Here is a 71,532-nt window from a genome sequence, read left to right as displayed (position 1 = left end):
GTCTCCGGTACCCGGAGGACTCTACCGCACTCAGCCCAAAGAGGCAGTAAAAGCTGGATGACGATCGATAATGAGAAATAATTTTAATCATTTCCAGGGCACGCAGGCGCCTGGGTGCGAGGGCAGAGGAGTAAATACGCATGTGAAATCAGTCGGGAGACACGGAGACCTGGAAAGTGATCATGAGCAGATGGCTTTCTCCTTTCATCTGGATACGATGATGGGGACCAGGAGGAGAAGGCTTGGCTGATACCCTATATGGGGGTGGGCACTTGAGCATTATATTGGGGCATTAGTTGGTGCTAAGAGGCAGCCTGGACATAGGATTATGTATTTTCCCCATTAAAGGCTCCAATTCTGCAAGATACTTGAGCAAGTGCCAAACTGTGGACACCTGAAGACAATTTCATAGGTTTCATAGATTTCATAGACATTTGGGCTGGATGGGACCCAGGAGGATCATTGAGTCCAGATCCCTCATAGGATCCCAGCAAGATAAGCATCCAAATGTCTCTTGAAGGCATTCAAAGTGGGTGCTTGAACCCCCTCCAAGGTAGTCTGTTCCAAACCTTGGGGACTTAGACAGTGAAGAAGTTCTTCTTTATGTTCAGCCTGAACTGGTCCTGGTGGAATTTGTGACCGTTCAATCTTGTCATCCCTTGGGGCACTCTGGTGAACAGATGTTCCCCCAGATCCTGGTGAGCACCCCTGATAAAGTTATAGGTGGCCACCAGATCACCCCTGAACCTACGCCTTTCCATGCTGAAGATTCCCATGGGTCTCAGCCTCTCATCATAAGGTCTGTTTTCCTGACCTCTGATCATGTGGGTGACTCTGCACTTAAGAAGTTCACTCTGGTTTAGAGGGAGAGATAAGGGCAGAGCCCTGTAGGCATCTCTTTATGGATCCAGAAGATAGAGTTTGAGTCTTGCTGCCCCAAAGGGCTGTCCCCTGTTGACTCAACTGCAAGGGGTACCTGCTCATTCAAGCAGGGGAGTGGAAAGCAGTGGCCTTGCTCATATTAGTCCAAAGGGTTGCTAGGCTTGGGAGAACCTTTAACTTGGCTGAAAGCTGAGCCTAAGTCTCTTGCAGAATATGGGCCTGAAAACCAGGTAAGGGTTCTTGCTCAAATTAAATTGTCTGCTGCCCTTTGAAGAAGAATGAGGTTACCATGGAATCAGGTATTGCTTTGAATTAGCATGTGTAGATCAAGGGTGGAGGAAAAAACATCTCTGGTGGGAGAAATAGTCTAAGCACAAATAATAGCTGTGAAAATAACGCTTAAACTGTAACAGCAGATATAAAATGTTAAACTTGCTCCTAGTGAAGTCAGTGGCAAAACTGACACTTAGACGGGAATGCAATGTGATTCCCACATACTGTGTACAGTATTATCATAACTGTTAGTATTATAAAGCAATTTCCAATAAAATAGTGGCATTCTTTTTAATTTCACATTGTACATTGTAGTTGAACTGAAATGTACTGGTATTAAGCTAAATAGGCTACAGAAAATGTGAACCAATTCCAAATCCTTTATTTTCTTTGTATTGTAAAAGTGATTCCAAGCATCAATACAGGTAGACGTGGGGATTTGGAAGCTTTGGCATGCACAACTTCACGCTGTCTGAGATGCAGGCCTCTAAAATGGGTGACTGTGTCTACGTAATACGCACAGCCAAGTCAGGGTAGTGCAAGGATCTTAAAATGATGTGTGATTAATTTATTAAAACCTGTATTAAATTTTTAGTAACTTCCATTTTGAGGTTCAGTATTTCCCTGGTGAATCATTTATAAACACCAATATAAGCCCAAGTTTATATAGGGCAAGGGCATACATGCATCTAAAAATGACTGATGTTTCATGGAATGAAGTGCAGATCAGGCCTGCAGCACACTTGCTGTTGCAATTCTTTGTTTAAAAGTCAGTTCCTGAGAAACAAAGACAATCTTTTTTTTTCTTCTGGAGCAACAACAACACACAAACCCTCTCCAGATCTTGCTTGGCTTTTTATGCTAACAAAATATATTGCAAAATGAAAGCCTGTGCTAACATTAGTTCCTTTAATATTTAGGCTTTGATATTAGAAAAGCTGATTTTTCATACTTAAAATTAGGTTGGTTATATCCACACAAACCTCTAGTAGACATGTTTTTACACCACGTCAAACTTTGCCTCACCTGATTTAGTTAAATGTGTTAAATTTAGTGCATCAAGCTAAATTGCTTTAAGCACAGGTCTCACTAGATGTAGCATGACTTAAGGCTTTGCACTGGTGTAATTTTAGTTAAGCTGCTGCAAGTTTTCTAATATAGATGAGTGTTGGCTTTCAGTGTCTAAATCTAGTTGAAATGCAGGCTCTTACAGCTTAGATACTTCAGTTATTTAGATGTCAATTTCCAATGTGAAATATGCTTACATCATTTTGGGAAAAAAGATCTGAGCCCTTAAGCCACTGAGGAACTCTGGAAAATTTTACCTAAGGTTTTATTGGACCAAATCTTCTCATTTAAGCTGATACAAAGCAGGAATGATGCCACTGAAGTCCCTGGGCCAAAATCTGCTCTCATTTATTGACATATAAACATAAAACATTTGCACTGAGATGATTAAAGGTGGTGTGAAAGAAAAATCTGGCATTGCTTTTAAATGTGTATACAGTAGGAAGCCCCAATCCCTGTAATCACTCTCTTACTAGCCAAAACAGCTCATGATCATTCTGTGTGCCATTCATTATATGTCCCCTAATTTATCTCCTCTTATATATTTCTCCCCAACAAATAGTCCCAGCCAATGTTCTTAAGTGATTAATGATCATGGGTGCCCAACTCAAGATACTTGAATAGGGCTAATTTACAGAGGGTAAGAGTCTAACACTTTCTGAAATCAAACCTCTCTAAAATGTCTCAAGCTGGCCACCCAAACATGGAGCTGCACAAAAGCAATAGCTGCTTTTAAGGATCCTGGATTCTTTTTTAATTCAAGTGGAATCTTCCTATTCCGTCCCAACCCTCGCTTCTAAGAACTGTTATTCTCTTGTCTCTTTCTATTTCTGTTCCATCTGTTTTGAAGCAAAATGTCTAAAGCTGAACCCAACCTTCATGTTTCATGGAGAGAAGAATGAAGATCCAAAGACTCAGCTGTGTCCTCCAGAGGACAATGCATAGGCACATCTCCCCTTTCAACTTCCTCGGTGTGTTCCAAAGCCCTTTGTGTGGCCCACATCCATAGCAATGACTTTACTCTTGGTTCCTGTTCACCTGGTGGCTGCAAGAGAGACCAGTCTAAAATGGTTGCTCCACTGGTGAATGAGCATCCTGGGCACTGTAAGAACAATTATAATGCAGGGACTTAGCATCCTTCTGCTGGCACATAATCAAATTCTCCATTTCCTCATAAGTTTTTCTTCATAATAGCTGTTGGTGTCCTTTTATTTTCCACATGAGGGACTATGTTTTGTTCATGTAGTATCTTGATGATTGCTATGGTGGAACAGGGAAAGATGTGGGTTGCAATGCAGGGAAACATGTGTGCTTCTGTATTATGGCAGGTTGCTCCACTTCATTTTGTCTTTTTGTGGCCATAGCTGTACAGGCTAGGCTATACTCACTTCAAGGATTGATCTATGATAGAAGGTGAGTCAGTCAATAGCAATGTAGACTGCAAGTGAAGGTGATTCAGGGCATTCTCACCATATTGAAGTGGGGAGGCAGGGGAATCCTTGCTTCCCCAAGGTCAGGCTCAAGATGAGCCTAATGAAATGGAAGGGGGGCAGGGTGCCCAGCTGCTCAGTGGCCATGGTGACGGTCTCTCGGTATTTGCACTGCAAACTCCTGTCTTCTTACTTTGATCTGTGCCGATCAGAAATAGTCGACAAAGCTCAGGCTGACAAGTACACCTAAGAGCAGTTGAGGGTGAAAGGAGAACTGGACACCCAGATCATGCCTCTTTCAGTAAATGACATAAAACAGTACATGAACTCTCACAATCATATCTTGCAACCTACTAACACTTAAATGTGGGAAGCCACGGCTGACACAGACCTGAAATAAAGAATACTGAAAAAGAGCTATTAATGCAGGAAACACAACATGCAGTGAGATGTATGCTGTTTAGAAAATTAACTCCTTCTGTAGGTTCATTTACCTTAACATTTTTCATGAGAAGGGAGAAAGGGATGCCACATCTGTAGAGAGTGTATGAGACAGAGATTCCATGCAGTGGCCTCCCTCAAAAGAAGGTACATCTGTGAGGTATGCTTATGATCACGTTCAGCTGTTTTCCAATTCGGTGCTGGGATAACAGACCAGGTGTCAGCAACCCCTGGCACACATGCCAATGTGCCAAAGCGTGACATGCAAAGATATTTTGCTTGGCGTGCATGCCTCAAGGCAGACAGTGGAGAAGGGGTTGGGGCTGCACTGCCACAGCAAGGAATTAGTCCCCTCATGATTCCCCAGCCATCTGCCCCGAGGCATGCATGCACCTGCTGCTAGCAATGAGTCAAGCCAGAGCTCCTGTGCAGCCACTTGCAGCCTTCCCACTGCCTGTCATAGTTGACCCAGGCTCTGGGCAGGCCCCTGCCACCTGCTGCAGAGCCCGGGCTGCTCACAGCAGGTGGTGGGGAGGCAGCAAGCATCTGCACTGGAGTCCACAGAGCCCTGGCACAGCTTATTGCTGGTGGTGCGTGCACATGCCTCTCTGGGCGGACAGCAGGGAAAGGGCATGGACTGCACTGCCACAACAAGGATTGGGTCCCTCGCAGCTTCTTTGCCATCCACCCCTGGCATACCAACGTCTTCCGAGTAGAGATTGCATGTGTTTTTGGCACTCAGCCCAAACATGTTGCCGACCCCTGACTTAGACAACTGTATTCAGAGCTAATGAAAAGTGTCATGGTGTTTTCAGCCTTATCTGGAACATGCCCATCCTCTGAGAGTAACTGGAGAATATCCAGATGGATGAAATTTGACCTTGTAAAAACAAATCCAGAAAATCTGGGGCATGATCACAAACAGCTGCATCCTCTGATTTACCTGCATATACTTCTCCATCCGTCAAACACAAATTCTTTCTACATTACCGAAAATATTCACAACCTCTTCCATTCAGTTTTTGTACAGTGCTTGAGCATCTTCCAGTAGTGCATTAAGGGCTATGACTAACATCTGTCATGGTTTTTGTTTTTTTCAGCCTCTCCCCAGGGAAAGCAGTATGGGTGTACACATTGGTAGGAGATTTAGTTTGGTTTGGTTTTCTCTCTTACTGAGCATGTTGCCATGTATTTAGGCTAGAGAAGACAAGATCAAAGAACTGCACCTTGTCCTTGAAGCAGAAGGGACTCAGGGTTGTAAAAGTCCTTAGTGCCTGGGAAAGTTTGTGCCTGACTGGCCTCTGAGGAACTTCTGGTTTCCCCATAAATAAGATTCAACTGCACAGTAGAGAGCTCTGTTGTGCCAGAGGGTGCAAAATTGTTGATCAATCTTTCTCCTGGAGTTCTAGGGTGCCTTTTGAGATGTGCTGGCCCCAAGCCATGCAGCACCTTGAAAATAGGAGCTGAGACCTTGGGCAGGTTTGTTGTGTTCCCAGGAGCTGGTGTTCCTGAGGAGACTTCCTGCAGCTTTCTACACTACCTGGAGTTCCAAAGTGTTGCTGGCTTCTTGCCGAGGTACATCATGCTGCTGCAGTCCAGATGAGAAGCAATACATGCATGAATAACCAAAGCCAGGCCATTCTCTACTAAAATGTCACTTTGTCTCCCAGACAACCAGAGATGACACAATGCATTTTTTTGCAGAGCCTACTGTGTGAGAGTTCAGCATCACTGAGGAATCAGAAAGTATTCCTAAACTACGGCCCAAATTGACCAATTTTGGTTGTGGGTCTTCAGCAAAATAAGGCAAATGGATAGATACTTCACTGTAAGCACATACTGGAGACCCACTGACCTCACTGAAACTTAAACTTGCAGTTGAAGTGTGGCAGGCACTCTCAGAGTTTTCTAAAAACATAAAGGGGTTACTTATGAGTTGCCATTAGGATTTAGATACCTAGCTCTTCTAGGGTCTCCTGAAAATCCTAAGCTAAACACAATGTTGAGCACAGACTTAAGCACATGTTACAGGATTTGATTAATCAGGTCCCTAGAAAATTGAGAAGGCTTTACAGATGCCAAATAAGACACTTGCCTGGCCTGTTGAATTTTCTGTGGGGTGGGTCCATGCTGCAGAAATTGTGATTTAAGGCATGATGATCATTGTTTGGTTGGTTGATTGGTTTTGGTTTTGGTGTTTCTGTTTGTTTAACTAAAGTCTAAATCCTTTAGTCTCTACCAAGATATAACTTGTACTGACTCCAGTAGGCTTTACCCCCCCTATGAATATGGATTGCAGTAGAACTTGGCCCTAAAATGGATGGCTGCAAATTCCAAAATCAATTTTGCAACACAGGCCAGTATTGATTTGCCTAATGCCCAATGCTACACATTGTGACAACTCACCCAGTGGGTTGGGAAAGTCATCTTGGAGGTAATAAACAAGAATATGGGAATGCTTATATGATCAGATCAGAACAGTGGTCCATCTACTCCAGGATCTTGTCTATGACAGTGACAGTACCACAGACTTCAGAACAGAGTTCAAGAGCACTATAGGGAACAGTGATGGAAGACGTAAGTCCAAGTGGGGAACTTTACCCACCCCTTTCAGAGAGGTTACTGTATACTGTGTAACAAGAGATTTCTTTCTTTTAACCTCATTGTTTATGTTTCAGGTTTTAATTCTATGGAACACTTAGCACAGAATAGCAAAAGTACTTTAATACTTTCTCCATCAAGTTTGAAAAGGATTACTGCAAATAATTACTAAGCTGTAGACTAGACCTCCAGCAGAATAACTAATCACAGCAAGGTTAAGTCCTAGGGCAGGTTGTGTGGCTGTTCCACACACATGCTTCACCCCACCCTCACAAGAATGGCAGGTTCCTTGTTTAGATGGGATGCCTTTGTTTTGTCATTTCTGGCCTACGAGACTGTTTATAGCACAGGAAGCCATGAATTGAGAGCACAAACTGCAAAGAGACCAAGAATTTATATCCAATCCTGGTATTTTCTTGGTAATGTCAGTGTTTGTGACCAACAACATTCATTTTGTATAAAAATATATATAAAAACACTTTTAATAATTAGAAACAAACCATAAAACTGATGCGGTTGGTTAAATTTAACAATGCATGTAAAGACCAGTGCCATGCTGGAAGGAGCATGCTAGCTATTCTTGTTAAAATTCTCCAGTCAAACAGAACCACAGATTTAGGTGAGTTCTATAATGCTAGTAGGGATCACCTTTTTGCTACACCTGTCTGTGATCTATTCTGTCTTTCTCACTTTTGAAGTCTTAAAAACACATTTGAAAAATAGTTTTTCCCCACTTTGAAAATGCTTTAAACCGCTTCAAATGCAAGATTCTTTCCAGGGGAAGACAAGCCCATATTTTAGCCTGTATAAAAAAGGCTGCCTTGCACGCACACATACCCCTTTGATCTTCAGATTATAAATGTCAGATGCTGTCCTATATGATCAATGTGCACAGTGTATTTTTTTCAGGAGCAATGAATATACATTTCCAGCATACAGTACTTAGCAGAAGTTTGTTTGCCCAGTTCTTTTACTTCTCCCTTCAGTTATACTGAAGAGGAAGTTATTTTGTCTAAATGAGGAAACAAATAAACTTACCTCACTGTCCTTCTCTGTTAGCAGAGGGGCTCCTGGATATAGGCAAAGGGAGTGGGGGGAATTTTATGGGAATCTCTGGTTAAAGTATTAGCACATCACTGATAACAACTCTTGTTCATTATTCCTCATCCATTCTTTTCTTTTCTTTTTTCTTTTGTTTCTTTTTTTGAGAAAACCAAACCTCAAAAGGTGTTTCACAGAAACATGACACGTTTCATCCAGTTTGCAGTAAACCTGCAGTAGATGCAGCCTCTTTCAAATGAGTTACAGAAGCAACAGCTAAATAAATGTTTGCTGGAAAATGCCCCACCACAGGCTTTATGATATAGCAGGTTATAAACAAATGTTGAGAAGCAGACTGTACTCCAACAACTCAGACAATTGAGGAAGGTGGGGGACAGAGGGCACTATGTGACATTCCAACAACATCCTAGGGAAAGAAGTGGAGCTCCTCAGGGCTAGTCACTTAAGCTGGGATTTTTAAAGGAGCCAAAGGGAGTTAGATGCCCACTATCCAATGAATCTCAATAGGGATTCCAATCCCAGCCTTTCCTTATACCCGTAGTGAATGTCTACACTCTTCACATAGGGTTTACCTAAATATTGGTGGGGCCAGGGCAGTACTCTGTTCAACCCAGCTACCTATTCAGGGAGAGGAGGGGCCTATCAAATACACAGTGCTCTTACCTATGTAAGCCTAGGCCCAGAGCGTAGCTAAGGCAGAGGAAAATAGGAGAGGGAGCTTTATGACCATGTGGGGGCACACAGATTAGCCAGGAACCTACCACTGATTCTTCCAGCTCTCAGAAGCAAACCCAAAGGCAGGTACCTCCCTTGTTTCATTCCTATTAGCAGAGGAGCACACAATTGTGAAGGCAGCATTGTGAAGCCCAGCAAGCAGGGCAGTACCATCTTCATGCCCTCCGGGCTTTGCTCCATGCTCCGCTGGCTTGAACTTGCTCAGAATTTGGTGGGTAAAACGTGTCTGGTGGTCTTGGACTGTGCTCCCATTTTACAAGAGACAGTAGGTGTTTTTGAATGGTAGCTGTGATATGCTACAGCATCCCTTGCTCTCATTTGGTAACTATCTTCAATGGCTCAGTGTCTAGTTGCAAGGTGGTATCAAGTTGGGTTCCCTAGGGATCTATCTTGGGTCCAGTATGTTCAACATTTTAATTAATTATTTGGATGATGGGATTGAGTGCATAATTAGCAAATTTACAGATGCCACCAAGTTGGGTGGAGTTGTAGACACCCTGGAGGACAGGGCTAGGATCTAGAATGGCCTGGATAGACTGGAAAATGTTCTGTAATCAGTCGGATAAAATTTGAAAAGAACAAGTGCAAAGTCCTGCATTTTGGATGAAAAACCGCATGCACAAATACAGACTGGGAAATGGCTGGCTGGCTAAAGTACTGCAGAGGACCTGGAGATTACAGTAGGCCATAAGCTGAATATGAGCCAGCAGTGTGCTCCTGTTGCAAAAAAGGCCAACAGTATGCAGGGTTGTATAGCAGGAGTGTCATTTGCAAATGAAGGGAAGTGATTCTTCTGTTCTATTCAGCACTATTAAGACCTCACCTGAAATAGTGTCCAGCTTTGTGCCCCACACTTTAAGAAGGATGTGAACAGATTGGAAAGAGTCCAGCATAGAGCAGCAAAAATGATTAGGGGTCTGGGAATCAAGGCTTATGGGGAAAGGCTGAAAGAATTAGAGTTATTTAGTCTGAGGAAGAGAAGACTGGTGGGGGAGGTGGGCATTTTATAACAATCTTTAAATACCTGAAGAGTGATTGTATAGAGAGGATGGAGATGGGCTTTTCTCTGTGGCCATAGGGACAGAACTGGGAGCAATTGTCTCTAGCTGCAGCAGAGGACATTTAGGTTGGAGATCAGGAGAAACTTTCTGACTATGAGGGTGGTCAAGCATTGGAGCAGGCTACCTAGAGAAATTGTGGCATCTCCATCCCTGGAAATTTTCCAGCAGCAGGTTGGGCAGAAATTGGCTGGGATAGTTTAGTCAGGGGCAGTTCTGCCTTGAGCAGGGGCTGGACTAGATGACCTCATGATTTCCCTTCCAGCCTAACTTTCCTTTGATTCTTGATTGCGATACTAAAGAGCTAAGTCAGTGACTCTCAACCAGGCCCCTGGGACACCCTCAGGTGCCCCCAAATCATTTGAAGGGTGCCATGAGGTGTGAGGAAATAAGTGACTGTGCAAGGAGATAAGCAGATAATCTAAGCAGATAAGCCAGGGTCAGGTTTGTCCCTTCCTGGACGATCCTCCACCCATATTGCCCAGCCCCCGTGTAAGGAGGTAAGCAATGAAATATATAAATTAGCTTTTGAAATTGAGTGCCATTCAATTCACAAAGGTTATGGAGGGGTACCTTGAGACCAGTGAGTGTTGCCCTGAGTCCAAAAAGTTTGAGAACCACTGAGCACTAAGCAATACCAGTTAAAATGATCAGCACTGCACTTTGTAGCACCCAAATCAATTATATACAAACATCCATATAGATAAGGTACCTGACTGGAGTCAAAAGACTTGGGCTCTGCTCCAGACCTTGCTCCTATCCCATTCTCAGACACTCTTGGACAACTAATTTCTCTTCCATGTGACTTTGCCCTCCGGAAAGGGATTGTCTCTAACTATGGCACCCCAGTAGTGGATGGATCTTATGTTTGTGCTATTGCAATTATTCTACCAAATAACAGAACCTGCCTGTTTATCCAAAAATAAATTGGGTGCTAGCAAATGGTACAAAGCACATCATTTGGACTTTGCCCATGGTCATACAGAAGACTTACCAATGGTCATACAGAAGGTCAGCAGCAGTGTCTGGAATAGAGCCCAGGTGTCCTGACTCCCCGCTCTATGTACTGAATCACTTTTAACTGGGGAGCCCTGTCCAACCTTCATTAACTCTTCTCACACCTGGGTATACTATGTTTTTGCACTCGGCTGTTTCTTTATGATCTGTGATTTTCAAATTGTGTTCTGTGGAGCCCTGTTGTTCTGCAATAGGACTTCAGAGGTTCTGCCGAATGGTGGAATAGTCTCGGAAGTAGTGAACCAACATTGCCAGGCCAGGTTGCCTAGTTTGGTGTCAGTCTTTAGGATAGAGGTAGGGGATCCATGGCAGATGAAGTGATACGGAAGAGTTCCATGACTTAAGGAATTCTGCAAACCACTGATCATGATAGTGAATATTTTGCTATTCATGGAACATTTCTCAGAACCTCTAGATCTGGAAGATGTAAGAGTGAACCCTTGATATCTTCAGAAGACTACCCCTCATCTGCGTACTGTTGGAGTTTAAGATCATAAGGACATAAGCTTCTTGCACCTTCTTCAGAAGCATGTGGAGCTGGCTGCTGCCAGAGACAAGACCCATGGTCCAGCTAGACAGACCACAGATCTGAGCTAGTGAGGCCACTTCTGTCTTTCAAAGCTCCCCTCCCATTTGAGATATTTGAGAGCTCTCGGTATCTGATGTATAAAATCTTGAAAAACACACACTAAAAGGTAATCTGCATACATTTCAAATAGTTATTGGTATTGTTCTCTTAGCCCAAATAGCCTTTGCTTTTCCTTATGCTTGTGGAACCCTGATTGCAGCAGTTCTAAGACTTTCTGTTTCTTTGGGGACTTTCTGTTGTTTTAGGCCTCAGGGGCTGGTGGTTACAGGCCTCTTATTTTTTTCTTTTTTCTTCTTTACTTACCTTGATGTCCAATTTTAATTTCTCAAATAGCCAATTTGGAACCCTTTCTAGATCAAAGCTCTCCCTGCCCTCTGCCAATCCCAGCATTTCTAAATACTCTGTCTTGTGCTTTCTACTCCATGTGCCAGGACCCCAGCAGGGCTAAATTAGCCTAGTTGAACTTGAGCCAATAACTTGGAGTCAGGATTATTACATTTGCTCTGAATGTTTCAGTCTTGATTTCTCTCTTGCTTTCTTGTTTATTTGTTGGCTTAATTGTTTTTACTCTAATGCAGAGGCAATTTCAGAGATGTTGGGGTTGAAAACACTTATTACTCTGTTCTCTGTACCTCTCAGAAATTGCTCTCCATCATCAAGCCTACAGGGAATATGAAAGTCAAAGCAAGATTCCAGGGTTCACAGTGTCCATTCCTGTCAATGCAGCTCTATTTATCTTCAATCTTATGTCCTTTCTTGGAGTGCTTTTGGCAGCCTTTTCTGACATCTGTGCTCAACCATCATCCAGGCGCATTCCACTAAACCTAAGATTACACAAATGGTTGAAACAATGTGAAATACATAATGTAGAGCTGTGGATGCACTGAGAGCTTGCATTATCCTGTTACATTGAGCTCCATGTTCACCACAGGAACCCTCAGGCAGCTCCAATATACCATGGCAGGACAAAATTCATGATTTAGGAGATCTCCTCCTATAAAATAATCAGGCATTCTGACTGGAGAGAAGCTACTTGTAAATCTCCTTCACCACAATTCTTTGAATCAAAGCAACCAACCCCACTTCCCCCTAGAACATGAAGATTCTGGTTTCTGTATAGGTGTTTCTTCCCAAAGCACTCAGTTGGCCTGACTCCGCTCCTAACTGGATTTCAAAAGCCAAAGATGAGTGTTTTCAAAAGCCTGCCTAAAGGGTACATATGTGTAGCTATGAACAGATATTGCATTTGTCCCAAAATAATCCATTTCCTCCCAGGACAAATTGCAATCCGTCAGACTTCCAGGTCTCCTGCCCTGGGACAGACCCCCAGAAAGTTTGTAGGATAATATCCACTAACAATCTTTAATAAACAATTTCACAGGAAACTAAACAGATGAAAAGTGCCACAGAGGTCCTTGCCTGAAACAACTGGAAATTAATCACAATGCCATTGCTGTTGTTTTTGTTACAGTCGGAGATAGTGCAAAAAGGGTTCAAAGTTATTTATTTTCAAATAAAAACAAGAAATCAAGATCCCATGAATCATGCAATCTAAAACCCTGGTCAGCAGCTCAGATGAGTGCTAGCGCAGAGGATTAAAGAGGCTGTCAGTAGCCCTTAGTAGAGTGTACCTACACTGCCAGTTGCAGAGCTGTGGTGGAGAGGTATAACTCCCCTCATTCACTTCCATGGATCTTTAGCTTCACCCTTCTTTCTGCTTACATGACCTACAGCACAGCTAAGCTAGCATGAAGAGGGAACGTAAACTGCACCAAGAAATCTAACCCATTGCACTGAGCCAGGAAGCAGCAGGGATCAATTTATGATTCACAAATAGGCCCTTGGTCTCTATTGGAAAATAGTAATCCAGCTCAGTAGTTTTCATTTTAAGTGCAAAGGAACAATCCACCCCTATGCAGAGCTGGTCAACATTTCTATGTCATCAGAATGAAGCTAAGGGAACCTTACAGGCTGCATAAACCTTGTGCCACTTATCTGCACAGGGACCATTTTTTTAATTTGCCTTGTTGAATACCTGGGCCTTTCTTTATGATTTTCTTCTTGTTCATCCTGCACACTGCTGGGCAGAAAGCATCCTTTGATGTCAGCCCCAAGTCTCTTTCCCTTAAGTACCTATTTTTTTTAAAAGGATGCTGTCCTTTCATTTTAGGTTCCTCAATTACATACTTGTACTAGTACACCTTTTAAAATAAGGAATCTAAGCAATTAAGCAATGAAAATAAGCTAATTTGTTCCAGCTTCCTTTGAGCACTAATAGAACCATAAATATGGCTCAATCCTGACAGTTGCACAGTCAAATCTTCTCTGACACTCAATGGGAAATTTGTGGCAAGCTCATTCTATATAACCAAAATATTCAGCAGAATACCTGCTCATCCATCTGTATCAAACATACTGCAAATGTAGAGTCTTTCCATAGAAATCTATTGCTTTGCACAAAAGCTGAGCCTTTTATTTTCAAGACTTGATGTCTTTGAAAGACCCTGTGGATCAATGGATAATACCCTGGTATAGGTTACAAGAGATCTGACCTATATTGTTGGTTTTGCATTGACTGTGGGCAAGTCGGCCTATATTCCTTCCCTCACTTGCAAAGCTGTTTGTGATCCCAGAGGAAAACTGCCATATAAGTGCTAGGGTTGATTTTACTCTGTTTTGCAAAGAAAACATTCCAAATATGACTAACTTCAGACTGAATCAGTATTAAATTCTGGCAAAATTGTAGCCTATGGAGCCTGGCTGGTAGTGCGGTTCATAAAGCATGGAAGAGATTTTGTGTGTGGATGGGGAGTATTTTACACTCATGCTAAGTGGAGCATGGGAAATTCCTTCACTCAAATCAAGGCCATAGAGAAGCTGAAACAAAAACTCATTCACCTCAAAGAAGCACAAACTCTGAAAATGAAACTGCTTTAATGTTAACTGTTAGACTGCTGGTTGTCTTTATACCTCTGGGCCGGCCCAATGAAGCAACCTGGTTTCCTTCCAACAGGCAAAGAACTCATAATGTTAGCCCTACAGTGATGCTCCTTGGTCTTGGTAGCTGAAATCTCTTTGGAGAGAGAGACTTCTACAGAGAAGTGTCTTGGAGCTGCCATCTCCAGCACTATCTGGTCAAGTTAGCCATGCTGCAGTGTAAGGCTCTGCATTCAAATCACTTTTGTGGCAGTCTCACAGAGTGAAAAGCATAAACATCACCAGCAATTAATCAATCTTGGGCTATTTAAATCAGTGGAACTATTTGCCTTCTCTTGTAACTTATCAGAAGTAGCATGGTCCAGAAGATAACCCCTAGACTAGGATTTAGAAGACCGTATCTTCTCATTCTGACTCTGCTACATTACCCTATGGATTTGTCGCTTGCCATGTGCATCTGTAACACCAGTATTGATGAAGTCCTAATCCTGGTTGGGGTTTCTGGGTGTTACAACAATGCTAATAATTAGTGTGAAAGTCAGATCTGTAGTGTCAGCTACAGAGCTGGATACCTGCAGTCCGGTTGGTATGTGAGGTTTTGTGGGATTACTGATGAATTTGATCCAGTTCACTTCTACTGCCACAGTGGTATTTTTATCAAAGCCTCCCTTGAGTTTGGCAGAAAGATTTGAAGACAGATGCTGGCATGGGTCAAAGTAAAATGTGGGAGAAAGGGAAGATCTAAATAATATATAAACTTTTCCCCGTATCATGCTCTGCCACCCTCACTTATCATTGAAACCTCAAAGACATTGGGCAAGGAAGCCCCACTGATTCTGGAATAAATCTGTAGTGTTTGCATTAATATTTAGGCCAGATTTCTACTACTTCTATTTACACAGAGATCCAGCAAGGTAATTAAGCAAGTTCCTAATGTTTTGTCCATTAGCTCTTGCTGAAGCATCTTGTTGAATCAGGAACCTGAGTTCTGTTCAGTAAGAAAATCAAGAGACAGATTTAAAATGTAAAATCAAAGACTACCAATGGCCCTTAGATACTAGGCATTAAGACTGTTTCCCCTTTCTTGAAAATGCATGGCTTACAGAATATTGCACAACTTTTTAAAAAAAAGTTCATTTGGTAGGGGTAAGCATTTTTAATATAATTAGCATGAATGAATGGTAAACCATGGAAATGTATTCAGTGTTAGCCCCTCTATTTTCTGTGAAGCACATCGAGACAGTTCAAATTTGAAGGAAGAATTCCCTTACCTGGGGAATACTTGAAGGGTCTGATATTGGAGGCCCAAGTGACTTTTTAAAGTTGTTTTTAATTAAATAAAGGCCAAAGCATTTGAGCTCCCTGGGTTGGAAATCTGTAGATCCTTTGCCTATTTGAAATAAGGTGTCTGTTGTCATCAGAATCCTAAAAGACAATATTAGCTGGTCCAATTTTCACCTAAGTCTTCTCCCTTTTGTTTTCCAAATCATTCCTGCTTCCATGCACCTCCTGCACTGTAGCCTTTCCTGGCCTCCCCTCAATTTGGAGAACGCCACCAGCCAGGCCTCAAAGACTGCCTCCTGCTAAGAAGGACCATGAAGGGCAAGGGGTGAAAATGATTTAGAGAAGGGAGAGGCACCATCTACTTATTTCCCTCTCCCTATTTTGAAACAAAAAGCGGAAAAAACACGCATACATTTGCTGTGGCTTTTCCCCTTCTTTCCCATTTTTCTTCCTTTGTTTTTGTCCCACTGAGTGTAAAATCCAAAGAGGAAACCCAGGACCCTCCTAAATTCTGCATGGAGAGTGGATAGGCAGAAGGGAGAAACTCCCCAGCTGAGCTGATGGAAGACATCTGCTTTCAAATCTTCCCTGTTCAGCCAGAATTCTCCCAAGACAAGAACCCATCTCCTGACAACCGTCTCACTATCTGCTGGCAGCCTCTCACTGGTGCTGTTATCTCCCCATCGCAGTCCCTGGCTACCACCTGCCTCCACAAGAGAAGCAGCCTTGGGTCCTTTAAAATGAAACCCCTGTGTTTTCTACAGCTACCCTGCGATTGCAGCAGTAGAATCAGACGGGAAGCAGGAGGAGGAGGGGAAGAACTGGGGTTTGAATACAATGCCCCGTCATGATTAAGGACAATGTATTATTCTGCTTTCCATCACCTAATGCATCCAATGCTTTGCAAAGCACCCCCACCAATGCCAAACAAAAATGGCATGTTGTGCCGTGTGTGCGTGTGTCCCTTTTCATCTCTCAATCAGGGAAACCCAATCCAATAACCCTTTTAGTGTAAATCAGGATTTCTTCCCCATTAGTAAGCTATTACCATGTGTATATATGGGTCTCCCAGAGCTTATGCTAATTTGTCAGCAACAATGGGGCAAGGTTTTCTTCTCCTCCTGGGGTGGAAAAGGTGTTGCTTTGTGTCCAAAGAGGAAAGGGGGATGCTGCTTATGTATGTCCGCTGGTTGATGCTGCAGAGATTTTTTAATTCACGGGGACACAGCAGCAGAAAGAGAGAGAAAAAACCAGATAAAACCAGATAAGCAAACAAGTAGCTCTGTCCCTACCCCTTAGAAACTGCAGCCCCCAGCATCCGATCTGATCCCTGCCAGCCTGGAAATTTATAACCATGCAAGAAACCGGGGGAGAAGTCGCTGCCCAGAGAAAGATCACGTTTTTGCTGACAAACTGTGACTAAACTGAAATTATTAGACTTTTTAACGTTAAAGTCGTCTCCAAAAAGGTCGTCGTAATTTTTACAGTAAATCTGCCCGGCGGTTTCTGTTTCCAAGGGCTGAATCATAAATTTAACCTTCCCATTGTAACGCGTTTTCCCCTCATTGAGTAGCGGGGGACATTATGGTCAATCTTGAAATGTGTTTCCAAAAAGGGTTCAACTTGCTGAGATGAAAAAGGTAATCTTACAGTAAATGGATTTGGGCTGTTAATGGAAGGGGGGGGAGGACCCTACGGATCATAAATTAATATCCCCGGTTCAGTTTACTGAAGTTTCATTAAATGCTTTGAAATCATAGCGAAGAGGAGGATTTTTTTTCCTCTACACTTAAAACTAAGACGCTAAGGTTTCTTCTCCATTAGCTCACGCTGTTTTCAGTTATTGCTAAACACTCGCTCAGTTGCCCCCTATTAAAAACTGGCGGGGAAACACGTTTCTTTACAAATGCCCGGGTGCCACTAGTCGAGTTATTTCTAACCCAAGCCGATCTCCTGCTACAAGGCAGGGCGATGTGACCATCCCAGCGAGAAGAGCTGTCCGCATTGGCTTCAGATCAGAAGTTCAGTACTAGCCTTTGAAGCCACCGGTGAAGGAAAAGTTCCCGAAAATTATATATATGCACTATATTATGTATGATTGATGTACACCTGTTATATATTCTGGGTTAGTATATCTGGCAAATATCTGTTAGCGTTGAATGAATGTATTTTTCATCGATCCCAATATTTTTAAGGAACTCAGCTAGCTGGATCCTCGCTGGCTGGGCTCACACCAAGACTCCGCACCTCCCATTTCTTGTGTGTGCTCTCTAATAAGGACTGAACCAGCCTGGCAGCAGTGTGCCAAGCCCCCTGCCCACAGTTGGGCTCCCACAAGCAGGCGTCTCTTTCTCCAAGGGGCCTGACCTTCACAACTGCACATTCCCTACGGCCATCCCTGGAGCCCAGCTACTGTGGGCACTTCACCCTGCCAGCGGGATATCCAGGTGCTGCAGGGGCAGGCTGCAGGGCGCTACCGAGAAAACAGTGGGTGCATCCTTAAGGATGCCGCTTCCCAGGATGAGGCACTTGGAGCTGAGGTCTCGCCTGCAGGAGGAGGGGGGGATGCAACACCCACATCGAGACGACCACCTCTCCGTGCCCCACGCGTCCGTGGGGCTGCCTGTGTGTTCACTCCATTGTTCTCAGCGCCCCGATTTAAAAATCCCTTTGTTTTCCGAGGGAAGGTTTTTATTTTATTTGTGCCATTTTAAGCAGTACAGCTGAGCCCTCCGGAGGAGGAGGCAGGCGTGTTTTCTCCAGAGAGAAAGAGTGGGAATTATTCCGAAGTAAATCCCAAGCACGTGGAGCCGGGCGATGGTTACAGAAACAAGCGACTCCCAAGCGGGGTAAGCGCGTGGTAACTTGCCCCACTGTCACCGAGCCAGAAGGACGCTTCCTGGTGTGACCTGCGCATGCAGCGCAGGGCTGGAGACACAGGGCTTGGGTCGCGGGAGTTACTGGTGGAGAAGTAGGAGCTGCCCCCACTTCCAGCTCCGGGGCTAGAAAAGGGTCCGTTCAACGATCGGTTACATTCAATGATCGCTTGGCAGTTTTCATGTGTCAGGTATCCAGGTTGTAGCCGTGTTGGTCTAGAGGCAAAAGGAATCAGAGCTCGTGATAGAGGCGATATCTTTTATTAGACTTAGATTTTTGCAAAATAATAAAAATGATAGTAATCATGATATATTAAAATAAAGTCCCCCCCCAAAAAAAATCTAGTTGGTCTAATAAAAGATATCACCTCTACCACGAGCTCTGAATCTTTTGGCATTTTTCATCACATTTCCCCACCCCTTGGATTTCTCTGCCCCGGACAGCCTGACTATGGACAATCAATGTAACCCTCCCCCCGGCCCTCGGTGACTGCCAGTCCCGGGGACATTTCCACCTTGTGCCGCCCAAGGTGGAAGTGTCCATGCATCGGACACGGATACACAGAAACGCTCGACTTCCCACGCGTCGCCGGCAGGACTGCTGCTACGGGAGGGATTCCAGTGGAAGAGCATGTTAGTAAAATATCCCTCATGTTCCCTTCATTTCTTTCCACATTTTTCACAAAATAAACAGAAACAAAAAAAAAAATCCCTTCTAAAGGCACTGTAGAAATGTTACCTGCACACGGAGCTGCTTTTGATTTATTTTGAAGGTCCATAACTTTTGAAGGGTATTACCAATCTTGAGAGATTCGCAGCACCTTGTCCTTTGCCACAGAAAATACTAATCACATCGTCTATGCAAAATCCCACTTTCAACACTGCTCCTTGTCCGATAATTGACTCTTCTGGCTCTGACCCAGTTACACCATTTCAAACGGGCGATCGGATTTTTTTTCTCTCCCGAGTCGTACCTACATAATAACACTAAAGATTTTCAAAAGGCATTTTCAGAAGGGTTATGATTGCACAAACGCTCCCGTTCTCTGTAAACGACAATAATGATCGCATTAAAGACTGAAGAAAATTATTACAGGCGTGCGTACCCTGCAGCTTTTCTTCCTAGAGCCAAAAACCAACCTCAGCCTATAAATATGTATCCACTTTTCTGTCTACAAATGCCTAAACGAGGGCACGCTGGACTCTTATTTACAGTTACAGTTCTCACTGTGTTCATTTATATGTATTTAAATGCATGTATGTGCACTGGTTTGGGGGGTTTTCTGGGGTCTATATTTGGCTGGTGGGAAAAGCAAAGCCGGTAGGATTGAACCACGATTAAAAAGTTGCGGGTCAAGATAGGGTCGACAGGGTCTCGAGATGGAAGGTTTCATAAGGAAAAGTAAAAAAGGAAATCACTTTCCCCGCTAAGTGAAGGGAGAGGTAGAGCGGAGCTGCCTTTGAGTTCAAATATTTCATGTTGACACTTTAAACCCTGCTCAATTGCCATCTTGATGAAAAACAAGGCTGTAACTCCTGAAACTTGACAGAATTAGGCACCTCGCTCTCTTTTCTCGTGCAAAAGTCAAGCTTACTATTATTTCAGTCGCTTATTATTATTATTATTCAAAATTCCCGTTGCGCATCAGCTTGGCTCTTAAACAAAGACACTATTAAGCCTGCAAACCTGGCTGAAAACATTTTCTAACACATCGCAGCCAGGACAGACTGAGAAAGAGCCGTCTGTCCCACACATTCGGCGCTTGTTCCAGCCCAGCCCTCCGGAGGCTAGGCTTGTATGTGCCACACATGATCAACCTATACCCAAAAAGAAAATCATTACTGATCGGTTACTGTTTACCAGTTTATGAATTTCCCCCTTTGGAACCGACAGCAACCTTTATCTTTTCGTTCCTATTCGAAGTGTTTCTTACTTAAAACTGAGGAGTTAAAACTTTTGTCCCCCTCCCTCCCCACCAAAATCCAAAGCCTGGTTATGTATTTATTATATTGCATAAGTGTTTAATATTTACTGGGCAGCTACAAAAGACAAAACAACAAAATGAAAACACTGCATCGTGAATTTAAGTGCGCATGGATTGTGTCAAGAAACTTAACTGGAAATGCAGAGTTTATTATTTTAATCTGAGCACGATTCGTTATGTGGTGGTGTTGAAGTGACCCCAAGGGTCATTTAGTCTAGATCCCTTCAAAGATACAGGACCTGCAATTCCTAATATTCTTAATTCCTGTGATTATTTTTGATCGATTATTGTTCTTGTCGCTGTTTCTGCTGCTGCAGATGTTACACTGCAGTCCCCGGTCCGGAACAAATACGCTAGAAGCATACATTTAAAGAAAAGGAAATAGAAAAACTTGAAAATTAAAATGATCTGTGAAGAATCAGGAAAGAAAGACTTGACAAAAATATGGAAAATCCAGGCTGCATTGAACCTCGGAGTGATGGATGTTTGCAGTAGCTGTTTCTGGATAAGGAATATGTTGGATATTATAACAGGGGGGACTTAGAGAATGTAAGCAAGCTATTTCCTCCAAAGCCTTCAGCTAATTTATAATGTATGTGCAGGGAACAAGGTGAATTGTAAGAAGTATTTGTTATTTGAATGAAAAAGTCAGCGATATAATAATTAAGACTGGAAACACTACCACTGATAATGATAAATACCACTAATATTATCAAAATAACAATCACCTTTAGGATTGTGTTTCATGATAAGCAAGAGCTTCTGAAGAGAAGGCACATTTCCTTGGGGGATGGGGTGCCTGTGTTGCAAATTCATGAGTAGATGGGTATGAATGCACATATGTATGTGTTTGGGTATATATACATGTATGTGTCTGTCAGTGTGTATAGATGTGTCTGCTTGTGTGTCAGCCTCTCTGGTGGGGGAGGGAAACAAAAGGTGGCTTCAGTTTGCCCATGTGTGTTACAGACTAGATTGATAAAGCTAAGGAAAACATGCTTGCAAAGTAACTTTATTTCTCCTAGTAGATCACTGGTTGTTTATGGGAGGGTTTAGCTTTAGGCTGCAGAAAATTCAACAGCCCTTTGAAATATGTCAGAAATGTTAATAAGCTGGAGAGCCGCATTGAAGTAAAACTGCTACAGACAATAGACCATGAATGGACTGAAGGCTTTTGCCGCATACGTGGAGATAGGATCAGCTTAGGACATGTTACAATGTGGACCCAGAGGACTGCTGTGGATCTGATCCTGCAGCCTTTAGCAATCCCCAAGCCCCCATTGGCCTTGTCTAAATCAAAGTTTAAGGTGTGATGCTCAAAAGTATTGTTTAAAAATAAAACAACCTTAACAAATACTAGGCTGGTCAAATATTTTTTTCTGGGGTGGTTTAAACAGAGATGATCCTTCTATCTTGAGCCAGGGGGCTGCACTAGATAACCTCCTGAGGGCCTTGCCAGCCTTGCTATGATTCTTCATTAAAGTTTAAGGAGAAACCTTTATCACAAAGAGGCTTCATGTGTGACCTGTTATGGAACAGACCAGCCAGTCCCTTCCCCACCCATTCCCCTCCTCCAGTAAAATGTCTTGCTTTCAGGCTTCAGTAATGGGTCCTTTATTTATACTGTTTTGCTGTATTAACCCCTCCTTACCCGCTCTTTCCATCTATCTTGCAGTGGAAGGCAAATGGTTGGCTGAGTGAGGGGGATATGAAGTGGGGGGAGGGGAGGAAAGGGGAGGACGGGGTAGTATCATATCAGGAGAAAGGCAGCTTCATAAGGAGAAAAATGAGGTCACTCCTCAGCTCCCCTATGCCATAGGTTTGCAGCTATCTCAAGTGCATCTTATTTTGAGAGTGTTGATTGCGGCTTGAAGCAGTTGGCTTTTAAGTACCTGGACGGGCGCTACTCAGAGGGCTCTTCCATGCTCTACATGCCATGATCCTGAGGTTCCTTTATGATGGGCATGTTATGGCAAATAATGTTATTATCAGGAAGCACTTGGCTGTACTTGTCCAGCAGAATGCTCTTTTGGCTGAGCTAATTTACATTCATGCATCTGACAAGTTCCTCCACAGCCACTTTTCCTCCTCAGTAAAAGTTTGAAAGAGGAATGGACTTGGGTACTGTGTACTGCACAAAGTGGAATGTCCTTAATGAGTGAGCCCTTAGGCTCATATTCCTGGACCAGCAGGGGACTTATACCTGCCCTGTACAAGAATTTCAACATGACAATTTTATGAACAATCAAGAAGTGTCACATTTCTGGAATGGAAAGTGAAGCTGGATTTCTTTCAGTGGCAGGCTAATTGACTTGTTCATAGGTCATGTGGCTTCAGAGCAGTGCAAGACTCTCCTGACATTTCCTTCATAAACCTTGGTGGTATTGTTGGCTGAGGATGAGACTGGAGGCTCACCATGAAGGCTCATATTTCTTTCTGAGGCCATAGATGGGTTTCATAGACTAAAATAAATCTAAGGAGCTCCTGTACTACTAACCCCTTATAGACACCCTCACTTTCATAGTGATGGGACTGGGCCAGACCTTTTATCGTTGATTTGCATTTGACATAGTTCTTGTAGGAGAGCCTGTGAAACTGGAAAAGGACATGATGGCTGGGATTCAAGTTACAGATGTGATGTGATTTCTCTATGATGGGCCCTGAAGGGTTTCAGTAGGTCTTTGTTAGCAACTGGCTGTGCATAGTTTTTGGAATCTGCATAATATATGAATGTTAAATAAACTCCACTCCTAAGCTGGGAATCGAGGTCATATGGGACAGAAGATTTTTTGGAGCCTTTCCTTTCTAGGTGATATGACTCTTCACAAGTCTTTCTTCTCTCCTCACACTTTGCCCACATACAAAAAGCTGGTGATTTTGTATTACAGACAATAAAATGGTGAATCATCAAATACCCTATTCAGTGAAGATGGATAATGTGCATATTTTTCTTGTGTGACTAGCAGGTCATTGGTCAGACATATATCACTGGAATTGATTTCTCATTTCAGGTAGCCTGAATCAGTGTTAACACTGAAAACAGACCTGGAATAAACCCCATTCTTGGACTGTGTATGACAGGGAGTAACTTTGTGGCCAGATCCCAAAGTGGCCAGCTCATCTGCCTAGGGCAGTCTGCCCCATTTTACCTGCTGTGACTTGGTTGTTAATAAGTCAAGTTAAATGGGAGGCTGCCCATTCCTTGCCCTGATGCCAGGGGGTGCTATCTGCAGCTCTGAACCTTCCCTACACTGTGGCCCATGCCTCACAGATGGCATCCAAGAAGTAATCATATCCTGGCCCTTAACTCCAGCCTCTCTCATTGGGCTCCATGCCCCTCACTCATACTGGGTTCTTTGCCCTACACTCAGTTGGGGCTCCTAGCTTCTGGGCTCCTTGCCTCTCACTAGGCTCCATGCTGTTTTCTAGACTTGGGGCTCCTCACCCCACTCTGGTCCTTCTGACCTTCTCACTGGGTTACACACTGAGATGTGGGGGCTAGGGATAAAATATGCCCTTCTCCACCCTTCACCAGGGAGAAAACTGGCCTGGCATCTCTTGGGGGCTGTTCCGCCATGACCAGCCCAACCAGGCCACCCATCCCTGGCAGGGTGAAGTTTCAGGTCATGCCCAGGACCAATGAGGCTGCCTCCATCCCCATAACCTCACTCTTTCCTCCAAGAAAGTTCCCAAGCCACAGCTCAGCCAGCTGATATTTCTCTCATGGCCACTGGCAGCAAACTGCTACCTCTCCCTATATAAGCCAGGTCCTAAAATAGCTGTCTGCCTCCAGTCCTTAAAGTGGCAAGCACCCGAAGGTGCACTGTCACACTGTGGTTTCTTTTTCATGGGGAAACAGAGAAATATGGAGTATATGCCATGCTGGTTGATAGAAGATCATGGATTTTAATGTGGAATGGACCTTGCCTGACCAAGAATGTATAAACAGCTTGGTAGCTATGGACAACTTTCTTTTGGGTGCAAGACTTTGTACAGTCTAAGTCATTTAAAGTTTGGTTGCCCTACGGCATGAATCTCATTGCTTTCCAGTGAATTCTGAAAAAAGCGTGCTTTCCTACAGTGCAGATACATTTTTAAATGAACTGAGCTGTATATGCACAGAGTGGTAGGGTGACATGAGGGAAGAGAATGTAGATGAAATTAGTTATCAAAGTGCTTGGGAACTCCCTGCTTTTATCCCCTAGCATTCCCTGTTTTTTTCAGGCAATATTTTTGGCAGTTTCCAGAATAGCAAATTTGTGGTGGCTTCCATTGGCTTCTTACAGCTGGTACGAATAACATCGGCATATATGTAGATTGGACGGACCAATGACCCCAAAATTAATATAGGGTCACCCATGACTGACCAGCCTTGTTGGCAAAGATGGCCCATCTGAACTTTACCAAACAGCCATTTGTGTGTCCTTTATGGACTCTATGAGGGCTGAAAACCTGCAGCCCTTAATTGCCAAATAAATGTTGGCCTTTAACTATGTGTCCTTACTACCTTTTGAGATTCTATGGGTGCCTGCCCTACCAGGCTAGTAGATCGCCTTTCTCTTTGCAATAAGCAGCTCTGATGCAAAACTGGGGTCTTATGAAAAGATGGTATAGATTGACCCCTGAGCAAGTGCATTCAGTGTAACACATTAATATATAGAATCCAGTTGTTTAACTTACCACTTTTCTGTTTACTTTTTTATTTCAGCTGACCTGCCCAGGCTTCCTGGCCCATGGCTATAAAGATATCACTGCATTTTACTCTTGGCAGGGAAATGACTGGTTGAGAAAATACATGATACTCCACTGGCTCTGTGTATGATATTTTCAGGATGCCCAGGAATGCAGCCAATGAATGCCAAGGTGTTGATCATTACAGAGCATTGGCCAATCACAGGTTTGCTCAACTGGCCTGTTAGCTGAGTTCATGTTGAACTGGGCAGAGTGCTTCCCTGGTGTTGTCTGAGCTGTTGCTATAGTGATTCTGGAGAATAGCTAAAGCTCTGTTCTTTGTCAACAGGTCCTGGAAGTTGGTTAATAAGAAGATGAAGCAGATGACTCATAGATTTGAAGGCCAGACTGCCTTGTTTACTCTCAGCGGTTTTCACCTCACCAGCACCAGGGCTGACTTATTTATTTAGCATTGACTTGGTGAGATGGTTAGAGAAAATGTTGTTGTCTAGACAACTTAAGAAAAAAACAGCCAAACAACAGCCTGAAAGCTTTCCTCAGTGAGCCACTCTTTCCAGCTGCAGTACTAATCTACAGCTTGTTATCAAGAATGCAGACCTTTGAAATTGGTGTGCAGCTTTAATAACGCATACACCTTTAACATCCATATTGTCAGTAAGCTCTGTTACAAGAAGGGCTGGTAACCAGACCACCAAGTAGTCCAGAATCAAGATGGTACCTTTTCACATGTGCACTGCAAGCTGATGCTTCTCCATCAACCGTGTAGCTGTCAGTTGCCAGGGCAGCAAGCACGCTAAATTCCCGTAGCACCAGTTGCCTGCAGGGCTTTGCCTGGTTGCTTATAAGCAGCAGATCTTTCAGACCGCACTAGACTACTCTCAAAAGGACATGCCTCTCTGTCTAGCTCCGGGTGCCTGATTCCCTGTTCTTAGTTTCCTGGTTCCTACCTTTGATTCCTAGTTTCTCAGTCCCTGGGTCCTGCATGTTTGTTCCCTAGTGTCTTAAGTCCTACTTGTTTGTTCCTGGTGTTCTCTTCCCTGGGTCCTGCTTGTTGGCTTCCTGGTTTCATCCTTGTGCCCAGGTACTGGGTCTTACTTGCTGACTCCTTGTTCCTGGATAGCTTGTGCTTAGACTCCAGTCCAGGGGCTTAGGCCCCTGTCCTCTGAGAGCCAGCTCATGCCTTGTGGCTTACCTTGGCAATCACTCATATCTTTGCCTTGTACATCTATAGCTGCCTGCCCCAGATGTCCTAGCTAGTGACTACAGTCTGGATCCCTGCCTCCTGTTCCTGGTCTTTTGACTTGTAGTCCACTGTGCAGTAACATCCTCACGCTCCTTACATACATTCAAGAGGCAGTGTGCACTAGCCAGTGTTCACAGCTCAATGCCCTCCCCTTGGAACCCTACTTATTGACCTTTGACCTTCACTCCCATTCCTGTTTCCATCCATTGTCTCAAGGATTCAGTTGCTATATGTTTAGTGGCCTCATTTTAATTGATGGAGGCTTACAGTTTCCCAGTGGGCCTAGACCCATCATCTTTTTGTAGAGGAAATAGGCCTGGCTTGTTGTTCTACCCAGGGTGACTGTCTTTATCTTGGTCACTTACAACTCCTGGCCTCCTGACCTGCCTGTTCCTGATCCCCTGACTCTACTTGGTCCTCTTCCTTCCTTGATGTTGTCTGGGTTGTGACTCTGTAAGGTGAAGCCGTGACTACTTATGTCTTCAACATACCACTGACAGTGTCGGTGGCGGAGAAGCACGCCAAAGCTGGCCAAGCCTGGGTGGGGAGGAAGAGTTCCTTCTCGATGCACTGAGGAGCTCTGCTTCTGCTGGGCGGAAGCTCGCACATAGGTTTTATAGGCCAAATGACGTCTCTCGCATTACGGGTATTGATTGGTCAATTCTTCGCACCCGCTGTTGTCGCGCGCAGGAAAATTAGAGGAGAAAAAAGGGGTCTCCGAGGGCGGGGTCAACTAGCAGGTTTGTGCTGACGGCACAGTTTTGCATAAGACAATATTAAAAATAGAATATTGTGGAAGAATGTGGCAGCAACTCTTTGTAGTTTGGTTACTTTATTATACAACAGCTGATCACAGTAGTGCTACCACAGTTGTTAGACCATGTGGTTTAGAAGAGGGTTGTCCTATTTCCAAGCAGCTGGAGGTCACATGCCCCACAGGCTGTATCAGGGAGGTAGCAGGGATGCCTCCAGTACTGCACCATGGGTCTGCACAGTCACTCCCACCCCACTGCTGCATTGCACAGCCCCAGACTCACCCTGCAGGCCACAAGCTGGACAGCCCTGGTTTAGCAGATGGCCCATTGTTCTACTTTTGGCTGTGCATTGCTATTGGCCAAGTCATGCCTAGCCTCTGATTACACTTTGTCTTGTCTTGTATGCGAGTTATTTAGTTAAAAACGTCCTAGTTCAAAACAGCCTTTCTTGAATTTTACTGAGATTTCAAGGAAGTACATTAATGCCAATATTAATGTAGCTGAGATTTTTTTCTCCAAGTTTTTCATTTTAAGTCCTCCTTTCAGGATTTATATTGAATTTGAAAAATATTTTTGTTTTTTTTTTTGGTCATAGTAGTACATGTCTGTACCCTTTGCAAGCACTTGTCTCAACTATGTCCATTTGAAAGGATGCACCTGAAAAGTGAGTGTAGCTCCTGTGAATCAGGCGCTGTCATTGTGCACTTTGATAGAGCAACCACCAACATCAAGAATCATGAAATCAAGTGGATAAAGTTATTTCTGCTAAAGGAATTTGATTCATATTGGGTGCATCTACACAAGACACTTTAATGCGTATTAGCCTAAATTTAAGGCGCATTAGGGCACACATCTACATGACATGAATAGGTCATGAATAGATAAAGTGTGTTAACACACATGTAGACATGCTCATAACTGCCAATCTCTTCTTTTGGTGCTTATTTAGTGGATTACTTACTGTGTCTTTTCACAGTTGTTAATATTCAGTGTCTTTGAGATGTGAGTCTGCCTTTATAATAGTAACAGTAATAGCAATAGCAATAGTAATACTATATGTCAATGTAACACATGAAGATCTTGAATAGTCAAGCGCTATGCTGGTAATTGGTCTATAATGAGAATCAGAACAGTTTCTTGGCTCATTTTAAAGCCCAAAACGTACTATGCTCTTGAAGACAATTTCTGAACAATCCAGAAATTTTTGTGTTATGATTTCACTTCTCTGCTGTTCCAAACAACCATCCTGTTACTAGTATGTGTAAGACCATAGTCCCTAACATCCTGGTTGCAGCTGGTGCTTAGGTGTGTTAGGTATACAGACTGAGAACAGTTTCCTAAGGAACTTACAAGCTAAGGATAGAAAACAGAGAGGCAGACAAAAAGGAAAAGGAACTTGGCCTGTGTCAGACAGCAGATCAGCTGTGGAACAAAGAACAGAACCCAGGGCAGTCCCCTAGATCACCAGTTCTATCTCCATGGCTTTGTTTTTCTAGCCTAGCTAAGGAGTGACTCTGGGTTTCTTTACATTCATCCTTTTTTGTCCAGACCATCAGTTGGTGGAGTGTTAGGTAACAACAGGCATTGTGCCTACTAAGTGGTGCAGGAGAAAAGAAATGTGTGCAAACACCACCCCAATGTAATGGGAGGGACCAAGAAGAAGGAGAGGCCTTATGATAAACTTCCATAGTCAGGAGTTGGCACCTTTGGGTTTCCACCTTTGAGACAGGACAAGTAAGAAGAAGTTAGGGCCACTCAATAATGCTTCTCAAAGTAGTACCTGATCAATAACCTGACCCTTCAGCCAGAAGCAGCAGAACTAATGGTAACCCATTCATCAGATTACTAGAGTGGGAGGGCTTGAGGGAGTATTGCCATGGGAAGATATTTTACATCAATGTCTTGAGATATTTAGGGTGGTGGCCTCAACTTCCTGTGTAACCTGGGGTTCCAACAGTTAGGGAAGTCCCTCCATGCGAGTGATCTGGGATTCCATCAACCTTGTGCTTTTTGAATTTAACATTTTCCTCTGTCTGAGTCAACTTCATCTACCCCATTCATGGATCTGCTTCTTGTGATTAGGGGTGAGGGATGATTCCAGATGTTCTAGCCACAATAATTATTTGCTCAAATGTGATAGGGGTGCTTTAATCAGTACAGCTCCAAGAGCCACGTTAATTGATGACAGTGGAGCACTTTGAACTAAAGCTCATCGAACAAGCTTTAGTTTAAAGCACTCTGCCACCATTTTTTAGCACAGGGCTGCTGATACACAATGATACTGGAGTTTGCTGGAGCATGGTAATTACTATCCGATGTGCTCCGAAGTGCTGTAATTACAGTGCATTGGAGCAGCCTCCCTGAATGTGGATAGAAGCCCTATATGACCATCTAGTCTAACTCTTGCATAACACAGGCCATTGAAGAATAGTTCAATGTCTGAAGTATCAGCTGTGTGACATTTCCTGTGTGACCTTAGGTAAACCATGAGGCCTATCTATGTAATGGGGGCAGTAGTATTTTCCTATTTCACAGGCACATTATAAGGTTGAATACATAAAAGACTGTAAGGTGCTTAGATCTGAGCAGGATGGAGTTTCTTTAAGTATCTTAGACATGAACCTTTTAGAGAGGGTTAAACTGTAAGATCTTCAGGGCAGAGACCATCATTGTAGTCTGCATTTGTGCAGCACCCAGACAATGAGATCCTGGTTCATATACCAACTCCTGTGCATTACAACATCCACGCACCATTTAATGATTGATGATGTTTGAAGACCATATATCATATATACCATATATTCTGATGGTTGAAGGCTATATATCAGATATTGCCCAAGTGTTTTCACGGTTATTTTTTTTAAATGCACTTCTTACAGATGTTCTGCCATTACATTTGTGGGCTTAAACACGATTTGTTTATACATTTTGAAATGTTTCCCACCATCAAAAAAAAGAGACTTCCATTTGCCAGGTGGAACAAAACTGCTCAACTTCCATCCATAATTTTTTTCCATTTAGTGGAGTGACCTTTGATAGAACATGGTAGAAGTCTTCAAACAAATCAGTTATACGACTGCTGCTAAAAATCCCCTAATTGAATCTGTCTTGAACCATGTATGCTTACTGTGGGCAAAGGTTTTCTCTGTGCAAATATGATAGTGTTCATTTGCTAAGAAATTTATTACCTTCCCTGTCACATGAGTTTCATGCTGACTACAGATTGAAAAGTGTAAACTATACAAATTCATTTTTTGTGTGTATGCTTGTTTCATTAAGGCGCCTCATAAATTCATTCAGACTTTAATTTGTTTGCCTTTGCTTCTGTGTTACACTTGTTTTTGTCTTTTCAAAGCACCTCATGTTGATTGTTCATTTAAGCTGTTCCACAGAGGTGGATATCCAATATTTATGCTCCTGGGGATTGAACAAGGGTCACTTCTTATCATCTAAAAAGGAAAAAAAAATACCCAGAGTGCTATTCCTAATGGTGACATGATGATCTCTTTTTTCCTTAGATGTACTGGGGGTTTGGGTGCTTGAGACACCTTAAAGGCCATAATTTTCAGAAAGTATAAAGTTATCTTCTTTGAGGTATGGACATAGGGAAAGTTTACTGCAATGTATAAGGAGGTTGGCTTTTACCAGGTACCTGCTGCTCCGTGGTAGCTGCCCATGGGCACATTCTTTCCTTGTGGTACCTTTATACTGGCACTTGAGTCTCAGTGAAAGGGGGCTAGCATACTCTAGCTTAACTACCAGTTACTGTAGGCTACAAGTGTACACAAGCTGTTCATACAGAGCAGCTGACATGCAGCAATTCCAATCTGTAGTAAATTGTTCATATGTCTATACCCTTAATGGCTCAGGTCAGGCATCCAGTAATGGAGGCATCCAAAACCACTGCTTTATTTTAAAGAAACAGGGCAAAGGACCTTCCTCCTTGGCTTTGTTGTTTCCTTCTAATGCCACTGAGAACAGTGAAGTTTAAGCTAAGCTGGGTCTACCTATGAAAATTTAAGTCACTGTATATAAATATTAAAAATGCCTATTGCATAGGACTGCAGTAGTGGCTGAGTCCTTCCTGAAAAGAAATGATGATGAGACCTCACTTATTGATTACTTCACCCCACACATGTAACCTGTCCTAAATCATGTTTAGAATTTCCCTCTGATCACTTTTCTCTCATGGTCAACTCCCTTCCTTGATTAACTACTGTCTATCAATCAACTCCTCTTTTCTCATGACTAACTCATCCCTCCGGTGGGCAGGGCCATTTACTAATAAGGGGTTTGTTTTGTTTCTGTTTTGTATATTTAGTTTCTCTCCTGGTGGTGGCTCAACTTAGAAAAGAATATAATAAATTCCTTGATGGGTTTCAGCTCTAGTATTGCTCAAGATCCATCCCCAGCAACCAGGACTTTTTAAAAACAAAAGATGGACCATGGATTAAGCAAGATGCAGGTGACCAGCACCTTCTTCTAAGTAAAGGACATACAAGTCTTCAGTGCCTGGACTTTAAATTTAATGTATCAAGTGATTAACAAAGAATGCCTTGAAAATGCTGGAGTAGAGGCATAAAACAGGGAGTAGGATAGCGTACTTCAGGAGGAAAAAAATCAACAGCTGCAACTAAGTGCCCAGCTCTTCTCAGGCTATGAATCCACTCCTTGGAGGAAGCTGTAAGCACGAACCATCTCTCTGCCTGTGGGGTGAGATACAGTTTCTTCCACAGCTAAATGATATTGGACTTTGGGTTGGGGCTAATTATATCGCTTCTCAGCCTTTTGGCTCAGATCAAGTGTAATAAAATAATAAATAATAAATATTATTATATTTTATTATATTGTAACAAATAAAGCCTTTCTATTTTTATTGACCGTGTTGTTCTGTCAATCCTAAAGAGTACTAGCTAAGATCCAGTGCTTTTGGTAATTCTACCGATCCAATACTCCCTGATTTCCCAGTGCCTTTTAAAGACAGTGGGGTACAGATTCCTGGTGTTCAATTCTTTCACTTGCACAAGTTTTGTGGGAACATAACATTGACTTCATCAAGATTTCTCCCTTGCTAACACAGGTGTGTGAGAGTGGCAGGAGAATCACATTTCTGAGTTCCAGTCCCAGTTTGTGATGTCACCTTGGATAGGCATTTTATTCTCACCTGAGGTTGGGTCTATGCAGGCATTTTGGCCATGTAGTATAGTAAGCTGTAATATACACTCATCCAATTTACTCCAGCTGACACTGGGGAAAGCAATTTGCAGCCAGTGTTTGTTTACCCACTTTACACTAAGCTCTTGTCTACACTAGAGAACTCTGCCAAGGTCCAGACTCCCTAGGGTAGCTGTGCTGCACTGATGACAATCATATATTTCATCAGTGAGACCCTTCTCCCATGTAGGTCTTCAATGATGCCATCATCCTGGGGCAAAAAAGGCAGGTTAGGCAAATGCTGCATGACTCCACCAGTGCAGCTGAATTGTGGGTAAATGATAATCATAGCAAATCCCTAGCATCCAAAGGCCTCTATTTCCATTGAGGAAAAGAATACCTAAGTGAAAGGTTTCAGTGAGGATTCATTGACCAGTGTTTGTGCAGCCGCCATGCATATGGGGCAGTATAAATGCAGTTTGCAAAGGAGCTTAAAGCTATTTTCTTTATACATTTGTTGGAGCAGGAACCAGAGCATCTCATTTTTGCACAGTGCTTAGCAGGGTGGGACTTTATGTTTTAGCTTTCATACAGTACATCAAGGGTATCAAACTCATCTGGCCTTGTTAGCTGGATAAGTGGTGCAGAGCCAATCTATTTGGCCACCCACAGGCCAATCCACAAGCCAATCCATGGGCTAGATGAAATGGCATGGGGCCAATCCTATTGGACCAGAACTCTGCCCCCACATGCCATATCCATGGCACCTGCTCTGGCCAGTGCAGAACTATGCCTCATGAGGTGCCTCTGTAGGGCCAGTCCAGGACTTATGCCATGTGTACCCCAGAGTGTAGGTCAACTCTGGACCAGGGCAGCACTGTGGTCTGGATGATGGACCTCTATAGGCTAGGCCATATTTTTTACACCCCCCGCAACACATTATTATTAATGTAGGGGCCCAACTCCCATTGAAATTCTAGGAGTGTTGGGACCCAATTCTCTTAGGCTCTTTGGAAAACCTCAGGCCACATAAGCCACTCAATGTTATTAGGATTCATTTGTATTATTAAAAGCATCATGCTAATTGGCTATGGACTAGGATGCTGAGTGGGACAGCTCGTCTGGACACTGGATTTATGACTTGCATAAAACACTCATTGGGACAGAGCTGCCTGTTACCTCTTTATAGCTTTCTGGGTAAAGGCTGAGAGCAAACTTTGGCCAGGCTCCACACTGCATGGGGGTAAAGACTCTCCTGAGCACTATCACTGTTCTGTAGACTTTAAGGAGTTAACTCTCGACCTTGCCCTGGCTCCATCTCTGGAAAGTGGAGTTTATAGGCTCCTTTTTACTCCCAGCGCTGAGATCTGGCCTTTTTTAAAATTCTCTCACTCCTGCTATTTCTGCTGGAAACTTCTCCTGCCTGCTTGGGCCAAAAAGCCTGCATTCCCATCCTCACCAACCTGAAGGGCTTTTTCTGATTTCTACTTTGTATTTTCCACACTTCACCCTTGACGTGAAAGAGAGAGACTGCTGGACGATTTTGTTTTTAACTTGGTTTCACCCATTTATTTTTCTACAACCCCTCCCCTCAGCAGCCATTTCCTTCTTGTAGTGCCTTTTCCTGGAAATAGTCAGGAAAAGTATATTTTCTAGTGTCCTTCACTTCTTTGAACATGTGTCATGGAGATGCCAGTGGGCCCTGCATTCGAAGGAAGTATTTTGCACCCCGCCAAGGTCCAGAAAAATGCTTAAGTGTGCTGGTGACACAGTCCCATGGAAATCCATGGTGCCACTCACCTGCTCAAGGTTAAGCACATGCTTTAAGTGCTTTGCTGGGTTAGTGCTTTACGTGAGTGGGCTTCTGCAGCCTCATGCATCACTCCTACCTTGAGCTTCCCAGAATATTTCCAGTATCTTTATCCTTGTTTTACAGATGTGGAAACTGAGGCAAGAAGCAAACAGCTTACCCAAGGCCACTCAGCAGGCCAGAACAAGGAACAGAGCCTGTCTCCTTGGAGAAATGGTAGGACATTGCCTACCATGCTATTCTGCTGACTGTATTGTAGGACAAGATGAATCTATGAGGGCAGAGAGAAAGCCTGGCTTCTAAATTAAATAATATGCCTGGTTGAAACCAATCATTTGGGAGCACTTATTAGCTCTCTGCCCAGAGGTATGCATGTCTTGCAAAGAATATATAGAATCCCCATGAGCTTTGGAGGCCCTTTCAATTACATCAAAATAAAGTAATCTAGTTAATGAATTCATCTGTGAACTTCGGGAAAAAGTGAATTATTTGATTATTCAATGATTGTGGGCAGACCAAACTGATTAGGAGCTACACATACACACACTTACCTATATTATTTTGACGGTTTTCTTTTAACTGGAACTTAAAGGACTGTCGTAATAAACAAATCCTGCAGTGTAAATAAACACAAGTCATCTTTACGCCTCTTTCCAGTTTTACAACCCTTCTTATACCACAGTCCTCTGAGCCCTCACTTGGAGAGAGCTGCAAATGACCAGAGCAACCAGCCCTGTTCTTCATCCAAATCTGTAAATGTACGGATGTACTCTTGTTCAGTTTTAACCAGAGACTGCCCCCTCCTGGACTCAGAAGGGAATTCACATCCCACAATCTTGTCCCTCCGTGTTCCTGGTTGTATCCCCACACGCCTGTCAGGGGTAGGGCCAGACATAGGCATGGGTGAACAGGGCAGCTAGCTGGGCCCAGACAGAAAGGGGGCCTGAAAATGGTAATTTTAAAATTATTATTATCACTATCTCTGGCAAGGGCAGGGTGGGGAATACTAAAAGTTCACCCGGGGCCACCTGGAGTGTGTGTATGGTGCTGGTCAGGGGTTGAGAGAGACTTGAGAGTCATGGAGACCTCTGCTTCTTTTTCAATGAACTGGCTAGAGATCACCCTCTGGTGGAATGGGAAGATCCCCTGCTGTCACCTTGTTTCACCTTTGGGAACTGTATTAAGCAGAATAGCCTCTGGAGGACTCATCTGAGACACACAACTGCAGGGATCAGCAGAGCTATTGGCTCTGATGACATGAGTAGGCTGAAGATTGTTAGCTCTGCATCTCCCCCCTCTGGCATTGACCACATGGGAGGGACGTATCATTTTAGCCACTGTTTGCCCCTATCCACTCCAGACCCGTGCATGTGGCACACCTTCATCGAAATGATAGCGAAGAAGGGCTGAAAGGGACTTTCAGAGATCATCTAGTCCAGTGGTTCCCAAACTCTGACAGATTGCACACCACCAGTTTAAAATGATACAACCTTAAGTACTGCCAGCAAATGTTTCAGTTCAACCATAAGTACCACCAACAAATTTTTATCATATAAAGTAATTGGAATAAATCTGTTAATGCGTACCACTGACAGGTTGTCTGCGTACCCTTTGTGGTACACATACCACAGATTGGGAACCGCTGCTCTAGTTCAACCCCTTGCCTGAGGTAGAATCATTCATTGTTACAGACATATACAAATGCTTCATGTATATATACCTATTCTTCATATACAAAAGTGTTCCCAGATTCACACACTCAGAACTAACCTTGCATAACTAACTGCCAGACTGGCGGGGGGAGAGGCCGGGTGCCCAACATGCCAGTTTTCACCACCACACTATCAAACACAGTAGAGATCCTAGTGTCAAATCCCCTACCATGCCAATGGGCCTCCCACTAAGGTACCACAGTATACAGATGGCTAGTCTGAGTTATGCTGACAGTGCATTTTCTTGGCTGGGCCACCAGCTTTCCCCCTATGCCTCAGGTTCCTGCAGCATGAACAGTCTCTGAGTGGGAAGCAAAGCATGAATGTAGCATTTGGAAACTGCCTCAAGGTCATGCACTGAAAGGCAAAACAGAAAAGCAAATAAATCAATGCATTATGTATGTATTTAGTTATAATAATAGACCCCCAAGTCTCCATTTTGACTTCTGCCCTGAGCTGCAGGGAGTTAAGCCTGATATGAAACAGATTTTTTTTTTAACATCAGTATTGGTACAAGAGCACCACCAGGAGAGCAAGCCCATTTCTCTGCCTAATGGTGCTTCAAACACTCTTGTGAAGTTGAATTAACACCACTAAAGGGAAAGATTAGAAGTCTCTTTAAAGCGGCTCTTGGGGAAGTTTTCAACCCAATCTATCTGTACCCAGGACACAGTATAAAGATCCAGATAATGTGAGAGCAATAAAGCTGTAAAGGCAAGCAGCCTTGGTTTTAAATTAACAGGAGCGTTATTTACATCTGGGTGATCCGATACAGTAGCACCATTGCATAATTCTTATTATTTTAAAGGTGCTTTCTCTCCCTATACATGTAGGTAACATTAAGGTTAGTTAATTAAAAAGACAGAGTAAGACTGTTTAGTGGGGGGGTTACTTTCCCCTTTTTTAATTGAGTGCTTCATTTTTATTAAGGTCTGTTGGTTTTCTGTCTGGATAAATACATATTATCAGTGTTTAATTCTCAAAAGAGCTGCTGGATACAACACTACTCACATTAAAATGATCATAAATAAGCCCCATGGTTGGTTTTATGATCTCATTTAAGCTGAGTTCTGGCTTGGTTCAGTTTTGTCGACAAACAAGTCAAGGTTTCTGCTCACCAAACAGCTTTGCAGTCGAAGGTTTGTTTCCTAGGGGCCTAGTTTACCTTATTTGGCCTTTTGCTTGCCTTCCCTCCCTGCTGAGGGCATGATACAAAGCCCACTGAACTCTTTCAATTGACTTTGGATCAGGCTCTCAATTCATTTCTCCTACATTTCATGAGATACTTCAGTCAGGATTGGTGCTCCATGCAGAGCCAGACCCGGAGAGGGTACAGTGCCACAGTCACACCCCCCTTTCAGACCATGCTGTGGGAGCAGCACCCAAGGATTTGTTATGTCCCCAGAGCAGGTAAGAACCCCTCCCCCCTTCCCCTCTGTGCTCAAGATCACCTTTATTTCTCCCCTATTCTTCCCTCTCCTCTGCCCTTTTCTGCCACTGTCCCTGCTATCCCCAACTGACCAGGGGCAGGGGGAGCTCCACAGCTACTCCAGCCCAGGAGAACAGGAGTGGTGGCAACAGGTGGGCTCCTCCCCCCTGGACCAGAGGCACCAGGGGCCCTGGTGCTCCCCACCAGCCCAGGAGCAGGTGCAGGAAGGGAGAACACAATAGCCGCTATGGCTGCTGTTGTCCCCAGCTGAGCTTGGCCCTCCCTGCAGTTCCCTTGGAGCTGGGCAGGAACAGCTTTGAGGCTTCCCCCACACTGCATTAGCTAGAAACAGCAGCAGTGGTGGGTGAGGAGTGGGTGAATGGGAGAGAAAAGATGTGCTGCTAAGCATGGATGAGGAGGAAGGGGTGTTGAGAGCAAGGGGGGTGGGGGCTGGATTCTAATTTGGTGACTTAAAAAAAAAATCTATGGCTGCTGCTCCCATGGTGTGATTTGCTTGTCTTGAGGGAGGACACTGGGAGAAAGGGTACAGCCACCTCTGCAGCATTGGTCTCTGCTCCTACACCCCGCTTTTCAAAATCACAGAATCATAGAAGTTGAGTCGGAAGGGAGCTCGTAGATCTTCAAGTCCAACCCCCTGCCTAGGCAGGAGAAAAACTGGGCTCAAATGAGTCCAGCCAGGTAGGCATCAAGCCTCTTCTTAAAGACCCCCAGGGTAGGAGCCAGCACCACTTCCCTTGGAAGTTGGTTCCAGATCCTAGCCGCCCTAACTGTGAAGTAGTTCTTACAGATGTCTAATCTAAACCCACTCTCCAACAACTTGTGGCCGTTATTCCTTGTTATGCCAGGGGGTGCTAGGGGAAACAAGGTCTCTCCCAAACCCTCCTGGTCCCCCCTAGTGAGTTTATAGACAGTCACCAGGTCCCCCCTCAGCCTTCTCTTGTGAAGGCTGAACAGGTTCAGGTCCCGCAGTCTCTCATTGTAGGGTCTGCCCTGTTGTCCCCGGATCATGAGGGTGGCCCTCCTCTGGACCCTCTCAGTGTTGTCCACATCCCTCCTGAAGTGGGTCGCACAGAACTGGATGCAGTACTCCAGCTGTGGCCTGACCAGTGTCATGTAGAGGGGGAGGATCACCTCCTTGGCCCTGCTGGAGATGCACCTGTGGATGCATGACAAGGTCCGGTTAGCCCTGCCAACCGTGACCTTGCATTGTCGGCCCATGTTCATCTTGGAGTCAATAATGACTCCAAGATCCCTTTCTGCCTCCGTGCTCTCAAGAAGGGAGTTTCCCATCTTATAAGTGTGCTGCTGGTTACTATTGCCCAAATGCAGCACCCTGCACTTGTCAGTGTTAAAGCGCATCCTGTTTTTGTTAGCCACCCCTGTAACCTATCCAGGTCTTGCTGCAGTCATTCTCTCCCTACTAGCGTGCTCACCTCACCCCAAATTCTGGGGTGTTCAAAATCCTGGATCTGCCCATGTCTCTATGGAAAGGAGGGATTAGTACACAGATAGGAGATGCCCAGCAGCTGGGATGCTCAATGTTTTCTCTACTATGTACCATTCCTGGTCCTACCCTCCTCACTCCCCATGCATATCTGGGCTCTAGCAGGAACTCCACTCCTACTTAGCAGAGAAGGGCAGTGTGTATGTGATTCCCTGACATACCTGCAACCTCCTAACTGAGAACTCATGCCCTGTCCGTTCCATCTACAGTGGGGCCAGCTGGTCTGTCCTTGACCATACTCTATAATTTACTCTGCCTTCTACATGCCACACAGTGCACTGAAAGGTGCTGGAAGGGCAGCCCTGGATCAATGTGCCCCTTGGGGAAGTTTCTTCCTAAGCAATTGTCCCATGCCTTGAAGGGACTGATTGGATGAACTACCTGAAAGAAACCAATTGCTTGGGACCTGCTCTGAAGCTCCTTGAATGATGGATCCCTCCTGAGGCATAAGACAGCAGCCACCATGGCAGCAGTAGGGCAAGCAACAACAGACAGGTGACCACTTGCCTTGGAGGAGGTGGTGCAAGTAGTGCTACAGCAAGTGATGACTGTATGAGCACATCCCTCACTCAGCCTCCTGTTGCGAATAGCCATGTCTCCCAGAGCACAGCCGACACCTACCACTGGTTTCACACCCCCAAGCTCCCTGGTAGCCTGGGAGGCTGACTGAAGCAGGTCAGATACAGCCCAAAGGCTATATGTTTGACACCCTAATCTAGAACACTTGCCCAGAGAATGGGAGACTCAAGCTCTGGGTCCCACCCCACCTCATCCAGAGGAAGTTCAAACTTGCATCTCTCTCTCCTCCCTAGTAAAGTGCTGTAATCACCATACCATGGGTTAGGCAATATCCACACCCTACTCAAAGCTAAACCATAGCCCCTTGCATTTAATAATCAGCAAGTAAAATAGATGGAGAGTAGTGCAGTGTAGAAGCTTCTGTCCCATTGGAAAAAAGGGTCCAGGCTAGAACCCAAGAACACCTCCCTTCGAGAGCAATAGGTCTTACATCCTTTGCCTTATTCTCTTCCTCCTGGCCCAACATGGCTCTCTCTCTTGGCTTTGGCTTCAAGGGGAGAACTAGAGGAGAAAGCTGCTTCTAGCAACTATGCACACGGAGTGAACTAGCATCCAAAACTGCATAACTGCTAAAAACTGCAGTTACTCCCCCACACAACTGCCATCTAATAGGGTTAGGTGAAAAAGGACAAACCCTATTTGTTTGCTAAGGCTCCAGTTCAGCAAAACACCTATGCAGTGTTTAATTTGACTCCCCTGGGACTTCAGCACCTGCTTAAGTGATTTGCTAAATGAAAGCCTGAAACAGCAGGCAGCCTTAGATGGACAGAATGAAAAGCATGTTAATGAAAGGCCAGATACTACAGCTGAATGCTGCCAGTCCTCAAAGCCCAGTGACTTCAATTAAAGCTTTTAGATTGATTTCAGTAAACTCGGCTTGAGGACCTACAAGAGACAAGACTCCCCAGTCATAAAATACACAAAAAGACACAAAAATATGTACAGTAGCTCCATCATAATTAAAGACATGTGTTATGAAATATTTAGATAATCTGCTTGCCTTTTTTTTTTCTTATTTTTCTGTTAACCTTCCTCAAAAAAAAAAATTACAAAAACATGTTAAGGACTTCTTGGAAGCACGTTTAGGCCCCAGTATTTTATATGAAAGCATCAAAGTTAACAAAAGTCAAGATGTAGCTGGGGGGAGGAAAGGATTTATTTGCCAACGGCTTCATATTGCAAACTACTTTGAGTAAGAGAGCAAAAGCACAAAGCCATTTTCTTTGGAGCACCGGGGTTCCTGCCTCATAGACACTGTTGTTGCAAACGCTTTTAATGTAAACCGAGGTAAATTCAGCATGAAAATCCGGTGAAAATACCAATAATCTGTTAATCACGCCATTGCCTACCTTGATCTGGGTTGATGCTTTGGATAAACCTGTCACATTAATGAAACTGGACCCATGGCGCCCTCTAGTGTCGGCTGGGTGCTGAGCTGCGGTTAGCAAAGGCTTTGAACTCCTGAACTAAATCTCAGGGCAGTTCCCTTCGGTAGAAATCGGAGCTCTAAAATGAACGAAAATTACAGACTTTGTGTTTTGTTTGCAATATGAGATTAGCACATCAGCAATAGCAAAAGTATGTATCTTTGCCTCTATTTGACCCAAAAATCGGGAACACATGGGCATGAGATACCTTGATGTGCATTGAGGGTAGTCTGTTTTTTAGGGTGTTCAGTTATCTGCTTGCTTTCTGGCCTCCGGGGTTCTGAACCGACCAAGGAATCCTTATCAGGTGCAAAGCAAGGACTCGTAGTGCAGACAGAGATCTTTTTTTAGACCAACAAGATTTTGGGGGAAAAAAATCTTAAATTGCAAGCTTTTGGGCACAAGCACCCTTAGCGCCCTTCATCAGGCATTGGAGAAAAGAATGTAAACGTTCTCCTGCGTAGAACTGAAAGTTCATATTTATGAGCATCATATCATAAATACGAACTTTCATTTCTACCCAGGAGAACTTTTACAATCTTTTCTCCAGTGCCTGATGAAGGGTGTTTATGCCCTAACGCTTGCAATTAAAGATTTTTTTGTTTTGCAAAAATCTTGATCTAATAAAAAAATGTCATCTCTTCTATGAATCCTGATTGCCTTTTCCTCTAGACCAATATGGCTACAACCTATCAGGTGTTAAGATCTTATCCATCCCACATGTATAACAAGGAGTGTCCTAATGATTAGCCACCCTGTGATGATGGATGACATGTAACATATTTACCTTTCCAAAGACTACCCTGAAAAAAAAGGAGAGGATGAATACAGGATTTGAAACAGGGTGAAGAATAACAGCATAACTCCAAGTAAAACATGGGGTACAAATGTAACAATTATTCATATATTATTTTATGTTATATAAAATAATAGACATGGGGGGAAATCTCCCACTACTGTGTTTTTTTTTTCTCCAGCATCGTCTTTTAAAATAAGTTCCTTTGAACCAACTGGACAGGAGTGTGTGTGTGTAGAGGAGGTAGGGGAGAGGGAAATGCATGCATGCATGCATAGAAATAGAAATATAGAAACTGTTCTCCTGGTTATACCAGAGATCTCTCTAGCCCAATCTTCTGTGAAAGTGGCTAATAATTGATGCTTCAGGAGCAAATGCTTTTTTAAAATTTAATCATTATAAGCTATCTCCTACTTTAGAGCTCAGCCTGATCTCTAATAAAGACCTGTTTAAATCATAAAGCAACAAGTATAATATCCCTTCCAGAATTATTGATAACAACTATAACTAGTTAGTCTTGTTATCCATATAGAGGCCCATTCCATTGTATATGTGCTAAATAATTGTAGTGTCTGTATGCATGGCTATGCCACTGGATGAGTCTAATATATGTACATATGTGCATAGCATGTAGTCATAACTGTATTTTACATGTTTATGCATGACTGTGTGTTTGTGTGCATGTACATATGCATAGCACAACTTAGTAACTGTCTGTCTACCTTCACCGGTCTAGTCTATGGAAATTCCAGTTATTAGAGTTTTCTTCAAAAGGAAGTAGAATAAAAATATTTTTTTCAAATACTCTTTGGTGCTGATACTGATAAGTAATTAACCAAGTGGATCTTGATGATCTGTTTCTTCCTTTTTCTGATTATAGTAAACACCTTAATAAATCAAGGAATATCAAGGGAGCTTTCCTTATTTACATCAGGTAACAATCTGGCCCACTTAGTTGTGTTTGTTCATAGTCTTTAACTGAATGCTCATATTTCCATGCTAGAGTCACCCTTTCTACTTCCAATAAATCATGTTAAGTCAAGGCAGGGAAGGGTGTGATCCTGTAGCCAATGTTAGCATCTCTTGCAATTGAAATTCTTGCACTCTCAGTCTCAGATTATGTATTTGTATCAAATCCTAGTCAACATTCTGAATTTTCCTGGGGTTTTAAATATGTAGGCTGCTGTTGGATTTTATTCCGCTGGGCATGGAGGAGAAACATTCATCTGCAGGCAGTCAAGCATGCGCCTGAGTGATGATGATGAACTACAAAGTTTTAAAGCAAATGCGCTTTGTTTTTAAAGAAGTTGGACCTATGTGCCTCCTGATGTCAGGATGCTCATCCTTCCTGGAAGGCAGCTGATAACTGCGAAGTTTCAATTAAACTGGGTCCACCCATGAAAATTTAAGTAACTGTATATTAACATTAAAAATGCCTGTTCCATAGGAGTGCAGTTGTGGCTGGGATCTTCCTGAAATGAAATGATGACACCTCACTTACTGATTGCTTCACCCCACACAGGTAACCTGTCCTAAAACACCTTTAGCATTTCCTTCTGGTAACTTTTTTCTTGTGATCAACTCTTTTTCTCAACTAACTATTGTCTAGCAATCAGTTTGTCTTCTTATGATGACTAACTCATCCCTCCAGTGGGCAGGGGCATTTACTAGAAGAAGCTTTTGCTTCTGTTTTGTATACTTTATTTCTCTCCTAGTGGTTGCTCAACTTTGAAAAGGATACCCCCTGGTGGGCTTCAGCACCAGTTTTGCTCAAGATCCAACACCAGCAGCCAGCACTTTTTTAATAACAAAAGGTGAACCATTGATTAAGCAAAACCCAGAAGGCCAACACCTTCTTCTAAGAAGTATAGGACATGCAAACCTTTTGTGCCCGAACTTTAAATTTAATTTATTAAGTGATTATCAAAGAATGCCTTGAAGATGTGGGAGATAGAGGTATAAAACAGGAAGCAGGATGGCTAACAAGGTGCACTTCAAGAGGAAAGAAACCACTCAAGAACATAAGAGCTGCAGTAACTAGCCCAGGCTATGGATCCACGCCTTGGAGGAAGCTGTAAGGACATCCATCTCTCTGTGGAGCGAGATACAGTTGCTTCCACAGCTAAATGATACTATACTTTGGGTTGGAGCTTATTATATATTGTAATAAATAAAACCGTTCTGATTTTATCGACTGTGTTGTCATGTCAATCTTGAAGTGTACTAGCTAAGATCCCACTCTTTTGGTAAGACAGCCCAGCTCCTGAAAGCCATTAATCACTTGGGTAATTTCACAGGTGAGTAGCTCATGGAAATCCCTAGGGTGGCTTGCACCTGTAAATGTCTTCAGGGCCAGGATTTGTTTAAGTGTTACCTAATTAGATGCCCCTGTAGACTGAAGTTATCTCTGGCCTCATCATGACTTGAAAGTATGGTTCATTATATGTAAAGCATTTTTGGTTCAGAGGAACCAGCTGTGGGGACCCTGGCAGCTTCCTTGGCCCATTCAATCCCTTGCCACGGAGATTCCCAGCATAGGTGTAGTTATTTCCAGCTGTGATTTGCCCCTCTCTCTCTCTGCTGGCCATGAAAGTTTGGCTGGACCTACATAAAATGTAAATGACAAAATTACAATAAAAGTGCATCTTGCACAAAAATGCAAGATTGTGAATGGGACTATGTGAAATTAAGCAATCCCAGCTGATTACATCTCCTGTGCTAGTTGCAACTGCACCCAATGTCTTACTATGTTAAAGCATTCATAGATAACTGCATCTCCCTATGTGATTCTGATCTGCTTTTTGACACATCCTTCCCTGATTTAAGTCAGTTTGGGGTTTTGTAATATCTCTATAAACCACCACTGATTCAGAATATTTTGGGTTCTGTCCCACTGTTAAAACAATTGCCAGAAACAGTGTCCTGTAATCAGTGCCACCAAGGTGTCCCATTCAGTCAATCAAGCCCCATCCTAGAACTGATTAAAGTGGAACTTCCTGACTGATCAAAAGCCTGCAAAAGCAAATTTCAGAAACAAACTATGCAAAACAGGATCCAAGAGGCTAGCAATTGTAATATGATGATCCCCTCCCCTACATGTTTTGTCCGGACTTCAACGGTCCAGCTATCAAGAAGGAATGCTTTGAAGCTATATAATTGAAGAGTATAAGAAAGAAACAAGAGTTGCCAGGAAAATGTGCTCCAGCTGAGAAATCACTGCAACATTGTGACCTGCGCCCAAGTGATCTCTGTCAGGGTCGGATCCAGGGGCCGGTGAATGCTGTAAAGATTGATATGGCCTCCTGCCTGTATTGGTGACAGACACTATTGCAGTGTCTCTCACCAATACAATACACTATTGCAGTATACTGAACTTTTGTGATAGCTCAACTATTTCAATATTGGGAAGGAGTCTTTTCTGTCACTTTGTCTTAATAATTAATAACCACAGATAGCTTTATTAAAGCCTTTCTGTCATTCATCCAACCAAGAGCAGGGTCAATCCTTAACTGCACTAGGTTTGAATCCCATTCTTGACTGAAAGTCTCCAAGCCCACCCACCTGCTTGATTCAGGATGGGAGTCCTTCTTCATCCTCCTAGTCAACAGCCCTTATGCAAAGGGGCTGTGTTTGACTTGCATTTACTCCCTGGCAATTGAAGTAAGTGGTTTGTTTCAGTCTGATTTGAGCCAGGGCTTTAATCAGGGTATTGGGATGTCTGTAATACCTACCTCTCTATGCACAGGGATTGTTCATGATGCTTGTCATGCTCTCCTATGAAGACCTTCGAGCTGTCTTCTTTGTACCTACATGAAGACTCGCAAAGAATCTGTGCAGAAGGTCAGATTTCCTTCCCCATTTCCTGCATGGGTAAACTGAGGAACAGACAGCTAAAGCAGCTGCAATTTAAATCTCTAGCACAGTGGGAACTGGGCCTGGAAAAAAGTTTTATGGCTAGCACATTAGATTGGGATTCAGGACATATGAAGTTAGTTTGTGGCCCTGCCACAAACATCTTGGGTGACTTGGGTAAGTCACTTTATCCTTCCTCCACCAGCTGCACAATGGGGCCAAGGCAGCTTCCTTCCCCCCTCTCCATCTGTTTAAAAGATAATCTTGTGCAGGTCAGGACCCTGTTTCTCTCAGTTTCCACAGCACCCAGAACAATGGGGCCCTGTCCTGAGCTGGGGGCCGCCAAGGAGACAACAATAAATAATAAGGGCTGGATCTCCTGGTTCCCACTGGCTATCTTGCCCACCACCCCCAGTCTCTTGTTGCCTCTGCAGGTATTTCATGTGGAAGAGGCTGCACTGACACTCAGTGGAGTTGTCTCGTGAGCACTGAAGCAAAGGGACCCTCTTTGTGGGATGCCTTCTGCCCTGTCATCTCCTGACCTGCTGCATCTCCCATTTCCACCCAACCTCGCCTGCCATGAGATGCTGCTCCTCATTCAAGACCATGACCTGTGACCCTCAAGGTCAGACATTTCCAGTCCCAAACATAGCATCTCCCCAGCCTCCAAACTCCTCGCCTTGGAAGCATCCAACTATTCACATCCTCCTCCCTCCCCCTCAAAAAGAACACACATTAGTAAAAATAATATATGAGGTGACATTGAGGGGGTGGGGAAGAGATTTTAAAAGGCCTCCATCTTGCATGGATGTGTGCTAAATAGTTCAAGAGGATGCTGCTGGGCAGACAAGTCTTTACACAGGCAATCCACAAGCTCAAATCTGGGAGGTTCATTTGTCTGCTGATGGGTCAGCCTGGATTAATTTGTTTAGCCCAAAAGGATTGAGAGAGACAAAAGAAATCCACAGGCCTCCCTGAGCCTGGGAGCAGAAGAGTCTGAGAGGCTGGACTGGGCCAAAGTTAGCTACCGGCTGGGGACGTGGTTCTTCAGAGAGAGGGGCCTTTCTGCTCCAAGGGCTGGGAGGCTTTGACGCTGCCCAGAGAGGAACCATAAAACCTTCCAGGCAAAGTCCTTGGATAGACTATGGGGGGAGGGCAAAGAAGTGCAGATCACTTAAATTAAAAGTGGACTTCAGCTATGGGCTTGGGTTTTTTTGTTGTTGTTGTTACATTTCCGGGAGGGTTGTTTTCTCTGTTTTCCCACCCTCTACTAGCCAAGCTCCTACCAGACCTACAAAATGCACCATTAATTGGAAAACAGACCCTGGAGCTTTTTTTTTTTTCCCCTTTATGGCTGCTGTTGCTGCTCTGATTTCTTCTAGGGGGTTTTTTCTTCTTTTTTTACTGGCATGGGCCTAACGATCAAACCACCTTGGGCAGAAGCCCTGCCATGTCAGCGGCACAGGAGAAGGAGAGCAAAAACAACCTGATTACATTCCTGCCGGGGCTATTGAAGGTGATCTTGGGCTTGCTCTCATCTCTCCATACCCTGAGGATCCATCCAGCTGGGAACAACGTTCAACTGCAGACGCGCTGAAAGCCCTGCATCTAAAGACCAAGCCATGAATCAGCTCCACTTGCCAGGTTTGAGTATTTAAATTCATGCTCAACCCTTAGGGATCAGAAAGGGAAAGAAAGGCAAAGAAAGAGAGGATGAAAGTTGCCTTCAGGACCTTAATGAAAACTCACCCGGGGGCTGAGGTCGTAAAATAATTGTTACCTTGTAGCTTGGGGTCAAAGTAACTTTTACAAGGAAGATTTGGGTTTTCTTAAAATAAGAGAAAAAAGGGCTGGGCCCCTAGTGTTAAAGACAGGATTTGATGAGGGAAGTGCCTGCCCTGCTAGTTTATCTATAGTCCAGCCAGCTAGGGTGCACCCAGAAGTGACTATTTTTCCCTCTTTTCCACTGGAGGTGAGATATGTCCTCATCAGTTCCACTCATGTGGGAAAGTCCAGGCTCTTGAGGTGCCCTGAGAGCTTTAAGCTTTTGCTGCCCTTTGGCTGCTACAGTTTGGTGAGTGTTTATCAAGTGACTGGCCCATGGGGCACCAATTTCCAAACGTATTTACTGTACTGTCCCCCAGGCTTCAAAGAGGCTCCATTGGCGAAAGTGGGGAGTGGGGAAATCGCCTTCCCTGTAGGGCTTCATTTAAAAAGCATTAAAGGAAATAAACATATTTAACTAAACAACCAAATCGGCTCCAGCCCCCTGGGTGAGTGGAGGTGAAAGGCGGATCGGAGGACTTTCTGCGCGGGGCAGGAGTGGGAAGCCACGTGAGAGATTCACATGAAGGGCATAAAATAAATGCGATCCAAAGCGGGATAACAGGCGAGCCGACCCAAACCCAGCCGTTGCCTATTTTACATTCATTTAAAGATGGTTTGGTGGACAACTGCCGCGTGATGAAACTCTTTAGGGTCTGCTGCGAGGCTGTGATCTGGGGTAGGGGTGATCAGTAGATCTGTCGTGGTTCACAAATGCCTCTAGACTAAGGTGTAGAAAGGAGGGCGCTTTCTGAAATAATCAGGCGTTACGATCTGTTCTTCTCTCCGCAGCTCTTGAAGCTTTTGCCCTCTGCCTATTTATGATTCTCTGCAAAAGTAAAGGCTTTCTTCTTGTGCTTGGGAAAGATTAGGAGGTGGTGAGAAGAGACAGAGTCAGTTCCCCCCAGTCCACACACTGAAGCCACAGTAATGCGCGGCTTATGTCTTCCCATAATATCCCTCTTCTGGTCTCACCCCCTCCCTCAAATGTACCGACACTGCTAAATTCAATCGTTGGCAAGAGTAAGAGATGATAGAAAAGGGAGCACGTCTGTGAAGCCAGGAAGGGTTTGCAACACGTATCGACACATAATACACGGTGGCCTGATGCTTTTTATCACGGCGTTACCACGCTTACCCCAGATTAAGATAATACTCTGAAACCCGAGATAAGCTAGCCAAGTAATTTAAAACTCGGTGAACAGCAAGGTCCTAAGCCAGCAGGCAGGACTTCTCCTGGGACTTGCAGCGGGGAGGGGCGGAAGCAAATACATTTTTTGTGAAACAGTAACTCCTGGGGAAGGAGGACTCGACCAAGCGTGAAGGGTTTCCCATTTCATAACCATTTATGAGACTCAGCCCTTGACGGTCCTTTAGTTAAAGACTATTTTAAGGTATTTTGGCTGCCAGAGATCTCTCTGCCCCTTGCTAAGCAGGAATGAATTCAGCTCCACATTCCAGGGGTCACGTTTACGAGGACTGTGGCCAGCAAGGCGGGTAATAAAATGCTTGCACGGAATCTGGAGAAGTCGGAAAGTCACACTTGGGAGGTGCAAAGCTAGTGGAGAAAGCTGTGCCTGGGTATTTCATAAGCAGAGCTTTGTTGCCTTGTGTTTTCGAGTTGCCAGGCATCTGGGAAGTTTTGTTTTTTTGCTTTTAATGGGCGGATCGTGATTATTTACCAGTCTTCAAAAAGAAAAATATATCTCAGAAATGTACCGCAAAGACGCGTACACAGGTAATATCAAGGTATCCTCTCTGGACATTTAAGTTTTAATAAGTTTGCTGGCTGCCAGAAATCCCGCTCGTGCCTATTCCTTACAGAGGCAAGATTTAAAAAGCAGTGGATACAGTTTTCCAGGAGAGACCAACTTTCTCCCAGTTCTGTGAACCCCGCATCCGCAAGGCTGCTCAGAAACGTGCCCATTCCCCCGGCTTAGCCATTCAATAAAAGGCTTTCAATTACGATCCGGATAGGATTTCGCCAGACACGTCCTCTAAAAAAAAAAAATCCCAGAATAGAGTTCAAATTAATTCAAAATATTTTAAAATGCCCTACGCGGCCACTCGTTTAAAGCTGCAATATCATTCACTCCAAAAGAAACGAGTATGTATAATTCATGCGCCTATGGAGAGCGCAGGACTCGGCTTCCTCTATCTTTGAAATGTAGGATCTGCAATCTAAAAAAAAATCCAATTTGATATAGTTGTTTTTTTAAAAAGAAGCCTTTTCCCCAGATTCCTATCTTCATGCTCATGGGGCTGCGGGAATGTAAAGCCACTGATTTCAATCTCACTGCTCCTGCTTTATGCCATCCTGCGGTCAACACCAGCCCCACGTAGTGCCTGCCATGGCTACAGTATTGAACTTTGCTTAGCAAGAAGTCGAGGCCCTGAGTCCGCTTAAGTGTGAATGATCTTGGGTTCCTAGGGGAGGCTGTTAATAATAAATGTGAGCTGGCTTCAACGTCTTATCCTCACAGATGAGTATGCGCCGGGTTAGCTCACTTCTCCTGTCCTGTTGTACCCTCAGCTCTCCCTAATGCCGCCCAAACTCCCTCTTCTGGCACTTTCCCCTTGGTCAGATTCAGAGCCCAGCCATTGCGAAGACAACTTGCAGCTGCCCAAATGCACTGGACTTCTTTGCCAGGGAGGGCTCGACCCCAGCTGGTAACACCCACCCACCAGTGTACCCAGTGAAGGCCACAGGGAATGAACTCCGAACTGGGGCAGAGCATTTCCTGGGGAAAAAGAAAAACCCCGGCCAGAAATGCTAAGTACGGTCGTAGGGGGTGGGTAGCTCTGTGGGTTCATTTATACCCTCGCCATCCACCCTCTATGTTGACACCCGAAGTTAAGTCTAGAGGAGGAGGCCAGATCGTGTTAAATACACCCTTTGTGCATATCCAACACGCCTGAGTGTGCAGCAAGGGGGTTCACGTGCTTGCAGTACGTGCTGTGGGGTGTGTATACTCCTTTCCTCACGTGCGTGGCTGCAGGTAAGGGCTGGGCTCATTGCCTTCTCCATGGCTTGCCTTTCAGCCCCAGCTCTCAAGCCGGGGTTATACACACGGGCTGGGGAAATCGGGGTGTCTGAAGGTTGAGCCCGGTGCAGAGAGGAGATGCCTGCCCGCCCTCGTTTGGGCAGACACCCCCACCTTCCAGGCTAGGCACTACCTCTCTGCCTCCCACCGGGCCCCTCCAGGGCGATTCCTCTGAAAAGCTGAGGGCAGAGCTGTGACCAAGTGGGGAGGAGGGGCGCCGGACCCTCAGGTTGGTTACCGATGCCTGCATTTCTCCTCGATCCCAGAAATGCACTCCCGGTCCCCTGCAACCCAGTGAAGTTTCCCATTAAAATTGACACCAGGGGATGGTCCTAGCAGGCTTGTCCATCCCGGATTGGTTAGCTCGCCGGAAGTGGCTCGCAGACGCATTTTCTAACAGATAAGTCCATTGCCAGAGACCTTTTCCCCTTGCCCCAAAATATATTTTTTGCGAAAGCCCCAGCCAGCGCCAGCCCGCCGCTGTGACCCACGCTGCCATCAGTGCTGTGGGCCAAAGGGAACAGTGACAACCCGGTTTTCCACCCTCCCTTCCCACCCCCACCCCTCCTTAGCAAGGCTCCACAGTGCAAACTGGGGAGGGGGGAGTTTTTCCCCACCTCCTTTGGGGGTGAAATGAGTCGCCATCAGCCAGGACTGCGGTGCCTTCCACCTCACTTCCACCCGGGTTGGGGGGACCCTCCAGGGCCCCTTGGTCCCCAGAAGATCCATCCCTGCCTGTACGCACCAAGAGGCAAAGACGAGGCGTGCTATTTGGGATTTGATGCTGAGAAATATCCGCCCCCCCAGGCTGAGGTGCCCTTTTTCTCCAAGCTGGAGCCCGGATCTGGTTCCAGCAGCCCTGGGAGTGGACCTGGTCACCGCTTCGGCGCCTCGCTGCCGCCGTATCTGTCCATCAGACCAGCAGGTTCCCAGCCGGCTCCTCTGCCTACTGACTTCACTCCCCCCGCTGTGCAGGGGCATCCGCGGGAAGGTAACTCCCCAGGCTCCTGCTCAGACACTGAGAAGGGGGATTATGAGGTGTCGCTCATACTGAAGCCCGCCTATGGATCTGAGACACCTAGCAGAGAAGATCAGTCCTTTTTTCCGCAGGAAGCTCCATCTTTAGACAGGTCTAAAGATGATAAAACAGCACAAGAAATCCAAGGTGGGTAAAAAAAAAAGGGGGGGCGGGGGAGGGGGGCAGAGGGGAGGGGAGGAAAAAACCTTGATTGCAAAAGAAGGCAACAATGTCAGTGGTCGGAAAGGGTAGGGACAGCAGAAGGTTTGCAGTCAAAACAAGGTGATTGCAGCCAGGCTGCCAAGGACTGGAGTATTTTCCCCTCCCCCGCCCCCACTAACACAATGGCCCCCGTTAGTTAAAAACTAATCTACAGCAGGGTAGATCTCAGGCCAGGCTCAAATCCCAGCCCTCCACCTAAACGGGCTCTACAGGAAGGACTGAGAGAACAAAAAGAAAAGAGTCGGTGCTAGGAGAGATTGTCTTGGTGGTAACAAGTGGTGGGATTTTCCCCGCGTGCTTGTTTGCCCCGGCTACTCTCTTAGCACTGAGCACGCGTGTGCACACTCGCAGGCAGGTAAGTCAGCTGTGGACACGAAGCGCCGGGCAGCGGGTGTGGGCGATCGGGGCTCTTCGGGGTGAGGTGGGGCTGGGGCTGGGAAATGCTCCGAGTGCCAGTTCCAAAGGTTTCCCCCCTCTCCTCAGCCGCAGACACCTGTACAGAAACCCCCTGCCTGCCCAGCCCTGGGAAGTGCTGCTCAGACCTTTACTTTAAGGGGGGGGAAAGAGCTCCTTTCATACCAGTCCTCTAAAATATTCACCTAAAACCGCCCCTTTGCTTCTTCCCCAATATTGAAGACAACGATCTGGGGGGCGGGGGAACCCACAGCCTCCTAGGAGTTATTTTTTCCCCTTCTACTGATCTGTTCGGAGGTTCCCGTCCGTAATAATAACGAGGAGGAAACCGTACAGCCGGCGCCTGCCACCCCGGAAACCGAACTCAAATTAAATGACCTCCTCCCAAATATTTAAACCCCAAAGCGGACCTTAATTGGGGTTCGGGCGTGGGGGAGGGGACTCCTCGTATTTCACCGGGGTCTTCACAATATAAAAGGACCAACTTGAGAAACTGCCCGCCTGCATCTTGCGTGGATGATCTAGTCCTTTAAACAAGAAATAAGAAGAGGAATTACCTTTTCACTTCCACGAAGCGATCCTCGGTTCTTCGCTGCCTGGGTCTTTTTATTTTAAATCGCAGTATTTGTGTGGGCGATCAGATTCGTGCCCTTTTACCTGAAACAAAAAAAAGGCTGTCTCGTAGACTTGAAACTGTAAGGTCATTTCGACAGGACTGCCAAGTCCACTTACTTGTGGCGACAGCTAAGCCGTTGTGTCGCCGTGAGTTCAGATGAGTGTCTTCAGAGATCAGAGAGGGAAAAAAACATGCATTTGTCTGAGAGTGATTGCATCTTTATATTTAATTTCCTGTCCCTTTTCTACTTTCATACGTCTCTGGTCATTATGTGGGAAAGGCCTCTTGGACTAGCCAGTGTAACAGGATTAAATAGTTGAACGTATCAGTTCTTTACTGAATTCCCCCGCCCCTCTGAAATGACGGAAAGGTGGTCACTTATTGAGTACCTGATTTTAAAGAGCGTAGGTTTGCGTGTTTCAGATACTTCCTTCCAAGGAGCACTTATCTTCTTTGATCTAAACGGATTTACAAAAATTAAAACCTGAGGGCAAATCCCTCTGAAAGGCAGCAGATGAAAGAAAGGAAATCAAACTCTGAAAACAGCGAAGGCTAGAGCTGTACAAGCTTTTTTTCTCTGGTAGGCTAAAATAATTCCCCCCCCACACACACACACACAATCCCTGGAAGCTATGGGGAAGTCAGCTAAACTAAAAGTTTAATTTAGAAAAGTTAAATGCGCATTTGCAGATTGACTGCTCATTGGCTCATAAAATAAGATGGTGTAAAGCTTTTTGATCGTTTCTATTATTTAAGCGCAATCAATGTAACGATTCTTATTTTTCTGTACCTGCTGCTAAATTACTTTTTAAGGCTCAGTTTTAGCCGCTTCACCAAAACATTCTCCTACTAATTAATGGAAATCTCAATTGACTGAGTCAGTAACTTAGTTGCATCTGCAGAGACTAATGAAGATTTAAAAATAGAGCTGGTTTCCCTCCACCCCCTTTCTCACAGAGTCCGATCCAGCCAAGCATGTGAGTGCTTTTTCTAAAGTCCGAGGGGTTATTCATGTGACTGAGGTTAGCTCACATGTTGAATCCTTCGAGGGACCCAGTGTAAATGGAGTTAATGTGACAATTTAACTTCCGATTCAGTCCCGGATAATGTCTTGGGGAGGGGGTTCTAATATCTAAATTAACTGAGAAACAGCGGCTCTGGCTTTCCATCAGTTTGATAAAGTAGTTATTAAAGAGTTATTGAAATATAATTTTAAGCTCAGGACCTGGCTAAAAAAGGAACATTTTTCGCTTTCTCTCCCGTACCAAGTGTTACACGGATACGGGGCCCCAGCTGAAAACTGGAGGGGTAGTTAGAGGAGCCTGTCCACGCTAAATATACCTCCTTCGTTTTGTATTCGTATTTCTTGCTGAAAACCCTCGCTCCTGAGTCTGCTTTGAATCACAGAGACCGAGGTGAGACTCCGTCCTGCATTCCGATTTTCTTAATTCTTCAGACACTGGTGCGGGGGGTGTCGATCAGACCCTTCCGGCACATCCAGGCAGGGGTCAGTTACAAAGATTTTCTTTACAGAAAATGACTCTCCTCATCCCAGAAAACCGCGGTACTGAGGATAGCGGCTTTTTTTGCAATGCGCTCAGGTGTGCCCTGGGAAAACCAGAATGGCATTGTCCTATGGTTTCCTACGGCTTTCCCTAGGCTCACTTCAAGGCACATGAGGGCTCTTAAAACCAAATAATCTCTGTTCCCTCTGCAAGATGTTTACCTGCTATTGCTGACCCCGTCACCCAACGTGAACTCGGAAAGAGATCAGAGTCAGGGCTAAATTTAAGCGCGGGCGCGTCCCGCCCATTCGTGTCTAGTCAGCTTCACGCTTCATAGTCAATTTCTCTTCTCCTTTGAGGGAAACTTGCATGCAGCAACAGGTGAGAGAAAGAGTCGGGGGATACTTTCCGGGGCTCTGCTTTGCTTTTAAATAATGTGCAACGTGATCTCAAAACCACAGAACCTGGCAGGGCAGACGCAGGACCCGAAGCTACGTTTTTAGATCAATTTTTAATTGACTCTGTTGCAAGCGGATGGTGCCCCCCTTTTTTCCTCCCTTTAATTGTATCTCCTTCCCCCTACCGGAATTGGCTCCCTAGCTCTCGTATCCTAACAAACACAGGTGGGCTCTGAATATTTTATGTTGGATAATGGCTTGCGCTGCTCTTGGGATCCTAGGTAGCCTGTGGACTTTTCCAACCCATCTCCTCCTCTTCTCCAGCCTCCCCATTTCGGAGATGATGGCTGCGTGGCTTCATCATCTCCGATGATGATTTTTTTCATTGCCCGATTCGCATTTAATTGTTAATTGACATCTGTGACTCCGCAGCTTCAGTCATTGAATCTGATTCGTGCTACTGGCCCAACGCCAGTTCGCCTTGAGTGACGTTCACACATTGTATCTGCCTTGACTGACTTTATGTATTTCTGCGTCCCAATGAATTAACAGTATAATAAAGCGGATTGCGTGGGTAATAACGTCAATGTGAAAATATGCTGATGTGAAGTGTAAAAGGATTCTGGGTTTAATTTCTTCCCTGGGTTGCTCACTCCTATACAAGTACTTGTGACTGGAAAAATTCCTGGCTATTCCATGTTTTGCAGAAACTTATTTTAAACGCATCCGCCAATCCCGTTTATCCTGGATTTATCACAGATACCCCGCTTCAGAGAGAAAAGAAGTGAACAGACTTTTACTGACAATCTAAATTCAAAGATACGTGCTCTGAAATGGGTTCAGAGAAATAGTTTGGGGGGCTTTCTACATGGGGAAGGTAGCTGCGTTTCCCGATTGTTTTGTTTAAATAAGGGAAATGTATCATTTGAAACCATCGTTTAAATTACCATTCATTCGTCCTTTCTTTTGCATACAAACGCATTTACAAATGTTTGTCTTATACTTGGCAGAGGAAACAAAAGCCGAAACTATAGCTGGCAGCTGGCTGATTGCAAAGAGTGGAAAGGGGGGAAAAAAACCCGACCAGCCTCTGGAGCTGTAGAAGGAATTTCTTTTTAATATGTATTTGACCAGAGAGCGCCGCCTAGAGATCAGCCGAAGTGGCAACTTCACTGATAGACAAGTAAAAATCTGGCTCCAAAATCTCAGGATGAAACTGACAGAGGAAAAAAAAAACGTGGGGGTGGGGGGTGGGAAGAGAGAGAGCAGAGCTACTAGGGGCTTGCCAGAATTAACAGCTCGGGTCTCCATGTGATGATAAGTCACTAGATGCGACCAAAGCAAAACATTTCAGAGAGGGCAGTATTCTTTTTTTTTCTTTTTTTTTTTCTCTTTGTTGCTCCGGTCTTAATGATTTAAGCGATAACAGAAATATGGTTTGTTATTTCCAAGGCATGTGGCTAAGAAACATTTCCTGATAGTTTTTGTTTATTTGTTTTATGTCCTTTAGGCTGAGGCATAAGCTAAAAAGAATTAACTCTGCCGTAATAGCCCCATTGATATCCTTTTCCAATGGCATTCAGGCAGCGCTGTGTTGTGGATTTTGGTTGGGGGGTTTTTTAAGCCAACTTTTTAATCTTGCTCATCTCCATGAGATAAGGGCTTCCCATATGTAGCACATTCTGTTTGAAAATATTCACACAACTCTCGAGGAACTTGATGCCAAATACTCCCAGAGGCTAATTCTGATGAATGGGCACTGTAGAAAACAGCTGCTATAACAATATTTTAATAAAAATATAGCTTTGTGAAGATCTAACTAAATCACAAGGAAACCCATAATGAGCTATGGAGAATCAATATAATGTTTTCATATGACTGGCAATATATTGTGTTATAATATGTGTTTATGTGTGTGTAATAGATACATATACATCTATACATTTGCTGATGTATGGGTACGCACACTTTTATTCCCTACAACCTATTAATTATTTTAGCACCTATTCCCCTGACTAGTGGAAGTTGTCCTATAGCTAAGTAATTCATTTACTATCTAAGATCCCTAATTTGTCTCTGATGGCTAAATTTAAAACCTTTTTGAGAACTTCTACCAATAGCCAGAATAAATAGAAAATCCCATTACTTTAAAAATGTTCTTCTAGCCAGGGATTAAACTCGGGTCCCCTCTCCCTTTAGGTTTCTTTTCTTCTTCTCCTTCTTTCTACGTTTTGTTTTATTTTGTTTCTTTTTTACTGTGTATTATTTATTTTTAAACCTAATGATGAAATTAAATGACAAGTGGGTTTGGTTTTCAGCTCATCTGAAGTCGTTTTCTTTATTTATATTTCAGCCTGTAATTTGATAGAGGGAATCTTTCATTTCCAAATTTCAGCACAAATTTATAAAGATGTCCCTTCTACCAGTTTTGTAAAGAGGAGTGGGGGCTTCACTGCAACAGCCACGTTCATGCTGGAGTTTGCCTTATGACCTTGCGAGAGGAAAAAACGAAAATCGAGTGGTCCCAATATTTTAAAACTCCTCCTTGCAGCAAACAAAAGCCAATATAAAAATGATTCTCATTTTTAATTGTGCTTGTCGTGTACATACGTTTGCCTTCCCTTTTTTGCACACACCCCCCTCTTCCCCACTATATAAATGCACCGTTCAATTTGTCAATGAAACGCAACTAAAAGTTTCAGTCACTTAACCTTTGAGGTTGTTTTTTTTCCCCGTTGCTGAGAGTTTGATTTAAACTTGAACTCTCCGACATTGACGACCCATGATTGGGATAAAACCGGAGAAGATCTATGTGAAAAAGGTGTATCTTCATTTTAAATCAGAGTCCATGCCAAAGATTCTTAATAATATATATATTTTCCATGTCTCGCTTCCCCACCCTCTACCCCCCAGAAGTCTAGCCTTACACAAAATACACACATAGGAGTCTCTTGCAAACCCTCAACCGCAGTTTCCCCACTTTTTACTGCGTGGAGGCTTGGTTTGCTTTTTTCTTTTTTATTGGGGGAGGGGTGTTGTGTGTGTGCGTGTTTCAATTCCGTGTTGTCTTTTCTGTTCACTGCCTGACATGCTGTAAACTGTTTGAAGTTCAACAACATGGCTAAGTTTTATTGTATTTCCGGTACAATAGATTTATATACCATCCCTTCCAGTCTTTTAACGGCTTTGCAAATGAAATGTAGCTAAGTTATAGTCAAGTTTCTGGCTCCTCAGTGCATCTCTTGAACCCAAAGATTTTTTTTTTCCTTCTTCCCCCGAACTTTTAAGCTCTAGGAAACTCACCCGTTAGAAACTGCGCTACTTTCCCCTGTTGTATTTCGAATAGCTTATTTATTCATTCATTTATTTATTTTCGTATTTATTTATTTTATCCATTTATTGGGAAAAAAATCCAGCGCGCAAGGTAAGCTATTTCATTTATATTGTTATGATATTAGCAACAAATAGACGTGTGTGATAGCAACAAGAAAAGGGACCTAGATAATACTAGGACAATCCTTAATTTAAACCTTGGGTCTGCTACACTTTCCCTTGCAAACTTTGAAGAATGAAGGGAGTTTCTCACAAAGCCTTGAACCTCATTACTTCTCCAACTATCCCTTTCTCCCAACACGTAGCGGGGCAAAACTGAAATGACCCCCTTTGCAAACATGAAATCATTATTATGTATCACTGCTTCCTATTCAATGGAAAACGAGAGAGGGGAAAAAATCCTCATTGTTGCTAGGTATAACAAAGTGACGTTTTTACTATTACACTAACAGATTTATCCTTTTTTTAAAAAAAGTCGATCGCTTTCCTAGGAAAAAAAGCAGTATTTTTATTTTTCCAGAATCCACCGAATTTCATTTGATTCTCAGCAGAAAGTTATCCAAACTTTTTTTTTTACATTTTAATTTAAAAAAAAACAAACAGTGCTGATTTTTAAAATCCCATTGAAATAATTTCACATTGGAAACAGTGCTTTTAATGAGCTTCCGTGAAGAAAAAAAAAACTTTAGAAATATCTATGCTCTTTTTTTATAGCTGAGGTAATCGCTTGATTCTCTTAAGTCAATAGGATTTTACTGTTTCCTCTGGTCTATTTGTAAACTATTTGTAAACTCCTGCAGGAGAGATCCGTTCTAGACACTGTACTTAGGAAATAATTTGAATAGTTATTTCGTGCAATCGTAGGGGTTTTTTTTGTCTTTGAAAAGATCCTTTTGTTGCTTTTGTTTCCTAGCAACTGTTTTCTATTATAAAAGTTCAGATTGCAGATGATGTCAAACAAAATGGCCGCCCAGGCGCCTTTCTTGGTAATTTTAGCCTTTGACCCAAGAATGAACTAGAACTGCTTTGTGAATTAGGTAGTTTCATGTTGTTGGGCTTTTATTTTTAAACACAAGAACATAAAACTACCTGATTTACTCCAGTTATTCTCCTCGAAATTGTTTATTCAGGGCAGTTGGACCAAAGGAAAAATGATGGGTAGGTTTATTTCTGTTTATTTATCTATTAGCTCAACCATACAGTGAAGTTTTAATATCTCCTGGGGAAGGGGGTTGTTCTCATTAGTTTGGCCAAGTGGGTCAGGGAGTATGAATGCAGGGCTCCTCTGTGTGTTTAAGTTCAGTTTCAGTGACAGTTTGGAGGAAAGTAGAATTAGGCACCAAATAATTAACCGCCGATTAAAGGCCAAATCCAACTTCTGCTAAACTCGGTGGTAACGCTCCCATTGACTGTAGCGGGGTTGGGATTAGCCCCAAGTGAGAGATTTCTTAAAGGTATATTCTCCCATTCCCTCGTGTGCCTGCACACTTACACAGGCAGAGGAAGTAAAGCGTGTTCTATTTGGGATAACACACCCACCCCCCGGTTTGCATTATAACCTAACACAATGAGCTCCTTCCAGTTTTTGAAACTGGCCCCTATTTCAACTTCTGTTCATAAAAAAATAGCCCTGCAAGAGACATACTTTGCGCAGCGCCCTTTATTCCAGGTATTTCACTATGATAATGCGGAATTCTCTGTTATTTTTAAATGATGTATACATATATGTAATATATGAGTATGTATGCATACACACACGGACTTCAAGTAAGAATAGGCATAGCAGATACTATGTGGGTTGAACCTCATATACTCTATAAGGCACTATTTCGGTTGGTGTCAAACTTAGACACCTCTTTAGATACCGATAAATTCCACATGTTATCGAGGTACACACATGCACGAGCGTCTCTCTGACTGGAGAGCACTGCCTGACTGTTTTAGTAGCAAAATAAAAGTTACTTTGAACTTAAACCTAAGCGGGAACAATGGGTGCAAAGTGGATTTAATTCACGCTTCTCAGCTGTGGTAAAAAATATTCTGATCAAAAGTCCCTTCCAGTAACATCTCTTTCTCTGTAAAATAAAGTGTAACCGTATGGGGCACAGTCGCGGTTTTCTAAAAAACGGTGTGCGCTCGGGAGTATATATAGACATATAAATGTGTATATGTATATATATCAGCAGTGGTTACATACATATATATATATGTAAAGAGAGACTCAGCCATACATAGTTCAGAAATCCATATAATACATATTATATGCATATATACATAATCAAAGCCTGGGAGCAATTTTCTGTGTATCCATTTATGAAAAGAGCATAAAAGTAAGTTGTTACATGTTACGGGCCAGGATGAAATAACTCTGCGGTTGCATCCCACGTGGCTTTTTGAAGGCTTAAACACTGATCAGCTATCTTGGGTTTTAAATATCATCTGCCACTTCTTTGTAGCCAAAGGACTGCTGTGAAATCGGTTTATTTGGGGAGAGGAATTTTTCGTGAATAATAATCATAAAAAAAGCTGTTTTATAGGCTCTCTAACCTGGTGCGTGTGTTATCCCTGCAACTGGTCATTGTTGTAGGCAACATGCCCATCTCGCCTATTAAACAAACAACCCGTCCTATAGCAGAGGGGGGAAGTAAGTCAGCATAAAACAGACTTGAGCTCCCTACTTTGAACGGGTTTTGTGGATCTTTGTCAGAGGGACCAAGTGATAGCCCTGCTCCAGGCAGAGCTTTTAAGTGGAAATGAACAATCTTGTGAAGTTAATAATAAACCATTAGGTAATGCTACCCCTACAGGGCACCCACTAACCTGTCTTGTCTGGGCTTTTGATTTTGGATCTGTCTTACATCAATACAAAGAGAGGAGCAAGGTCCACTGGAGTTGGGGGGCTGTAACTGAGATCAGAATCGAGCCCAGGAAGGTTTGCAGGGATGATTTGCCAGCACAAAATGTACTTAATTTCTCCATGGCTGTGGGAAAAGGAAGCGGGAAACCTATCTGTGAAGTCAAACGAGGTATCATCATGATGCAGCTTATATATATGCTTTGCTTGTCTCTGAAGCCATGTCTTTCTTTTCATTCCTAAGTAGAAAGATAAGAACAACCTTACCTGAAGAAGCAGCTGGGCTGAGATTGCTACAAAATGCTCCGCATAATAATTGCTTCCTTTTGCAAAGTGATATATACGCCTGCTCTCTTCCGCATTAAAGACAATGAGCAACTCCCGTTAATCCAACAATAAAACTCCTCAAATTCTTATTCTTTGCTGGAGTTCCAGCCTGTCTAAAAATCTCTCGCCCCCATTCAGTATGTTTTAATTGTTGGCAAAAGTGCTGTAAAAATAGCCGGCTGAAAGCAGCCTCCCCCACCCCCTTTTTGTTTAACAGGCTCTCTTGCCTCCGATTTTATTGAAGCAATTATTTAATAACCTTATTCTAGTACCTGTGCCTTTTTTTTTCTGTCCGTGTGTGGGAGACAACCCCTCCACCACCATCTAAGCAAGTAAATCCCTTTCCCCACTAATAATACAATTTAAACCAATTTACATCGTTGTGACCCTAAACCTAAATCTATCCTCCCAACAGTGAAAACCGCTCCATTATAAACCAACGGGTGCGAAATCCACCTACTTTCAGGGCAGGCTGAAGCGCCCCGTTTTTGCAAAGATTGTTACTGAGTTTAAAGGCGGGGAGACCGTCTGGAAGCCAAAATCTTGCTTCCAAAGGACCATCAAACTTTCTTTCCTCTCCTTGTACTTTTCAAACGCACATACGCTTTTACTTTACAAGGGATCTAAATGCTTTATTAACTGCTAAGGTTACAAACCTCATTTGGAATTGTGTTTTTTAGCCAGAGTATAGTTTCGGCTCTTGGAAACCTGCCCACATGTGTAAGTTGTTTTGCTTCTCTTCAGACAAGGAATTTTTCCCCCCTCACCACTTACGGCTTTTTAACAGACGGCAGCATTCAAGCTGAGAGCTAGCACAGGAAATGGTAAAGGTAGATCCCTCTGCTTTTAAGCCACAGAAACTTATTTCACTTTTTTTTTAAAGGGGAGCTTTTTTTTTTTCCTCCTCAGGAACTTTTTTGTGTGCGAGTGTCTCGCCCTCCTCTTGCGTTTGGCAAGGACTCCTGACTAAAGTTCCTTTCAGCCCCTCTTAGACCTGTGTAAATGTATCATTCATAAATCCTGCTTTGCTTTATGCTGAGTTTTGATTTCGGTTTCCTGGCTCTTTCAAGAAAGTCAGTTTTTAGGGTTTTTTTTAAAAAAGTTAAATGTTTTTCACAGCTGCAAAATGAGAGATTTGGGGTTCGGGTTATCTTACAATCTGCCCTCCGAACTCTCCAGAGCTATGAAGTTCACTCCTAACTTTTATTCAAGCTCTAGTGGTCTTAAATATTTTGCATTGAACTGCAGGATTTTCTCTTAAATGAGACATGTTGTACATCGACGCCATGTTGGCCCCGGGCTCAGACACCCTGGGTCCAATTTCCCAGTCCTTAGTCACTAACTAACTTAAGTAAAGGACACGGGATTAAAGCATTTGCACCTTCAGCATTTTCCCACCTTCCCCTCATTCATGAACAAGAAGCGAAATCATATGGGCGGGAAGGTGCCATATCTAATCACTGACAAAAACACCCCCCTCCAAAAAAGTGTTTAAATATGTTTCCGGCAAGAAATGGGTCGTCGTCTTGTTTTGTCCCCCTTATGCTGATAACTCAGAAAAATGTGACTATAACACTGAGTTACGGTCTACACATTTAGAAACATGTTATATTTAACGGTTCCTAGTATAAAGGTATCAACCCACCCAGCTGATTGTTCCTGATGAAACCGAGGAGAGGAGGTGTGTATTTCAATGAGAAATGCTCTTTGGAAATCATCTCTTCCCCACCCTATAAACAATAAAGTATATTTATAAACAGTAACTGAGTTTAAAAAACAACAATCCCTTTTGGCTTTCCAGCTCAGACAAAACCTGTTTCGACTTCTTTTTTCCACAGGCCAATTCCGCTTAGAAACTTTGGCATCGATTCTGGTCACAAGAAAAAGTTTCCACTTCAGGGCTCCCCCCAACCCTCTTTAAATAACTATTCCAGTTGAGTTTCCTGAATCCGGTTCACAAATGCACAGCTCTGAGAAGAGTCCAGCTAGCCAATAAGCCCCCGCAGAACTTTTCTCTCCCCTGTCCACATGGACCAAAGTTGCATTAGAGCAATTTACTTGTAGAAGTCCGAGTGAGGTCAGCTTCTCCATGTCTGCTTTTCCTTGACCAAAGTTATTTGCGAACAAAAGAGCTTTTCATGCAATTTCTGGTTGTGTGTTATTTTTGGCTTTTTGTTTTTCATCCCCTGCAATGTAAAGCCGTTAAAAAAATAGCACCAGAGGACTCCGAACTGACAGATTTGGTATTAAGGTAGAACTGTAATGGAAGGACACCCCTCTGCAGCCCCTGCGCTTTGGGGGGGGAAAAAAGGATATAAGGAGATGAGATGTGGTCATATATGTGTGAAAAAAAAGTCAACTCCTGGACCAAGAGCAACCTCCAAAGTAGCGAAGGTAAATGGATTTTGCAGAACGCCTTGTGCGAGCCCTACCCACTGGGGACCTCGAGCCCTTCGGATCCTAATTCCGAGTCACACTCTAGGAGTCTTCGGGGCTTGGATTTATATACTGCAGAAAATTATATACTCAGAGGCTGACATGCTTCAGCGGAGGGGCACTCGGGGTTTCTGAGCTGTCTTTTCCAATGGTGTAGTAAAGCTAGAGTGTTTGCTGTATCTTTATTCCAGGTAAGATGCGCCCCATTTCACCTCGCGCCCACAGAACAGGTGCTTGGCCTCAATCAGTGATCGCGAATTTCACACATAATGATTGCTTCCGCATCCCCACGGTTGATACACACATGCACACGCATATGTACGCACACACAGACACAACACACTTCAGTCAACAAAGCGAGTGGGCTCGCCACCCTACCCCGTCCGTCCGTCCTCGCCTGGACACGCTGCCCTGGGAGTCGGGGAGGTCCTGGAGATGTGTGCTGCCACAGATTGATTTAAAAAAATCATTTCTGAAAGGCAATAAAGCGGAGAAATATGACAATGTCCGCAGAGAGGTCGTATTTCACTTTTTAATGACACGGGGGTCTTTCCAGTTCCAAACCTCCCTAACTCCTGAAGAACTTTAGGGGCTAAAGGAAAAAGAAACCAGGGGGAAACAAAAATGAGGGATTACCCAAGGTGTTTCGCACCAGCCCGTTTTTGTGACCCGGTCCCCTTAGAAAAAAGGTTTGAAAGGAGGCTTGCCCCTGCTCGCACTGACACTGTAAGGTCTCTGGGTTTAGGTAGGAGCCCCGAGATACTCAACAGGGGAGAATGCTGCTCTTCCACTGGGGCAAAGCCATTGGGACAGAAAAGGAGTTACTTCGGATTTATCCCGATGCCAACGAGAGCGGACTGAGAGCCAGCCGGGACCCTCACCTGGGTAAATTTACTCTAGCAACCTTTGCAGCTAAGCGGCTACAAAAACATCGCAGTGATCTTCCACCAAAGGAAAGATGGGCGCTTCTTTTTTGGGGGGTGGGGGGGAACTATCCCTAGATTCATGTCCTGATTCAGAGATGTTAACCGTAAGAGTCAGTATCTCATAGCCTGAGCCTCCAGCCCGGTCAGATCATTTAAAGAAAATAACGCATTTCCCAATAGCGACCCAGGCAGAAGAAGGCAGAGCGGGGACACTTCGAAATACATCGCACTAACAAACCAGAGGGCAGCTGCTTCCGGGAGACACAACTGATAGGAATTAAGGGGGCAGAAATGGAAAGGGTTGGAGCTGGGATTTTTCAGTGCCTTTATCATTTTCCAGTCGCAGTAAAACACCTCGGTCTGCGAGACATGCCCTGCAAGCACAGGCACTGAGATGCGGGAGAGATGCGCTCTGCGGGAAAAGAGCGAGAGGTTTGCTTTTCTTTAATTTCAAGGCGGCTACTTGGAAGCCAGCATTTGGTTCTTATTCAGCTCCTGGAGATTTACACCAACTAGGCACGAGGGTGCAAGAAACGGGGAGCGGATTGGTATCGCTGTATCATGTCCAGGCACCTATGGTCCATTCGCTTTCCCAAGAAGGCTGTGTCACAGGGACAAGTCCATACAGAGGCGAATCCATGCTGGCTGCAGTTAGCTGAAGTCCAGGGCTACATTTGCCCCTAAGCACAGCATCCACCTTTCCCTTCCTCTACATTAAAAAAAATAAATCACTGGACTGTCTTAAAACAAACGCATCTGACAGCATACCTTGGTAGCGCAGCCCCTGCTACCGCCACATAATCAAGCTAGTTAGGGGCTGCCTCTGCTGCAAGCCCTGTGCTAAGCGCTTGCTTCATTCCTAGCCAAAGAAACCCAGCCCGTCTGAGAAAAATCATACTTACACACAAGCGGGGTTTGTGGGTTTAAACACATACAGGACATACACAGATGCATAGGAAGGTACGGTGGGCGGGAGAGGTAAACCATAGTCTAAAATGTGAAAGAGTCCCTTTTTTCCCCCTTTCTTTTCCACAGGCAATAAATTCAAGGCTATAAAAATCAAAGAAAGCTAATGTAAGTTTTATTAAACTATTTAACCGTCACAAGTTTAACGCGTTGTGTAACAAAGCAGGATCAGTGCCATACTGTATTTTACTAGGCTTGTAAAGTTAAATGAAGGCTTCTGATTTCCACGATGTGTTCAGCTCCTTTAGCCCTGGCAACACAATCCTGGTATTATGCTGGGGAACATATGGAGAGAGATTCTGATCCCCCCCCCACACACACACACACGTTTAAGACAAACGCTGGGGGATCTCGTGGTGACAGGGGGGTCCGCCAGGCAAAGTTCTGGTGTCCCGTACACAGCACTGACATATTCCATTTCATATTTTCCTGTATTAAATCCCCCCTTCCAGAAAGCATCATTATTTGGACCCCGAACCCCTCTTCCACTCCCCGCCGAGGTCCAATCTTTGAAAAAAAATAAATGCATGCATACATAGCTTTATAGGCACGTAGATTATACATCAAATACACCGATTGATATGAACCCCGGGGGTGGGGGTAAATTGTCCATATTCTCCCCTTATTCCAATAGCCCTCTGGAGCAGCCTACAAGGCTGGCTGTTATTCTGCATTCCCCACATGATGGTTATGAGAAGCCAAAGAGAGGGCATCAGCATCTTTCTTTCTTCCTTTCTTTTATTATTATTGTTGTTATTATTTTCTTTTCCCCTCCTGTTTCCCCAGCCAAACCTACGCAGGGATATGAGCCCCGCACTGTGTGTTTCGTGGCTTCCGAAACTCCTGACGTTCTGCAACATTGCATAAACATAAAACAATCCATCCTTGATATGGAATGCAAGGGCGGATGACAGCAGTGCGCAGCCCCCTTGGCTTCGATTGATTTACGCCTATACTGACGCTTTATCAGGCACACGAAAAAAGTTTGACCAATCATTTTGCTAGGAGCTCACCACACAGCAGCCCAACTGTACTTTGTTGGCTAGGAAGTTGGAGAAAGGGGTTGAGTACAAATCTAGATCTGTCCTATATATTTTTTTCCCTTCATTGAACCGTGTTTTGTATGATGTCTGAGAATGTCCATTTCTGGAACTCTTAGCAATTATTATGTCGACTCTATTATAAGTCATGAAAGTGAAGATTCGCCTTCAGCTAAATTTTCATCTGGGCAATATACGAGTTCCAGGCAAGCTGGGCATAATGAGCATCTAGAATTCCCCTCTTGTAGTTTTCAGCCAAAACCGCCAGTTTTCAGCGCCTCTTGGACTGCTTTGAATCCACATTCTTCTGGTACCCTTCCTTCGGTCTATCATCCATATATTCAACATCAAAGCGTCCCTTCTGATAGCAGGTATCTACGGAGCTGGCTGGATCCAGTACCCAGAGCAGAGAACATACCCGGGCAGGGATCAGTTAAAGCAGAACCGCTGCTGGGGCACCCCGGGGAAGTGCATAAACAGGGAACACAGGAGTACAATTTAGAAACTTCTGCTGGAAGGGAAGGGATCGTTTCCACTCAAAGGCCCAGCTTCGAGGACAATAAAGTTTGTGAAGGAAGCGAGGACAAAGACAGGCCAGATCAAAGTAAGTTATAAAAGTGAGGAAGTAAACAGTATAAAAGCGGAGGAGGTGCAATAAAACGAGACAATGCAAAGTAAAGTTAAAATCATGTCTGAAAGAAAACTCTCAGATTACTGGTGCCAGCCTTCGGAGAGGGCGGTTGGGAGGCGGGTGGCAATGCCTAGAGATCTTTGAGCAAAATGTGGTCCAGGAACAGATGGGGGGAAAAAAGCTTTATCAACTGATTTTCTTTACCGATATGCATGTTCCTCTCTCCAGCTGATTTAAGCACCAAACCCATCTCTTTGCTAGTAAAGGGTAAATTCGACTTGAAACTGTGCGAGGGGCGGGGGGTTGGGGGAGAGAAGGGGTAAATATTGGGAGGAAAAGGGGATTCGGGAGGGGGAAAGGGACGGGGTTTTTTTGGAAAAGGGAGGAAAACGAGGGGAAAAGTTCACATGGGGAAGTGAACAGCAACTGTATCTATTTCATGCTGTCTGGTCTTTACCTTGAGAGATACAATTGTTGAGGGCTGGCTCGGTGCTTTCCTCTGTCACGCTGTCTTTGTGTTTGTTTGTTTGTCTGCTTGTTTATGAAATGCAACGTTTAAGGGTATGAATATTTCAAAGCCACGCTCCCAAACCAGGGCGAGGGAGATAGAAATGTAATGAGGTCTTTATTTGGAATGTAACAGATTGGCGAACACTTAAAACTAATCATGTGCCTCTTTCGTGACCTGTTTTCTGGAAAATGGAGAAATGCAATTAAAAAAATATACAGCTTTAGATCAAAACCAAGGACATGAGACGGGGGAAAAATCATTCTCGTTTAGCTTCTCTTAGGCTGGTTTTTATGTGGGTTGCTTGCAAGGTAAAGCGGAGCTGGTCTCAGAGCAGGATGAAATAAGGCACGGTTCAGCACCGTTGCAAATATTTCGCATTGAATGAACAAGTTTTTAAACCGAACTCCTGGCATGCTCCAAGAATAGAGCTCTCCAGATTGTTTATATCTATATTTATGTATGCATGCACAGATAATCATCCCCCCCCGAATTCACTTTATTTCCCCCCTCTTTTTCATAATTGCAACTGAGTTTGCAGTTGCAGCCATGCGATTAAAAATAAAGGAGCCCTTTATTTCTCGTCTTGCGATGTGCAAAAGTGGCATTATTTCTATCCTGTAACCTATACCGTGCACACACACATATAGAAAAAAGAGAGTCAGTTTTTTTGTTGTGCTGGGCAGAGGTCCAGAACAAACTGCAGCCGTGAGGTGAATGATTTGAGAGAATTAAATATCCAGGTTGTGTGCTCAATGTCCCTGAAATTAAATATATAACAATCTTGTCCAAGAAAACGTTGTGAAGTTATAAGTAAGTGCAGAGATCCACGTTAAGAGGATGCTATGTGGTTTCTATGGTATGTGGTTAAGACGCATATTTTGTTTTAAATAATAGTTCAATTTTGGCTGATGTTGAGAGAAAGCCAAAAAAATGTCTCTCTGAGTACTGCAGGAGGGGGCTGTTTTGCAGAGAGCCCTCGCACCAATTTCAGCGACTGTTTCAATTTTTGAAAGTATTTCACAATAATTAATCTGTGCAGGGTAGCTGGCAACTCAAGGTTTTAATTTACTTGCTAGATGTTGAAGGGTAAGACCTGCCAAAAATCCTTTCTCATTTGCTTTCCTGTTTAGGGGCTTGTGTACACTTAATAGATAAACCTATTTTCCTGTAGAAAATGTCGTGTTTTTCTAACGATCCGAGATATCACAAAAAAAGGATCTTTTATGAAGAAGAGCCTTCCACTGCCATTAAAAGAAAGGTAGCAGTATTAACAGTATCAATTATTAACAGCATTCTTCCTCTTTAATATTTAATTCTGCATATTAGATCAAGTCAATTACATTAAGGAAGTAGCCGTGCAAATTTGTAAGATGCAGTACTTACAGTGGAAGATTAACCGGATTATTTTTAAAATATTCAATACATTTCATTTTACTGTAGAGGAAACATTCTGATGGTATATTTTTTTATCATGCTCCATTTAATTGGTGTAAAGGTTTATGGCTTAAGCCATCATTCCAGGAGAAGCAAAGGAAGCAAAACAGAAAAAATGCGGTCTGCCCAGAATATGCTTCATGTTATTCTTTCCCCCTCCCCTTCTCGGATACCTAACGATCGGTCAGTTAATGTTTACATGAACAAGGAAATGCCTACAGTGCTTTTACCCCCCAAAAGCTGCCTCAGCACACCTTTTTCTGAAGAGTTAACCAGTCTGCTTGGTTAGCTGCTGTGTGTGGCTAGTACAAAGTGTTTGGAATATTGGACTAATATTTAATGGCTCTGATCTTCCTGCTAAAGATTTCTTCCCCCTTTCCCCCTTTTTCCCCTGTGTTGAGACCAACGAGCGTTTTGAATGTTCCAATTTCCCATTGAGGGCAGGAGATGGGGGCGGGGGAGGGGGGTACGTTTACTGCATTACTTAAGTTTAGAGAACACCGCTGCAAATGCAAATGTCTCTCTTGATAATACTGACCAGATCACAGAGAAGAAGCCCTTGAGCCCTTATTGTAGCAGGACTATTTCTTGCCACTTAGCCAAAAAAAAAAAAAGAGAGACATGATTTATTAAAGGCTTTATTCAGAAGTAATCTGTGTATGTATTCGTACCCTGAAATACATGCCGGTAGGAATGGATGGACAGATCTGCACACACACAAAAATGTCCTGGCCAGTGCTGCAGGTCTGCAGAGGCATGTAGGCGTTGGGTTCACCGGATAGACAGCCATGCAGCCATGCACATGGAGGCCCCGAGCCTGGCCACACTTGAGCACGTGCTGAACTTCCCCACTCTCGACTCCGTGGGGAGACCTGCAGTTGGAAAGTCCAGCACGTGCTCACGCGCGGGCCGGATCGGGGCCATGTGCCTCCACGCTTATATACCGGGGTGCATAAAACATCCGTGCTTTTCACGTGGCCTTTTCTTCAAACGCAGAACTTAGTGGGCATTTCTTCTCTCGGCTATGTATGTGTTTATGTATATATATATGTGTGTGTCTATATATACGTAGCCACACACATATATAGATATCCATATTCGTAATATCTGATGGCATTATTTATTAAGGACTTTCTGAGAACCGATCAGGATACACAGTATTGATCTTGCTGCTTTTCTTTCAGCCAACCCCGCTGCCAACTGGCTGCACGCCCGCTCCTCTAGAAAAAAGCGATGCCCCTACACGAAATACCAGACGCTGGAACTAGAGAAGGAGTTTTTGTTCAATATGTACCTCACCAGGGACCGCAGACACGAAGTGGCCAGACTCCTCAACCTGAGTGAAAGACAAGTCAAAATCTGGTTTCAGAACCGCAGGATGAAAATGAAGAAGATGAACAAGGAACAGGGCAAGGAGTGAACCACAGCAAAGCCCCTCTGTCCCCTCCCCGGCCCGCGGTCCACTCCCTAGGCCCCTTTCCCAGCTGATGCTGCCATCCTGCCCCAGTGCTGAGAAATAAACAATGACCGTGGGCTTTTTTGTTTGTTTGTTGCTGTTGTTGTTGCCACCTTTGCATGGGAGATGTTCATGAGTCCTTCCTTTGATCCCCCCTCTCCGACCCCCTAGTCCCTGCCCCAGCCCTCCGCTACATGGGACACAGGCTGGGGGGGTGCTCTTGCTTGTGTCTCCCCCTGTGTAGTATGGCCATCGGGCTGCGTGGCCATCAGGGCTACTGCTGGGTCGCGATCAGGGTTTTAAATACATATTGGCCTCTCTATCCTAAGTGGAAGACAAAACAACAACGTGGTCACAAGCAGACTCAGCCCCTGTCCCGGCCAGACCACGCTGCCTTGCTGTGACCATGTTCAGTGAAGTGATGGTGTCTGTCTACAACACCCCCCATCACACACACACACACACACACACACACACACACACACGAGTTGAAGTGGCAAAAGAAACCAGACGATTTAATTAAACTACTGGAAGACAGACACATTCGTAAGGCTGCTTTTAATTGCATCCAACAAATCATTTTCAATTCACCAACTTTCCACCGGTGCATTCGGATCCCTGACACTCAAATATCCCACTGCGCCCTTTTTTATATTATTCTCTTTTTCTTTTCTTCTTCTTCTTTTTTTTTTTTTTTGAAACCGCGCAGTGGCAGATACGTAACTTTGACCAGTACAAAAACCCGGAGTAGAATCTTTTCCCAATAAACCTTCCCACGTGGTAGTTTTATACTGGATCGTGGGGGGTGAGGGAGGAGGAATGGGAGGGGGCTTTCTCAGACTAAGACTGTAAATTGTTTAGCAAAATAAAAAAAAATCATTTAAAAAAAGGAAAAAAGGAAAAAAAAGGAAAAAAAAGTCCCTCCCTATCAAGCATCCCTAACTCCTAGAGGCGAGAAAAATCGCATTTTTTCCTAGTTTCACACAATAAACTACCTTAGAGAAGCTATCCCAGAAGGTAAAGGCTGTGTTTTTAGTGTTAGCGTATTTATAATTTATTGTGCAAGGACTTTTCCTCGAGAAGGAGATGGCTGCAGAGATAACAGTGCCCAGCCCGGGGTCTGGAGACTTTCCCTTCTCTTCCGAGAAGTTCCTACTTGAACGTCTTCGTTTGCTCCGGGAGAAGCGAGTCGGTCCCCCTGTCTCGCCCCAGCCCTGCTCACACATGGACCCCGCCAGGACTCCCCCGCTCCATCCTCACCTTGTAACTAGCCGAGGGACCTCGTGAGGGCTGTGATTGTCTTGTGGTTTATGATTAGTATGATTTTTTTGGTTGTTGTTACTGAAGTGCATTTAATGTAACAAA

General features: G+C 44.0%; 1 protein-coding gene and 2 long non-coding RNA genes across 10 annotated transcripts; 2 read left to right on the top strand and 1 right to left on the bottom strand.

The window, feature by feature from the left end:
• Positions 1 to 17,745: 17,745 nt before the first annotated feature.
• Positions 17,746 to 54,235, bottom strand: LOC149867038 (uncharacterized). Of its 4 annotated transcripts, XR_016441974.1 has the most exons (5): positions 52,292 to 54,235; positions 45,092 to 45,166; positions 43,735 to 43,964; positions 40,487 to 40,643; positions 27,488 to 35,961 (listed from the first exon to the last, which is right to left on the bottom strand). It is a non-coding gene; the product is annotated as an uncharacterized LOC149867038 (long non-coding RNA). The 4 variants fall into 4 exon arrangements; XR_016441977.1 differs by lacking the exons at positions 27,488 to 35,961; positions 40,487 to 40,643; positions 43,735 to 43,964; positions 45,092 to 45,166 and adding exons at positions 17,746 to 18,469; positions 18,993 to 19,240; XR_016441976.1 differs by lacking the exons at positions 27,488 to 35,961; positions 40,487 to 40,643; positions 43,735 to 43,964; positions 45,092 to 45,166 and adding exons at positions 17,746 to 18,469; positions 18,993 to 19,227.
• Positions 35,957 to 43,209, top strand: LOC149867039 (uncharacterized). Its single transcript, XR_016441978.1, has 3 exons — positions 35,957 to 37,014; positions 42,808 to 42,882; positions 43,076 to 43,209. It is a non-coding gene; the product is annotated as an uncharacterized LOC149867039 (long non-coding RNA).
• Positions 48,813 to 70,710, top strand: HOXB9 (homeobox B9). Of its 5 annotated transcripts, XM_090044665.1 has the most exons (5): positions 51,129 to 51,245; positions 63,949 to 64,561; positions 65,165 to 65,203; positions 65,882 to 66,739; positions 69,896 to 70,710. In XM_090044665.1, the coding sequence occupies exons 4-5, from the start codon at positions 66,232 to 66,234 to the stop codon at positions 70,129 to 70,131; spliced, it is 744 nt and encodes a 247-aa protein (XP_089900791.1). In that variant the 5' UTR covers positions 51,129 to 51,245; positions 63,949 to 64,561; positions 65,165 to 65,203; positions 65,882 to 66,231; the 3' UTR covers positions 70,132 to 70,710. The 5 variants fall into 5 exon arrangements, 4 of the variants coding, with proteins under 4 accessions (XP_089900790.1, XP_089900792.1, XP_089900791.1 ...); XM_090044667.1 differs by lacking the exon at positions 65,165 to 65,203 and having other exon boundaries at positions 63,949 to 64,088; XM_090044666.1 differs by lacking the exons at positions 63,949 to 64,561; positions 65,165 to 65,203 and having other exon boundaries at positions 51,106 to 51,245.
• The last annotated feature ends 822 nt before the right edge of the window (positions 70,711 to 71,532 follow it).

This window comes from Crocodylus siamensis, chromosome 4 (assembly GCF_052110815.1).
Source record: "Crocodylus siamensis isolate JL-2025a chromosome 4, ASM5211081v1, whole genome shotgun sequence".
In the NCBI taxonomy this organism is placed as follows: domain Eukaryota; kingdom Metazoa; phylum Chordata; order Crocodylia; family Crocodylidae; genus Crocodylus; species Crocodylus siamensis.
This window is presented reverse-complemented; position numbering and strand designations above follow the sequence as displayed.

Coding starts and splice junctions, on each gene's coding strand:
- HOXB9 (XM_090044664.1), top strand. CDS start 50,714: ATGAGTCGCCATCAGCCAGGACTGCGGTGCCTTCCACCTCACTTCCAC. Junction 51,246..69,895: donor AACAGCACAAGAAATCCAAG/GTGGGTAAAAAA, acceptor CTTTTCTTTCAG/CCAACCCCGCTGCCAACTGG.